General features: G+C 49.0%; 2 protein-coding genes and 1 long non-coding RNA gene across 11 annotated transcripts in view; 1 reads left to right on the forward strand and 2 right to left on the reverse strand.

Annotated features, from left to right (window-relative positions):
• Nucleotides 1–24,652: 24,652 nt before the first annotated feature.
• Nucleotides 24,653–25,376, forward strand: LOC120762467 (uncharacterized). The gene is made up of 3 exons (XR_005703910.2): nt 24,653–24,783; nt 24,909–25,022; nt 25,207–25,376. It is a non-coding gene; the product is annotated as an uncharacterized LOC120762467 (long non-coding RNA).
• A 9,369-nt stretch (nt 25,377–34,745) lies between these two features.
• Nucleotides 34,746–56,964, reverse strand: ST14 (ST14 transmembrane serine protease matriptase). 4 transcript variants are annotated; one of them, XM_040085230.2, is made up of 20 exons: nt 56,654–56,964; nt 56,331–56,487; nt 45,558–45,717; nt 45,208–45,335; nt 44,578–44,648; nt 44,003–44,163; nt 43,530–43,565; nt 43,015–43,252; nt 42,740–42,879; nt 42,230–42,327; nt 41,634–41,743; nt 40,692–40,822; nt 40,337–40,441; nt 39,199–39,306; nt 38,729–38,842; nt 38,429–38,557; nt 37,865–38,051; nt 36,936–37,210; nt 36,492–36,628; nt 34,746–35,960 (listed from the first exon to the last, which is right to left on the reverse strand). In XM_040085230.2, the coding sequence occupies exons 3-20, from the start codon at nt 45,712–45,714 to the stop codon at nt 35,799–35,801; spliced, it is 2,487 nt and encodes an 828-aa protein (XP_039941164.1). In that variant the 5' UTR covers nt 45,715–45,717; nt 56,331–56,487; nt 56,654–56,964; the 3' UTR covers nt 34,746–35,798. The 4 variants fall into 4 exon arrangements, with proteins under 4 accessions (XP_039941164.1, XP_039941163.1, XP_039941160.1 ...); XM_040085229.2 differs by having other exon boundaries at nt 56,331–56,964; XM_040085226.1 differs by lacking the exons at nt 56,331–56,487; nt 56,654–56,964 and adding an exon at nt 54,125–54,235.
• Nucleotides 56,965–63,210: 6,246 nt separating this feature from the next.
• Nucleotides 63,211–70,045, reverse strand: part of NFRKB (nuclear factor related to kappaB binding protein) — a 17,797-nt gene continuing 10,962 nt past the window's right edge. For all 6 annotated transcript variants that reach the window (XM_040085068.1, XM_040085070.1, XM_040085069.2 and 3 more), the window contains 7 exons: nt 69,714–69,934; nt 68,916–69,210; nt 68,045–68,263; nt 66,832–67,608; nt 65,880–65,986; nt 65,008–65,143; nt 63,211–64,291 (listed from right to left, as the gene is read on the reverse strand). In XM_040085068.1, the coding sequence (XP_039941002.1) occupies nt 64,166–64,291; nt 65,008–65,143; nt 65,880–65,986; nt 66,832–67,608; nt 68,045–68,263; nt 68,916–69,210; nt 69,714–69,934 (1,881 nt within the window). In that variant the 3' untranslated portion in view covers nt 63,211–64,165. The remainder of the gene's footprint in view (nt 64,292–65,007; nt 65,144–65,879; nt 65,987–66,831; nt 67,609–68,044; nt 68,264–68,915; nt 69,211–69,713; nt 69,935–70,045) is intronic.

Consider the following 70,045-nt stretch of genomic DNA (forward strand, 5'->3'; position numbering starts at 1 on the left):
CTTGGGCTGCAAAGGCACCGATCTGTCACAGGCACTCACGGGGGCTCCACGGTGACATCCCAGGAGTCCCCAGGCTGCCAAAGAGCCGGGATGTCCCAGACACTCACAGGGGTTCCTGTCATGGGCACAGTGAGAGCTTCAGGCCAAAGCTTTGTTCTTCATTGGAGAAACTCCTGCTGAGTCATGAGGTGGAGAAATGACACCCAACAGCCACCATGGATCCGCAAACCCCTCCAGGATGCCTAGACTTTTAAAATTCCATATGAGAGAGGAGACTGGGAGCAGCTGGATCCAATCCCATCCCCACATTTTGTCAAAGGTTTCTGTGGAAATGATTGGACAGGGTAATGCAATTTGTCCCACAGGATTAACAATGGAATACCAGATATATTTCTATAAATACAGCTATGATTGATTCTGATCAGGATTAGACAGAAATATTTATTTACACCACAGAGTAAATTTAAAAAAGAGTTACTTACTCCACAGTATACGAGCTACTTACTTGTAGTAAGTTACTTACTCCACAGTATAACAATTATAAAATATAGTGCTCTAGAAAGCAATTTTAAAATAAACGGGGCCTTGTTGGAGTTGTATGAGCCTCTTCCAGGCAGAGCCTCCTTCTCCAGCAGGAACTGCCTTTCCTGTGCCATGGCCAGGGCAGATCCCGCTGCAGGAAAAGCCCCAGGCCAGCCCCAGCACAGTGAAGGCCTCGGGCACAAGTGCAGAGTGCCGTGCTGGGAGCTGTGCCAGGGAGAGCCTGAGGCACCAAAGGCACCTTGGCAGCAGCAGCTGCTTCCAGGCCATGGCCAGAAGCCTCCCTTGGCAAGGCGGCCTGGTGGCCACTGATACATGACTTTCAAGAGTTAAGATTTTAGCTAAGGGTTAGAAGCAATTTATATTGATCAAGATGTAAGTTAGATTAGTAAATGGTAGGTTAATGATTATTAGATGCCCAAGCTAGAGCTAACTGTTCTATTATGAGCTTGTTTATAGAAAAAGTGGAGTAAGTGAACCGTCATAAGAACAGATTGAAACCAGTAAGAACAATGGCCAGCACCTGGACTTGGTATCAATCAATCACGAAGCAGAGGACCTTGGACAGTGCCAGAGGGTCACAGAGACCTGATGAAGACTCTCCTGACTTCGTCCTTTGAGACCACTGACCCAATTCGAGACCACCGACCCAATTCAAGAGAAGGATTGCACACACGTGAAGGACCGATAGCCTCATTTTAATACAGAGCGGGGATGGGAGGTGCTGGGGTTATGCATACGTATTGTATGTAAGATCTTGGAAAATAAATAGAGAGCAAAGAGCCTTGTTCGGGGCGGCCACGCCTTTCGGAGATGACTCCCGTGCCGCCCGCCGGTGAATAAACATACCACTTTCTAACTTTAATTAGTTAGAGGGTATTTTCCGTGACTATATCGGTTTTCAATGACTCAATTTGGCGAGCCAGGCAGGAGAAGGATCTGCTTGGCTGTGGGACCAGCTCGGGTGGAGGACCCCCTCAGGGTGCCCCCAGGATATTCCTGGAAGAGTGGGCTCCGCTGCTTGTCCTGTTCATCCAGCAGCAGACAAGAACTCCTCACTACTAAAACTCCGGACAAAAAGGTATGTTTATACTTGAAAAATAGGTACCTTTTTGGTATAGGCAGTTGGTAAGACACTGAGAGACGTCTCGTGCACAACATATGCCTAAGTTGTGACAGCTCTGCAGAGCCTGGTTTGGCTTGGTTTGGTTTGGTAACCCGTGTCCCATGGTGGGGAGCGGCAACTGGTTTTTGTTGTGCCTTGATAATCTGTGTCCCGTGGTGGGGGCAACAGCGGCAATAGGACAACCGGTTTTGTTGTCAGTTTGTGGTTTAAAGGTACCTTGGTCATCCATAATTCGAGCGGCTAGCCTGAGTTTTAAGACGCAAAGGGTCCTGTTGTGGGTCGCAGAAAATCCTGATTGCGGCTCTGTGCGCGCCACGTGTGTGTGTGTAGTGTGCACAGATTTGTGTTTTGTGGGTTTGCGTGTCTAGGCTGTGGAAGAATTTTTGGTGCACCGTGTGTGTTGTGTTTTGTAAGAGTTTGTGTTGTAAATGATTTGACCTGTAAGGCGTAGGCATGGTCAGGAAAGGCTGTTGGTAAGTCGTGGGAGACGTCCCACGCACAACTTGTGCCTCTGTAGTGTGCTTGGAAGCTTGATTGGTATCTGGGCAGTTGTACTTGGTTGCCAGCAGAGAAAGCTGTTAAGCTGTTGTACCGGGCCGTGGAGAGCTCGGATTGTTGTTGCTGGCAGAAGGGGATTTTGCCATTTGCTGTGCCATAGAGGGCTCAGTTTGCTAGAATCCCGGGCCAGCAATTGTAAGGGCAAATCCTGATTTGTGGTTGTTACACTGTGTGAATGCGTCCTGACCGTGAGAACAATTGAAAGAGAGTTTGTTGAGACGTGCTACCAGCACGAAGCGATTGAGGAGTTTGGACCCGCGGTTCTGTTTTCGGGCGACTGAAACAGCCAGGGAAAAACAAAGCGAGTGGGGTGTATGAAAACCCTTAAAGCCCCCTCCCTGCTGTGACTGTGGTGTGTGTGTTTTGGTTATTCACTGTAACTATTTTTGAGGCAACATCCATCTTGTGTTAAAAGTTTTAAGTGCAGCATATGCTGAGTGAAAGAGTTGATTAGCCTCTGAGAGCTGAGGCATGAACCTTTTTGAAGTAGATTGAGGACAGACAAAGGACAGAACCAGTTTGGCAAGAAGGAATAGAAACCCTTGACAAGAGCTTAGTTGTGATTTTAGGTGTGGAAACTGTGTTTGTAGATTGTTGGAATTAAAATAAGGGTAACTTTGGTCTGAGAACTCGATCTGGCCAGATGAATAAAAGGAATTCCTTTACCTAAGTGGTTTAGGCTTGACTCGTAGGAGTTTCTGAATTCAGCAAACTGGTGAATAGACAGAGGAAATAAGAGAATGTATTTAGAAGGTTTATATCAGATGTCTGTTGGGAGACTAGTGGCTCTGGATTGGGAGCAACAGGCTGTGGAGAATTTAGAAAGTCAAAAAGAAGTGAATGGAATAGCTTGTATTTTTGGGAATTCTCCTGCAGCTTTTGGTGCATCTAGAGGTTGTCATTGTGCCTGGGTGCTTTTGCAGTGTAAAATTTGTGCAGGACATTACTATTGTTCTTCTGCTAACCGATACAGAGAATGTGCCCAGTGTAGGCAACAGCTCCTTGATCAAGCTGATTTAGAGCAAAGATTTTAACACATTTAGTAAAATAATTCCTGTTTCAACTCCAGCTCCACCTTTAACTCCAACTCCATCTTTAATCAACTCTGATTTCTATTTCAAGTTCAGCTTCATCTTCTATTTTATCCCCTACTCCGAGTACTCCACTTCTAAATCTCTCCCACTGCCCAGCAGTGACAGTGAGGAAGAGGAGCCCTCTCCAAAGGTTCCTACAGCATCCCGGACTCAGAAACAAACCAAAGAAGAGAACATCACAACGGGGAGGCAGTGGTTGCTCATGTTAAGAAAAACTGAGATGGACCGGAGGATCTTACCCTAGGAGACCCTCTGGTTATACTGAAACTAGGGAACAAAGAAAAAGAAATGAAGTTTTTGATAAACACAGGGGCAACATATTCAGTGTTAAATAAAGCTTTAATACCAATAACAGATGATGATGTTATGGTAAAAGGGGTAACTGGCCAATCTGAAAAACCTATTTTTGTAGACCATTGAAATATAAACTTGGGAAACAACTGGGAATTCATAGGTTTTTATATATGCCCAATGCTTCATCAGCACTTTTGGGCAGTGATCTACTGGAACTATTAGAGGTAAAACAACAACAACAACAACAATTAAAAATTGAGAGATTACTTTGGAGATTGAGGACCAACAATATGTGAAATTGTTAAGCTTGATGTAGATAACTAATGAGGCTAAAGTTAAAAGTGAAGGTGAGATTTACAGGAAAATAATAGATCAGGTATTTTCTGGGGTTTGAGCTTCTAACATACCAGGAGAGCAAAGAATGCAACCCCAGTGCAAGTTAAGTTTTAAGTTAAAAAACAACAACAACAACAACAACAACAAAACTAGTTAGAGTTAAGCAATACCCCCTGAAGAAAAGTTAAGGGATTAGCCCAGTGATTGAATTTCTTTTTCCTGTTAAAAAAGCCTGATGGATCATAGCTGTTAATAGGATAACTGAGGATTTATACCCCATGGTTCCCAACCCTTACACTTTGTTAACTTGTTTAACACCTGAACTAACATGGTTTATTGTTTTAGATTTAAAGGATGCTTTCTTTTGCCTTCCTCTCCATGAAGCCAGCCAGAAATATTTTGCATTTGACTAAAACACTCAGCTCACATGGACAGTGCTTCTGCAGGAGTTTAAAAAAAAAAAAAACAAACAAAGAAAAACAACAAACAAACAAACAAAAAAAATTGCCTACCTTGTTTGGAGAACAACTAGCAAAAGATCTGGAATCCTGGGAAGCTCCATCATGAAGACAACTGTTACAGTATGTGGATGACCTCCAGATAGCTACCAAAACTCAAGAGGCATGTCTGGAGTGGATGGTAAGCCTCCTAAACTTTTTGGGCCTACAGGGGTATCGCATATCCCAGAAGAAAGCCCAGATGGTGAAGCAGACAGTTATTTACTTGGGCTTCGAGGTTAGTACTGGACCAAGAACCTTAGGACAGGATCACAAGGAAGCAATATGCCAGACCCCAAAACCCCAGACAGTAAAAGAACTGAGAACTTTTCGAGGCATGACAGGCTGGTGCAGACTGTGGATTTATAACCATGGGTTGTTTGTTAAACCTCTGTATGCCTTGATCACAGAAGGGAGCAGGGATCTCCAAAAGAAGCAACCAAAGCCTTCAACCAGCTAAAGAAGGCCCTCATGTCAGTTCCAGCCCTGGGACTTCCAGACGTGAGTAAACCATTCTTTTTGTTTTCACATGAGAAGCAGGGGATTGCCTTGGGAATACCAGCACAAAACCTGGGCCCGTATCGCAGGGCAGTCGCCTGAGCAGCTGCATGCAGCAGCTAAGGAACGGCCAGGGTGCCTCAGAGCCATTGCAGCAGTGGCAGTGAACATCCAAGTTCACCCTAGGCCAGAAGATGACCGTGCTAGTATTCCACACACTGTCTGCAGTCCTAAAAGTGAAAGGGGGACATTGGCTCTCCCCACAGAGATTTCTGAAGTACCAAACTGTACTGGTAGAACAAGATGATGTTGAGATTGTGGTAACTAACACTGTGAATCCAGCTTCCTTCCTCAGTGGGAACATGGGAGAACCAGTGATCCATGAGTGCCTGGAGGCCATCGAAGCCACCTACTCCAGTTGCCCAGATCTGAAGGACACCCTGCCTGAGAATACTGAGACCTGGTCCACCGATGGAAGCAGCTGTGTCATCAGTGGAAGGCATGCTGGGTATGTGGTTACCATGAGCAGAGAGGTCATAGAGTCTGGACCATTACCAACCAACACCTCGGTACAGAAGGCTGAAATAACTGCCTTAACTTGGGCTTTAGAGCTGGCAAAAAGAAAGAAAGTTAATATCTACCCAGACTTAAGGTATGCATTTGGGGTAGTTCATGCACATGGAGCCGTCTGGAAAGAAAGAGGACTGTTGACAAGAAAAGAAGTATTAAACATGCACAAGAGATAATAAAACTCTTGGAGGCAGTCCAGCTACCTGAAAAGGTAGCCATCATGCATATGAAGGCACATGAAAAAGTGAGCTCTGAATTGGATGAAGAAAACAAGCTGGTGGACAGAAAGGCAAAGGAAGCAGCTAAAGGTGAGATAGGCAGTCTTAATTCCAGATGGGCAAATTTCCATTGAAGGTAAGCCAAAGCACAGTAAAAAGGACAAGAGGGGTGGGCTATTACAGATAAAAGGAAAGGAAGACTTATGTTCCCCCTCTTACGTGCTATAGTCATTAGTGAAAGAGGAACATGAAAAAAACCCACATTGGGGAATAAATTAATTATTTGAAATACTGAATCATAGCTAGAAATTTGTAAAATATAGTAATTTAGGTGACTTGCCAATGTAGCCTTTGCCTCCAAACTAATCCCAAAAATATTTTTAAACCAAAGCTTGGGCAAATCGGGAAAAGATATGTACTGGGCAGCAATAGCAAATTGATTTTTCAGTACTACCCAGGAAAAGAGGGTAGCGATACCTATTGGTATTAACAGATACCTTTTCAGGGTGGCCAGAAGCAAAGTGCAAGAGGTAACTAAAGCAGTGTTATAAGAAATAATACGATGCTTTGGAGTCCCAGCCACAATGTTTTTAGATAGGGGGCCATATTTTTTTTCAAAATTGTGCAGCAAATTAAGCAGCAAATTAGAAAACTGGGGCTCAAACCAGAGAACTAGATGGACCAGTACATGATGTATAGCCTGGGGATTATGTATTCATTAAGTCTTTTGCAGAAAAAACTTTGGAACCACAGTGGGAGAGACCATTCCAAGTGCTCCTCATCATCTTTAATACAATCAAGATCAAGGAACAAAGCACCTGGATCCATCACTCACAAGTGAAGAAAGCTCCTGAGAAACTCTGGAAAGTTATATTGGGTGACGACAATGAACTAAAATTAAAACCTTTTTGGGAAAATAAATGATAAGTCTAATATAACAACTTTTTGAAAAATAGGAAAGCTTGTAATTGTAATGGGTAATCAAATAGGTATAGCCTGGAAAGTTGTGGCATTTATGACCATCGCTATAGCCACAGCTGATGCAGCACCACTGCATTAGAATGTGACTGGTAAATAGAAGTGCCAAGGGAAAGCTTATGATTTTATCTCCTGTAAGTCTCTGATCCAGATGCTAAAAATTACAAATGCAACTGTGTAAGAAAATTTAACTTGTACATTTGTAACTTTGTCAAAACTGAAGAATGTGATTTTTCCTATTAGGCACAGTTTTAAAGGACCCCTACCACAGAGTTTTGCTAGATAAAGTAGAATTTACATATTAGTAAAAGAATTTACTAACTTTGAAGAAGGAGTGGGGAAATGATACATGACTTTCAAGAGTTAAGATTTTAGCTAAGGGTTAGAAGCAATTTATATTGATCAAGATGTAAGTTAGATTAGGAAATGGTAGGTTAATGATTATTAGATGCCCAAGCTAGAGCTAACTGTTCTATTATGAGCTTGTTTATAGAAAAAGTGGAGTAAGTGAACCGTCATAAGAACAGACTGAAACCACTAAGAACAATGGCCAGCACCTGGACTTGGTATCAATCAATCACAAAGCAGAGGACCTTGGACAGTGCCAGAGGGTCACAGAGACCTGATGAAGACTCTCCTGACTTCGTCCTTTGAGACCACTGTCCCAATATGAGACCACCGACCCAATTCAAGAGAAGGATTGCACACACGTGAAGGACCGATGGCCTCATTTTAATACAGAGCGGGGATGGGAGGTGCTGGAGTTATGCATATGTATTGTATGTAAGATCTTGGAAAATAAATAGAGGGCAAAGAGCCTTGTTCGGGGCGGCCACGCCTTTCGGAGATGACTCCCGTGCCGCCCGCCGGTGAATAAACATACCACTTTCTAACTTTAATTAGTTAGAGGGTATTTTCCGTGACTATATCGGTTTTCAATGACTCAGCCACCACTGCAGAGCTGCTGCTCCAGGGCTCATTTCTGGCTGGGCTCTGCCCCAGCCCACAGAGTGTGACCTCAGCCCTGACTCTGTCACAGCCGCTGTGCCTGATGCCTGCAAAGCCTAAAGGTCACCTGTGCCAGCCTGGCTCTGTCAGCCCCTGGGGCAGGGCAGGGAAAGGCCAGAGAAGGGGCTGGCTTTGGCTGCTGGATGTGGGCTCCAGCAGAGACAATGAGGAGTCAAGGGAGTGGATGGAGTCCAGTGAACAGCCCCTTCTCCCCATGCAATCCTGGAATGCTTTGGATGGGAAGAGCCCTGCAGTGCTCATCACATCCAAGCCCCAGCCATGAGCAGGGACATCTTTCACCAGATCAGGTTGTTCAGAGCCCTGTCCCAGCTGGACTTGAATGTTTCCAGGGATGGGGCATTGACCACCTCCCTGGGAGCCTGTCCTGGTGTATCAGCAATATTGTCATCTGTTGCTGTGTATTTGGTTTCATATTGTATTTCATTTTTATATTGGGTTTTATAATGGTTTATTCGATACCTCTCTGTTTTCCTGGAAAATGTAATGTCCCGAAGTTTGTCCCTGCCCTTCTCCCAGTCCCCTTCCGGGAATGTAATCCAACCCTGTCCCACTCTCACCTTATCCCTGACTAGGTATTGGCTTGTCCCCACCTTTAGCCCCTTCCCTGGATATAAGCCCAAACCATGCAGTCCCCTCGTGCTCTTGGCTCAGGCAGTGGGGCAGGGCTCATGACCCAGGCCTAGGTCTGGGGAGCACCACAGAAGAAAGACTGAATAAAGCTCTGGTTTCACTCCCTGGAGCAAGTGCAGACCTCCTTCCTCTGCCATCAACGGGGCCTCGCTCTCTCTCCTAAGGGAAAGGTTCTCGGCTGCCTCCTGGGTTTTGGGACCCTGAGGAAATCCTTCCAACAGCAGTTTGTCTCTTGAGCTAGCCAGGGCGACAACAGAGCTGGAGAGCTCTGTGAGAGAGACAAACTACAGTCATCAAAAATTTCTTATCTCTTCTTGTCTGAACCTCTCTTCCTTTAATTTAAAACCACCACCCTTTGTCCTATTGGCACAAGCCCCACTAAAACCTTTGTCCACCATTGCATTTCCAATCAGCCGGGTTTCCACGGCAATTGCCACGACAGGTGACCCAGGTGTGGTGTCCCAGTGAGGGCTGCCATGGAAGCAGTGCCCAGCACTGCCCCTTTCTGTCTGGCTGAGCTGGCCTTTGGCCCTGGCAGTGGCGTTTGCTGCTGGTTCCGCGGTGCCTGAGCAGCCAGCGCGGCACAGGGCAGGTGGCCATGGCACAGGCCCCCAGCAAGGGATCCCCTCTGGCTCTGGGCAGTGGCATCAACACTGAGCAAGGGGCCCAGGGCAGGTTTCCATGGCACCCAACCATCACCAGGGGTCCAGGCCTTGGTATCCATGGCACCAAACCAAGAAATGGGTCCCTGTGGCCTCTGCTGTGGCACCTGAGGGCATCAACGAGTGTCAGTGCAATTGTACCTGGAACAGCCCCGGCACCGCTTTGTCCTCAGGGGTGCCCTGGCAGCCCAGGACAGCAACAACTCTGCATGCAAGTGGCCACAGAACCTGGCTGCAGAAATGGGTCCTTGGGGTGCTTTCCAGGGAAACTTGAACTGATGAGGGTTGCCGTGGCACCCAAAGCCAGCAGTGGGGTCAGTGCAGTGTCCATGGCCACAGCCCCTTGCAATGGCCCAGGGCAGGTTGGGATGATGATCCACCCTCTCTCCTGGCCCAGGGCAGGGCTGCAGGGCCCTTCCCCACGGTCTGCACAGAAGCACTTCCAGGGCTCTCTGCATTTCCCTTCCTCTCACTCTTGGCTCACTCACACATCTCCCAACAACCCACCTGGAGCTTTGAGCTGCAAGGAATTCAAAGCTTGTCTGTCCTTCAGGAGCTGCTCTAATTCTGCCTTCAGCCAACTCTGGATTTATCTTTATTGTAGAAATTTGTGTGTGTCTTAAGCATTCATTGCATTGTTCTGCCTTGGGGAAGGGCAACGTCCTTGGTGGCACCTTGGGCTTGGCACACACTTGGGGAGATTGTCTGAAACTCAAGAGTTTTAGCTTGCTAAAAAAGAAAGAAAGCTCCTCTTTGATTGCATGCGGCCAGTTTTTCAAGCAAAGCAGGTCCCAGGTGACAGCAGAGATACAGGATGGGTTTGGGGAATGTGGAACAAGGTTGTCTACACTGGGTCACGCCTCAAGGCACAGCTTCTCTGAACAGACCAGACCTCCTTGGGAGAGACCTAGGTCAATATCAGTCACTGAATGCTGCAGTCACCTCTGCTCTAAAGAGAAAAATACACCCCTTGAAACAGGAATACATATTTATTAAAAGCACTTTGAAATATTTCTCCATAACTCTTGGAAAAAAGACTTCCTAATAAATGGCACTAGACCAGAGGGAAATCAAGGCACAGCCATGGTTTGTCAGGACTTGCTTGATCCTAATGAGCCCTGTGGTGCATTTGGTGCTGAGCCCTGGAACCTCAGGGCCTGAGAGGAGATTGCACAAACCTTTCCAGGAGTCAAAGTCAGAAGAAAAACCCAAAGTCTTTTGAGGCATCAATGGGTCCCACTGAAGTCCCTTCCTAACACAGGCTCCTCATGGACTCCTTGAAGGAGAGAACTGGAGGCCATCATTGCACAAACCTCTCAGAAACTCCAAGTCAAAAGCAAAACCCAAAGTCCTTTGAAAAACCTGCAGTCCCTGGGAGCATTCAGGAGCCCCCCAGGGCCATTGCTGACCAAGGCTCCCCAGGGACTCCTTCCAGCAGATCCTTGAGGCCCCTGGGATGTGAGGGGGATGCTGAGGGCAGCACAAGGGGCTGACAGTGCCCAGCCTTGCTGGGGCTGTGCCAGGAGGCCCCAGGGCCTCAGGACAAGGTGTCTCCTCACAGCCCTTGGTGGCACAGAGGCTGCTGTGCCCCAGGACACCAAGACCTGGCTTCTCCTGGGCACTGCCAGCCTTGTCAGGGCCCTTGGCCATGTCCAGCACAGCTTGTCCTGCCCTGTCCCACAGCTGCTGCACACTCCCATCTCGCTGCCCCCCTGGCTCTGCCCTGACATGGCCAGCCCTGCCCTGACCTCTGCCCAGGGCATGTCTGACACCCCCCATCCAATGGTCTGGGGGTGGGAAAGTGTTCCTGAGGGCACAGGGAGGGGACAGCTGGGCTGGACTGACCCAAGGGATCTCCCATTCCTTGTGATGTCATGGTCAGCAATAAACTGAGGGGAAAGAAGGGCGATGGGGGTGGCATAGTGGATGTCTTTTATTAAGACATTTCTCATACCAAGCACAAAGTAAATGTACTCCATCCTTTCCTGCCAGGAGGTGGCTGGACATTATCTGGTGATGGGAAGTAGAGAATTGACCTAATTAGTTATTTCTGTGCTTCCACATGTAGCCTTTGCCTTTTGAGGTGCTTGCTGAGGAGGGTGAAGAAGCCCAGAAGAGCAGGAGTTGGTTTGTGAGTCCCAAACACCAAACGCTGAATGGCTGTGGGACCAACCAAGGATTTTTGGGAAGAACAGCTGTAGAGAGTTATTTCCTTGAGACGGGAGAAACCCCTTGATTAATGCCTTGGGAAACCCCTTTCTGAGTTCACTGATCAGTACCAGAAAGTTCTTAGCTCTCTATGATGTTACAGGTCACCTTTTGGTGCAAAAAAATTAATACTCAACCCCGTTGGACCCTTCCCTCAAACCCTGCCTTAGTTCCACCCTAACTCCTGCCCTTACCAAGTTGTATAAGCTCCTGTGCCTGACCCCACCCCTTGCTTTTTAGCCCCTTGTGCCTGCTTGCTCCAGTTGCTCCATGTAACAGTGTACGCTTTGTTGTTAGTTGCTTTTGGATTATTAAAGTTCCCTTTCAGAGCAACCAGAGCTTGTCTCTCTCTCTTTAATTTGCCATTGGGCTCAAGTCCTGTAGAAACCCAGAAGGATCCAGAAGGCCGGGTGTGGACCCCCAGGGGATTACAAACAGCCAAGGATTCTTGGCAGTAACACACCGTGAGGAAGGACAGACTGTGGCTGGAGAAGGGGCCATGCAGATAAAGGCAGCACTTTTCCAGGATCAACATCCTTGTTCTGGCTCCTGGGCATAAGCACAACACAGCACAAGTGCAGGAATGAGGTTGAGAAGTGGGCATGGACTGTGGGGGGATCAACACCACAAAAGACCCCCAAAGCCTCTGACTCATTTCCAGAAAGCTTTAGCTCTGCCTTTCCCAAGTGCCCAGGACCCTCTGGGAGGGCTCTGGCCTTTCCAAGGGCTTTGAGAGAGCTCTCACAGTGACACTACCCAGCGTTCTCAATATCCCTGACACCAAAGGCCTTTTCCACATCCCACAGTTCCAGGTCAGTGCCCAGGACACAGGATAGCCCTGTCCAGGTCCTTGGGGTGATTCAGAAGGGAGGAAGCTGTGATTTCTCCCCACAGAGCCAGCACTCCAATGTCTCTCTGTGCCATCCATAGCTGTCCTGAGCATTTTCCCTGGAGCCTCCTTCCCCTGGATGTTTCTCTCCACGCAGTCCTCAGCACAGCCCAGCAAAGGATTCAGGTGGTTTCCCAGAGGACATTCCTCTGGAGTTTAGTGGCCTCAAGGCACTGTTTGTGCCACTGTAATTGTGCCAGCACGAGTGCTGCTGATGATGTTTGTGCTCACTGGGCTTCATCTCCCCACACATGCACGGTGCACTGCTGAAGTCTCCTCAGCACAGAGCAAACATGCACTGCAGGCCTGGATGCTTGGTGTCCCTCCACGCAGGGGCAAACAACCTCCTGCAGGTGAGGGCAGAGGCCAGTGCTGGCAGTGGCGGTTGCAGGGGCTGGTGTGGGACAATTGCTGCGGGACACCATCCCAGGCTGTCCCCAGAATAAAGACACAGCCCAGGCCCTGGCCCAGGCCCACACACCAGCTCTGCTGCTCCTCCAGGTCCATGCCAGGAGCTCTGGCTGTGCCAGGACACTGCTGTGTGCCCCCCTCTACACACTCCCCCTCTGCCCCAGGTACTGGGGTTTGCTTTGCCAGGGCATTCCTGGAGCACATTCCTGACAGCAGCTCTGGAGGAGAGCCAAGCCTTCCTGCCCTGCCCTCAGGAGGTGCCCTTTGCTGATGGAACTGCTGTGCTGGAGCCCAGCTGTGTCCGAGCAGTGCCCATGGCCTGTCCCTGCCTGTGGTCACAGCAGTTTACAGCTTACAATTAGATTATTTTATATATCTTTGTACAGAATAGGTTATAGTTTTCATCAATAAAACTGTCTCTTTATCCCAATTAACTGACTTGTGTGCATTAAAAAAAATAAATATTCAAGTCCAAAATTAATGTTTTTATATGGTTTCTTGTATCATCCATGGAACACCTGCACGGAGAATGGAATCAGGGTCAGGTGCCAGGGCTTTGTGATGACCACTGTGACATCACGGGGCCCCACTGTGACCATGGCAGGAGTGAAGGAGCGCAGAGCCCTGGGGTGCCCACTCTCGGGAGAGCACTTCCCACAGGAGGCTGCATCTTCCCTGGAGCTCCTGGCAGCTCTGCAGCACAGGGTGTCACCAGGTGACATGGAGAAGCATTGGAAGCAGGGCAGCTCCCTGGTGCACAAGGGGCTGCCGAGCATGGACTGGATGCACCAGATGATGGACGTGGCAGGAGGGACAGGCTGGTGGTGGGATGAGGCCGCATGGAGCTAGCTGGGGACCAGGGCTGGGCTTGCTGGCACCATGAGGGACGCTGTGCCATGGCAGCTGCCTCCATCCCACTGCTCTCCCACCTCCTGGTCTTGTTTCTCAATGGTGAGTCACAGGCAGGCAGAGGCAGCGCCTCTGGAGAGCCAGGCCTAGGCCTCAACCGTCCATCCCTCCATCCTGTCCCATCCTGTCCCATCCTGTCCCATCCTGTCCCATCCTGTCCTTGGCAGGGACAGCATGGCACAAGATGGGACAGGATGGGACAGGGGAATGAGCCTCCCTCTGGCCAGGGCCAGCTGCTGCACTGCACCACTGCAGCCCCATCACTCCAGGGCTCTGCCACCTCAGTGTAAAGAAGTTCTTACTCAAGCTGAGGAAGAACTCCTCCAGAAATGCCTCTCTCCCGTTTCTCACCTGCCAGCAGAAAACATTTCTCAACCTTGGGCAGCCATTGCCAACAGGCCTGGAGGAGCTGGAGGCCTTTTCGAGCACACAGAAGGTGCTGTGGTGGCTTGAAACCCATGTTCCCAGTGATTCAGGGAGCTTGGCCAAGGAGGACGAGGACTGGGGAAACAAGGTTGACAAGGAGCATGCCCAAGAGATGTTGGAAGAGGACAGCACAGGTCCAGTGTCCTCAGAGAGATGGGAAGACAGGAGCCAAAAGCAGGAGTCCCGAGACACGGCAAAAGAGGACAGTGGCCAAGAGATGTTTCAAAGGCAGGAGAATGAGAAGCCAGCAGCAAGAGGAGAGGGAATCAGCAAACTGCAGAGCACATCTCCTGCCCTGGCTGCTTCCATGGACACCAAGGATAAGGCAGGCACGTCCCCAGGTGGAGCAGGAGCTTGCCTGCTGCCCTCAGAGCCCCCTGGAGACAGATCTCCTTCCCTGGCAGCCACTCACGCCCCGGAGCAGCCGCAGCCACAGTCCCTGTTCAGGAGGGCACTCAGGGCTGTGCGCAGGGCGTTCCTTGGCTCCTGCCGCCCACGGCGGCGGCAGCACCCGTGCCCTGCTCCCAGTGCCAGGCAGGGGCCAGGAGATGGCTGCTCTGAGCCTCAGCAGTGTCCCTGAGAGAGTGACCCAGGGATACACAGCAGGGATGGATGCAGGGACAGTGCCTCAGGCATCTGGCTGTCCCCAGGCCATCCTGCTGCCAGTCTGTTCCTGGCCGTGCCTGCGTAACACCAACCTAAGATTCCCCTTCACACACTTGGGTTAGAAATAGTTTATTAATATCACACATAGTTTACAATTAGGCTATATTTTATATCTCTTTGTACAGAAGAGGTTATAATTCTTCTACAATAAAGCTGTCTGTTTATCCCAATTAACTGACTTGTGTGCATTAAAAAAAATAAATATCCAAGACCAAAATTAATGTTTTTATATGGTTTCTTGTCTCTTCCATGGAAGAGCTGCTCCGAGAATGGAGCATTTCCTTTGCTTCACCTTGGCTTTCTTTACCCTTCCTGCTAGAAATTTCTTCCTACTGCCCACCCCTGTTCCCTTCTCTGCAAACAGCCCATCCCTGGTTGCCCTTTCCTCTCTGGCCCCACTCCCCATTTCAGTTCCTGAGTTCCCGGCACCATGGGAACATCCCCTGGGGAGCAGGATCATCCTCCAAGTGCTTCAGGAATTGTCTGCAGGCTCCTGCAGTGCCTCGTGCTGCTCCCTTGCCACAGGCACCACAGGCCAGGGGGGCACATCTGGGCTGCTGTGTCTGGATGTGGGGCTCCCTGTTCTGGGCAATGAGGAGGAGCTGGACCCTGTGCAGAGCCCTCCTACCCTCCAGCAGATCCACACTCACACCCAGCTTGGTGTCATCTGCCATTTGTTAATGGTGGACTCGATCCCCTCACCCAGATCATCAGTGAAGACATTAAACAGGACTGGGGCCAACACACATCCCTGGGGGACACCACCAGTGACTGGACACCAACTGGATGCAGCACCAGCCCCAGCACTCTCCGGGCCAGCCTCCAGACAGTTCTTCATTCTCCCAGTGAAGAGGGAACCTGCCCAAACTGTGGGTTGCAGCTTTTCCAGGGAATGCTGTGGCTCACCGTGTCAAAGGCTTTGCTGCAGTCCAGGCAGACACATCCACAGCCTTTCCCACATCCACCAGGCGGGTCACCTGGTCATAAACGGAGCTCAGGTTGGTCAGGCAGGACCTGCCCCTCCTAAACCCACGCTGGCTGGGTCTGATCCCTCAGCCATGCCGTAGGTGCTGTATGATGGCACTTGAGGTGATCTGTTCCATGACCTTGCCAGGCACCGAGGTCAGGCTGACAGGCCTGGAGCTCCCCAGATCCTCCTTCCAGCCCTTCTTGGGGATGGGCTCACATTGGCACCTGCAGCCCTCTGAGAGCTCCCCAGTGAGCCAGGATTGATGAGAAATGATGGAGAGCAGCTTGGGGAGCTCAGCCCCCAGCTCCCTCAGCCCCCGAGGATGGATCCCATCCAATCCCATACACCTGTGAGCATCTGAGTGGCTCAGCAGGTCACCAGCTGCTTCCTCCTGGATTACAGGGGCTGTTCTGCTCCTTGACCACATTCACCAGCTCAGGAGGACATTTGTCCTCCTCAGGAGGCTAGGGATGAAGAAAGAGCCATGAACACTTGTGCTGAGATGCTCCAGAATCCAGAGGGATGGTGGAGAACTGGGAAGCAACAAGTTCTCACAGACATCACAGTGATGGAAGCCCTTGGTGTGAAGTTCCCTGAAGGAACTCCCAAGGGAGTTGATGTTGTAATAACTGGTGCCTGAAGGCACAAATGTAGTAACACTAGGAGATGGCCTATATGAGCCACAGGTAATGGCTTAGAAAAAGATCAATATATATTTTATATATTCTATTTATTATGGCATATATAAAAAGACATAATATGCAGCATTATATATTAGAAATTACATATTTGATACATATAAATATGTATTATTCTATGCATTTTGATAAATATTTTCCTTTCATATAGATTTGATATATTCCTCCAGCTCAGGGGAGTGAAGATGTACTGCTGTTGAAAACCTTCAGCCCACACAGCAGTCAGCGCACCGGGCTGTGCACGCACACCCACCCACTGCCCTTGTTCTTCTCGGCATCTTGGGGCTGCTGTGGGCACAGAAATGGGATGAATTTAAATCCACACTCGTCCAGCCTGTCATGAACGCTGATGTGGGAAGGCACAACACAGAGCTCTCAAATCACTTACATTATCATACATGCTTTCCGTCCTGCTGGGGACTAAGGAACTCTTAAAGGCACCAAAGACACAGAAAAGAGGTGGAAAAAGTTGGCATCCTGCCACTGCTGGTACTCTCATGGAGGAAGTTTTGTTGTGATTTTTAAGGTCATAACTTTCCAAAAACTAGGAAAGCTGCTCAGCATCGGTAGCCCAATTGTGAATGGTTTTCCTGATTTGGTGAAACTGGAGTGTAAACTGTGGACTCCATCCTTGGTTCAAATCACCTGCCCTGACCTGCAGACAAAAGCACCACCACCAGCAGAAGCTACATCAGTCACTCTTCTCAAAAAGCTATCTTAAATTTGCGAGAGGAAAGGAAAACATGTCTGTGGATTAGTGACAAGACTCCGAGGAAGAGTTAAAAAGCAAAGGGCTGGAGCTGCTCTGGGACGCTCCTTGTGCTCCAAGGCAGGCTGCCCCGGCTGCCCAGGGCCCTGCGCTCCATGGGCTCTGCAGAGCTGCACACCAGGGAGGCAGCTTGGGGTACCTCAGCCCTGGGCACCAGTGACCTTCTTGGTCTGGACGCTGCCTCTGGGCAAATGAAGGGCGCTGGCCTTCTGCTCCTGGCCCTGGCCCAGCCGTGCAGGGCTAATCCTGGTCCTGCTCTGAAATGTGCTCAAGAGGGATTTGTTTGTTTCCAGCTTTCCAGGGCATTGATTTGCACCACAAAATACTGAAGGACTGAGGCCTGAACAACGGGCCCTGACTGAGGCCTGCACAACAGGCCCTGAGCTAAATTTGCCCTCTAGGTGACCCTTCCAAACAAGTGTTCGATCTATCTGCTCCTTAACCAAGTATTACTGTCAACAGGATCTGTGCATTCATTCATTGGGGAATCACATCTTTACCTTTCAGCATTAAGAAACCAGACAAGGCCACATCTGGCCTTGGTTCCTCCTGGAGCCCCGGACAGGCTCGGGGAGAAAACCAAGAGGAGAATGCAATCAGATCTCCCGCTCCAGGAGTTCTGTCAGATTGCTCGTTCAGCACTGGCAGAGCTGGGCTGTTCTCACAGCACAGTCAGAAGCCTCGTGGCTGGCAAAGGTGGAGGCAGTGGAGGATTTCCCAGCTCCTGGCAGTGGCTCTCCAGGGCTTTGCTGGGACAGCTTTCCCCAGCTGATGAGGGCATCTGGATGAAGGAGAAAGTAGAAGGGTGTCTGGTGATGTATCTTTCTTAATCACTAGAGGCAACATTTTGTAGCAGTGATGAGGTGCATTGCTTAGCTTATCCTTTGGATTTTTCTTTGCACTTCTGCACTGTAGCAAATTACACTATTGCTTCAGCTGGTGTGTGTGCCTCTGACTCTCCTGTTGCAGACAGGTAAAAAATGTTATAAAAGAAAGGTCTTAAAAAATATGGATTAGGCCCTGCTACTTTAGCTAAGCAGCTAGCAATAGCTTGCAAGTTGCCAGTTGAAAACTATTTTGAGAATGAGAAGTTTGTTAACACAACAGCCTATTCTCGGGGAGAAAAACAAGTGCACCTGCATAAATATTAGCTCCTGTTCCATGAGAACCCACAAAGGAAAAACGGAAACAACCTGAATCCTAGCACGTACACACAAATGACCTTCTGATCAATAAATGAAGTAGTAAGAAAACTACCAGCCAACAGGTGCTGTGCACAAGGTCTGTGAGAACTGTATAAGTGATGTGAATAAAGAATTGGCTTTTCCTGCATGAAGAATATGGAGTCTCGGCTGATTTATTACAACATCTCCCCACCACCAAAACAAACACACAGCCAGTTTGGCACCAGACCTGCCTCTCTGCCAGCCCATTGCTTGGAAAACACCCCTGATTGCCATCTCTGCAAATGCAATTCCTACTTTCCAACCACCTTTTCTGCAGCCAGGCGAGAAAAGTAGTCCCTCCCAGCTCCGGACACCTCCAGACACCAACTGCTTTCAGCAGTCACAAGCCTGAAATATCAACTTCCTTCCTTAACCAGCCCACGAGGAGCTCACACAGGGAGGCCTTTTTGTCCAAGGATACCCACAGAGGAGCTCGAGGATGGAGCAGTTTGAAACGCAACTCCTCCAGAGTTTAAACCTCCCTTTATCAAATGAGCACGCACCAACCTGCCCCAGAGGGCAAAGCAGGCAGGCAAGAGAAGCTCCTCTCCCACAACAGCGAGCTCTGTGCTGTGCTTCCTTCTGTTCCAGCTGGGGAGCGGAGGCCATAGGCTACTCCTCAGTTTGGGAAGGGACCCAGGGGAATGGCCTGATCTGGGAGAACAGCAGAGGGAAGTTCCCCAAGAGGTAGGAAAAGGTTCTGCAGGGGAAAAAAAAAAAAAAAAAAAAAAAAAAGGCATTTCAAAAAGTTTCCAGGCAGAAATTTCTGCCCCAACATGACAACGCCAAAGTCTCTGTGGTGTGTCAGGAGACATCATCTGTGTCCGTCCCCCAAAGCACAATCAGCTCCCCAACAAGACTTCAAGACTAAAGGACAAACCTTCCCCCTCCACCTCTCCACACCAGCTGGAGGGAGTCTCTGTCCATGGCAAGATCTCCTTTGTCGGTCTACATTGACACGAGTTGGCTGCAGGAGGCATTTGCATTGGACATCTCCCCAGATGGGGTGGAAAAAAAGCAGCAGCGATTCCTGTGGAAAGAAAAAAGCAGCTCCATTTGGGAAAACACCAGCGTGAGATCCCTACAACTGCAGGCCTTTAATCCCTTGCATAAAGCAGCATCCATCCATGGGGCAGCACAAGCGTTTTGATGACAAAGCTGACAAAACTGCCGTCCTTTCCTGCTCCTGCAGGTGACTCCAACTCACAAGGAATGTGCCAAGTGTGCCAAAGACAGGCAGACATGGTGAGAAAAAAACAGCTGGTGTGCTGAAAAGGTGGCCAAAAGAATGCTTTGTAATCTCCCCTTTTCATCCTTTCCCCAGCCAAGACAAAGCAATGTCCTTTTCCCCCATCACCGATGGTGACCCAGGCGAAAATGCAGCGTGGGGACAGAGTCCGGCACTGCTCCCAGAGCCCGCCCTGGCCAGGGCCGTGCCGTGCCGGGCCAGCCCCGGGAGCCGCCGCGCCCGCGCTGTGCCGCAGCCCCGGCTCCGAGCGCTCGTCCCCGCCGAGTCCGGCCCGCGCCGGGACCGCGCCGGGCGCGCGCGGGGCCGAGCGCAGCGCCCCCCTCAGGCCGCGCGCCGCCGGCGCAGCCGCGGCCGTTGCGCTCCGGGCGTTGTGGCCAAGGCGGCGATGGACGCCATGGCGCAGCTGCCGCTGCCCTGCCGGGCTCGGCGCCGGCACTTTCCCCGCAAAGCTGTGGAGCCTGGCGAATGACCCCCGCGTCCTCTCCGTGCGCTGGGACAGCGAGGCCCGGGGGCTGCTCATAGACCGCTCCCTCTTCGAGCGGGAGCTGCTCAGGCCGGGCGGTGCGCAGGGACCGGCCCCGCACGCCTTCAGGGCCACGCAGTTCCGCAGCTTCGTGCGCCAGCTCAACCGCTACGGCTTCCGCAAGGTGCCGGGCCGGGCTGGCGCGGCTGCGCCGGGCGATGCCGGGGCCTGGGTTCACTACACGAACCCCTGGTTCCGCCGCGACCGCCCCGATCTCCTGCTCCGCATCAGGCGCCGGAGCGCGGCCAACACGCAGCGGCGGGCGGCGGGGCCGGAGGGGCACAGGCCCCCGCCCTGCGGCTCCCAGCAGCTCCCCGGGCCGCGGCCGCTGCCGAACGAGCGGCACGGGCGCCCTCGCTTCCAGCCGCTGCCCAGGGAGCGGCCGCCGCTCGCCCGGCGCCCGCCCTGCGGCTTCCACCTGCTGCACCGGGAGCGGCCGGGGCCGGCCCGGCGGGAGGGGCCGAGCCGCTTCCAGGAGCTCTACGGGGAGCGGCCGCAGCCCGCCGAGAGGGAGCTGCTCCGGGTCCCGCCCTGCCACTTCCAGGGCTTCCACGGGGAGCACCTGCTGCCGCCCCGATGGGAGGGGCCCCGCAGCCGCATGCAGGAGCTCTACGGGAGCAGCCGCCTCCGCTCGACCGGGAGGTGCTGTGGATGCAGCCCTGCAGCTTCCAGCAGCTCCACAGGGAGCAGCAGCCCCCAGCCTCCAACCCACCAGGTAGGAGAAGAGTTCTAGCCTTGCTTTTCCAAAAGGTCATGAAAAGCGACCGTTTGAAGTATATTCCCCACAATGCTCTGTCGTTCTGAGACAGAAATTGTCAAGCCTACTAGGAAGGGGCACCTAGAAAGTCAAAAGATTCTCTGCCTGGTTTTCCTGTGTGCTTCCTGTGATCTGTGATCCAAGGCAGCAGTAGAGCTCTGCGTCCCAAAGCCACATTCTGGAGCCTGACTCACGTGTTTGGGTTCTTGCAGCCGCACCGGGCACTTCAGCCCCGCATGCTCCAGCTGGCAGTGCTGGCTGTGCAGCATCAACGGCCTCCAGCTCAGCGCAGAATGCACCTGCGCAAGAGGAATCACCAGCGCTGGATCTTGGCCTTGAAATTGAGAAGATGATCCGGGAGATCAGGAACTCCCTGCCTGTAAAGGCTCCCTCTGCTCAGGTAACCCCACTGGACGGGAATGAAAGTGGCTGGGCTGAGAGCTACTGAACTGATGTAGCTGAGAACTACTGCTGAGCTACTGAACTTATGTAGCTGAGAAGCAAAGGTTTCTTGAATTTCATTCTTTTCATTCTTATTTAGTTATCTGATTATTCTTGGGCAAGCCAGATTTCCCAAAGAAGAGGGAATGAAGAAGTCTTCCCCCACAGTGAGGATGAGGGGTGTGAGCCTGTGTTGGCCACATTTGGTTGTTCCTTTTCCTTGGGAAGAATGTCTGGTGCAGGGGCATTTGTGGTGATGCTTTGTAGGTTCTAGCAGGCTTTGTTTGGTGGGAAAGAAGGGCAGAGTGTTTGGAGAATTGCCACTGAAGGCAACAAGGAGAGCCCCTGGCTTTCTGCTGGCTGATTTCCTACAGCTCATGGGATAAGGCAGGGTCAGAGCGTGAGGCCACGTCCCCTCACTTGGTGTCTTCTGTTTTTCTGCGTTCATGTTTTGTCTCAAAGGTCATTTTGTGAGAGCTTCAGTTTCACCTTGGCCACCCAAATACTGAGTTTAAAACACTTGTCATGTGAACCGTGTGGGCAGTGTTCCCCTCGTGTTACGTGGCCTTTGGGAGTGGAGAAGAACTGTATCCCTGGTGTGATTCCAAGGAAATCCTGAGTGATCTTTGGGTTCCTTTCTTTCTGTTTCTCTTTCAAGGGGAATATTAATGTTGCCCCTGAGTCTCCAAGAGAGGACCCCGTGAACAGGGCTGCAGCAGAGGAAGCTTCATCTGGCACCGAGAGCTGCGGGAAGAGTTCCCCAGAGCCCGAGGAGCCTGGTAAGGAGAGAGCCCACGTTGGTTTGGAGAGGTGTGAGACGGCTGCTCTGAGCCTGCCTGGGACAGGAAGGGAGATCAGAAGAGCTGAGTTCTTGTCTGCAGGGCTGCTGCTTCCTGGTGCCTTTAGTTCCAATCCTGCAGTGGCACAAGCTCCCCGAGCCCTGCCCTCCACGCTTCTCCAGAGGCTCTGACACTGAGTCCTCTGCTGTGGCAAGAGAGCCGGGACTAAACCTGACCTTGTGGGAGTTGTGTCACCAACTGTCATAGTTTTAATTTTAAACCGGGCAGAAACATTAATTAATGTGGTGGTTTCACATTTACTAAATTTTGGTCTTGGTATTTATTCTTTTTGTGGGAGAGAGACTAGGAGAAAACCAAAGCAGGCTTAACTTTAAAATTAACAAATAGTTTATTAACATACACTAAAAGAATAGAAAAAAAGAAAGTTGGAAAAAACCGAAAATGGAATGAAACTTTAAAAACACTTTTCTCTCTCTTTACAAACTGTTCACTTTCTTACAAAACAACATAAAGAGACAAAACTTGTAATTTTCAGTCAGTTTCACTATCTGATAATAGTCTTTCATCAATTCATTAGGGGAAGAGTATCTTTTCGAGTCAGGGATCCCACTGACAACTTAGAATCTGAGTTCTCTTGTGGGTTTTAAACTGTCACAAAAACAACCGCCCAGAGAAACCTGCCTTTGTGACCCTCCCAGGAGCAGTTTCTCAAGCTGCTTATGGGTCATAGGTCTTAGACTTTTGCATACTGGGGTGTCACTTTTTAAAGATGAATAACTCTAAAGCAAAGGATTCTTCATCTCAAGGATGAAGAATATCTTCTCACTTCTTCACTGGCGCAGGGGGCTTCTCATTTTTATCTCTGTTCAAGCATCTTAAAGGATATTACTTAGTTTATTGCAAACACCTTTGCTTCAATCTACACACAAATTAAAACAATCATCTCCTCAAATGCATATTTTTCTTATGATTTAAAGGAATGACTTAAATATAAAGTTCATTTCTATGGTTCAAGTAAGAACAGAACAACTAACTCTTCAACCTTCTGTCCTAATAGTCTTTTCACTCTTGCTTTACTGACTTCATCTTGCTGTTCTTTATGTTCACTCTGTCTTTTCTTACTCTCTCAGAGAAGGGCTGAGCTCTGGAAGCTTCATGCTGCTAAGAAAGAGTTAAATCCACCCAGAGTCTTTGTCTCTCCCTCTGTGGCTCGTGCTGTTAGATGTTCAAGGCTGCGCTGGTGAGGGAGGAAGAACTTACACAGAAACATCAGAGATCAGAGCGCCCGAGCAGTCTAGAATCACAAAAACCAGGCAGGATCATAAATGCCTTCTCAGCCCACCCCTCAGTGTAAATTGGGGTGGCTTCAGCCCAAATAGTGCCCATAGCTTTTATCAGGGCCCAGCAGAGATCTCTCCCTGCTCTAAACAAGTCTGAAGAAAGTAGCTGTTAAAACCCAGCAACTTCTCCTTCCCATCCCCCTTCACCCGGGAGCAGATAGAATCCGGCCAGGCCTCAGGCCAGCTTCCCCTCAAAAGGGGGGAGAGGCAGGCCAAGCCCGATGTTACCTGTCTCTCTCTGGCCAAAAGAAGGGAAAAAAAGACCCACTTACAAGAAATCAAAGCGTTTTATATAGTACTTGCCAAAGTTGTAGCCAACAATTTCAGTGGTCAGAGTAGATGTTAATATGCTAACTAACTCTCTGATAAGTCTCTGTTTCTTCTAAAGCAATTCCCAAGTCCTGACCTAGAGAATTATTTTATATTCTTTTATAACTAAAAAACCAAACTGTACTAACCTATGACACCAACCCATGTGTCCCAATTTGGTTTGTAACTCAGCTCACAGCACCCTTCAGCTGCAGCCATTTCAGCGAGGACTGAGGGCTCTCTGTCAGCACAGAGAAAGAACAAGGCTGGGCTTCTTTGGGGGAGCTGGGATTGTTCTGTGTTTCAAGCTCTCGTGGGTGCCATTAGCACCGCGAGTGCTGAGACTTTATTGAGGTGCTTCCATGCTTTACACAGTTTTGGAAACTCGGAAGGATCCCTGTTCTCTAAAGAGCAGGCTTCCAATTCCCAAGGGAGACTCTGCCTTTCAGGCCATCTTTTACAGTCTGTGATGGAAGGACAATTGCTGCCCCAGGGAAACGTGCACAAGGGCCAATATTGACTCAGGGTTCTGTTTTCTTCCCAGATCGTGTGTGAGTGACATCTCCTGGAGGGGTGCCCTGCGTGGCAGGAGGAGACAGAGGGAGAGCCTGTGACTGCCAGGCAGGTAGAATCCCTCTGTCTATAGTGATGTATTTAAAATCATATAGTTCTATTTTTCTTTATAACTGATATTTATAGATATTCAGTATAATATAGTCTATAGTTGTGTTCAAATGCCGATATAGTTATAGATTTGTAGAGGTGAAATGATATATATATATATACTTAGATTTCTATAGTTATAGTAATGTATGTGTAGTTATATTTCTAGATATACATAGTTACATATACTATGTAGATAGTTACATTTTTATATATATATACCGTTATTTTTATAAATACGCATAGTTTTATACTTACAGCTACACAGGTGTTTAGCTCCATAGATTAGTATCTGGGTAGGTATAGACTAGTTTTTAACCCCTTTCCCTGTCTCCCTTTGTGCTTTTCCCCCTGTGCCCTCGCTGTCCCCTGTCCCTGTGCTGGGTCCGAGCTGGCGGCCGGGCTGGGCGGAGCAGCAGCTGCAGCCCCGGGTGTCCCTGGAGCGCTGGGAGCTGCCGCTGGCCCCAGGCGCTGTCCCCTGAGGAGCTGCTGAAGGACGGTGAGGACTGAGGGGGCTGAGGGGGCTGAGGGGAGGGAGGGGGCCAGCAGGGAGCACAGAGGGCTCCGGGACTGCAGCTCTGCCAGGCCTTGGAGCCAATTCCAGAGCCTCCACCTTTGCCACAGCTGCCAAGGAGAGCTCGAGGACAGGCGGAGTTTGACAGGAGCCAGCAGGGAGAAGCTGAAGGCCACCAGAGAGAGCAGTGAACAGGGAGCTGCTGCTGCCAGCCCAGAGCCTGGGTGAGGCCACAGGGCCGGAGAGGCAGGGTGGGGGTGAGGATGGTGTGGGCTTTGGCCGTGGGCTTTGGCCAAACATTTTCTTTCTAAGCCTCCTGGGGAAGCACTGAGATTTTCCCTGACTGAAGGGCAGGTGCTGCCAAGGGAAACGTCCCGATCCTGACTCAGTGTTCCCTTTGCTTCCCAGATGTCCCATCTGCTGTCCCTGTCCAGGAGAGCTGCTCTGCACGGGAGGGAACAAGGACCAAATGAAAGGCTTTGAAGACTGGGCAGCTGGAATCCTTCTGCTTAGAATTCTGTTTAAAGATACATGGACTTATGAGATTTATTGCTGTATATTTGTATTGATGAAGATGGATGGGGTTTTAGATTGGTGCAGTTACCCATTCACAGATAGTTTGTTTTGTGTGTCTATTTTTATATATATATTGTATGTAATACATAATATTTTTTCTGTATTTACTCATGTTTATTGAAGTGGTTCTGTATATCTTTCTATTTAAGCATGTATAAAGATGTATAATTGTATCATCTGAGTTCTTGTTAGAGGGCTATTTAGATAGAGATAGCGATATTGTTGTATTCCTAGATGGGCTTTAAGCCCGTAGTAATATGTAATAAATTAAGTTGTTAAACATCTCGTTGATCTTTGTGTAGAGTGAGGTTGATCTTTGTGTAGAGTGAGTTGTTGTAAAGGTTAGCAATAAATTAAGTTTTTGTTAACTGAAGTTGGTATTTGTATATATTTACATAGCATTGTTGTAGAAGTCTAATAAATTCCTTTTTTTTTAAACATAAACTGAGATTGGCAGAGTTCCATATTGTCAGCGTGGGTGTAGCAATTTATAATAAATGACATTTTTCACGTGAAATGAATTCTTGTGTATTTGTTGATCAGCTGTGCAGCAGTAGCAATCTGCAAGAAATTACCATTGTCAACTGCCATGGGTGTTTTGTGATCTGTGCTATCCAGAGCAATGAGCAGATGTAAATGCTGGAGGATTTTGGCCATGGAATTCTCCATCCATGCACAGCACATGCCCCACCTGCACTCAGGCTGGGCAAGGCAAGCGCAGATTTGGGATGGCAGCAGAGCCACACCTTGGCCAAGAACTCGCTGCAAAGGCCTTTAATCAACTCTGATTTCTATTTCAAGTTCAGCTTCATCTTCTATTTTATCCCCTACTCCGAGTACTCCACTTCTAAATCTCTCCCACTGTCCAGCAGTGACAGTGAGGAAGAGGAGCCCTCTCCAAAGGTTCCTACAGCATCCCGGACTCAGAAACAAACCAAAGAAGAGAACATCACAACAGAGAGGCAGTGGTTGCTCATATTAAGAAAAACTGAGATGGACCGGAGGATCTTACCCTAGGAGACCCTCTAGTTATAATGAAACTAGGGAACAAAGAAAAAGAAATGAAGTTTTTGATAAACACAGGGGCAACATATTCAGTGTTAAATAAAGCTTTAATACCAATAACAGATGATGATGTTATGGTAAAAGGGGTAACTGGCCAATCTGAAAAACCTATTTTTGTAGACCATTGAAATATAAACTTGGGAAACAACTGGGAATTCATAGGTTTTTATATATGCCCAATGCTTCATCAGCACTTTTGGGCAGTGATCTACTGGAACTATTAGAGGTAAAACAACAACAACAACAACAATTAAAATTTGAGAGATTACTTTGGAGATTGAGGACCAACAATATGTGAAATTGTTAAGCTTGATGTAGATAACTAATGAGGCTAAAGTTAAAAGTGAAGGTGAGATTTACAGGAAAATAGTAGATCAGGTATTTTCTGGGGTTTGAGCTTCTAACATACCAGGAGAGCAAAGAATGCAACCCCAGTGCAAGTTAAGTTTTAAGTTAAAAAACAAAAACAACAACAACAACAACAAAACTAGTTAGAGTTAAGCAATACCCCCTGAAGAAAAGTTAAGGGATTAGCCCAGTGATTGAATTTCTTTTTCCTGTTAAAAAAGCCTGATGGATCATAGCTGTTAATAGGATAACTGAGGATTTATACCCCATGGTTCCCAACCCTTACACTTTGTTAACTTGTTTAACACCTGAACTAACATGGTTTATTGTTTTAAATTTAAAGGATGCTTTCTTTTGCCTTCCTCTCCATGAAGCCAGCCAGAAAATTTTTGCATTTGAATAAAAAACTCAGCTCACATGGACAGTGCTTCTGCAGGAGTTAAAACAAAAACAAAAACAAACAAACAAAGAAAAAAAATTGCCTACCTTGTTTGGAGAAGAACTAGCAAAAGATCTGGAATCCTGGGAAGCTCCATCATGAAGACAACTGTTACAGTATGTGGATGACCTCCTGATAGCTACCAAAACTCAAGAGGCATGTCTGGAGTGGATGGTAAGCCTCCTAAACTTTTTGGGCCTACAGGGGTATCGCATATCCCAGAAGAAAGCCCAGATGGTGAAGCAGACAGTTTTTTACTTGGGCTTCGAGGTTAGTACTGGACCAAGAACCTTAGGACAGGATCACAAGGAAGCAATATGCCAGACCCCAAAACCCCAGACAGTAAAAGAACTGAGAACTTTTCTAGGCATGACAGGCTGGTGCAGACTGTGGATTTATAACCATGGGTTGTTTGTTAAACCTCTGTATGCCCTGATCACAGAAGGGAGCAGGGATCTCCAAAAGAAGCAACCCAAGCCTTCAACCAGCTAAAGAAGGCCCTCATGTCAGTTCCAGCCCTGGGACTTCCAGACGTGAGTAAACCATTCTTTTTGTTTTCACATGAGAAGCAGGGGATTGCCTTGGGAATACCAGCACAAAACCTGGGCCCGTATCGCAGGGCAGTCGCTAAGCAGCTGCATGCAGCAGCTAAGGAACGGCCAGGGTGCCTCAGAGCCATTGCAGCAGTGGCAGTGAACATCCAAGTTCACCCTAGGCCAGAAGATGACCGTGCTAGTATTCCACACACTGTCTGCAGTCCTAAAAGTGAAAGGGGGACATTGGCTCTCCCCACAGAGATTTCTGAAGTACCAAACTGTACTGGTAGAACAAGATGATGTTGAGATTGTGGTAACTAACACTGTGAATCCAGCTTCCTTCCTCAGTGGGAACATGGGAGAACCAGTGGTCCATGAGTGCCTGGAGGCCATCGAAGCCACCTACTCCAGTTGCCTGGATCTGAAGGACACCCTGCCTGAGAATACTGAGACCTGCTCCACCGATGGAAGCAGCTGTGTCATCAGTGGAAGGCATGCTGGGTATGTGGTTACCATGAGCAGAGAGGTCATAGAGTCTGGACCATTACCAACCAACACCTCGGCACACAAGGCTGAAATAACTGCCTGAACTTGGGCTTTAGAGCTGGCAAAAAGAAAGAAAGTTAATATCTACCCAGACTTAAGGTATGCATTTGGGGTAGTTCATGCACTTGGAGCCGTCTAGAAAGAAAGAGGACTGTTGACAAGAAAAGAAGTATTAAACATGCACAAGAGATAATAAAACTGTTGGAGGCAGTCCAGCTACCTGAAAAGGTAGCCATCATGCATATCAAGGCACATGAAAGAGTGAGCTCTGAATTGGATGAAGAAAACAAGCTGGTGGACAGAAAGGCAAAGGAAGCAGCTAAAGGTGAGATAGGCAGTCTTAATTCCAGATGGGCAAATTTCCATTGAAGGTAAGCCAAAGCACAGTAAAAAGGACAAGAGGGGTGGGCTATTACAGATAAGAGGAAAGGAAGACTTATGTTCCCCCTCTTACATACTATAGTCATTAGTGAAAGAGGAACATGAAAAAAACCCACATTGGGGAATAAATTAATTATTTGAAATACTGAATCATAGCTAGAAATTTGTAAAATATAGTAATTTAGGTGACTTGCCAATGTAGCCTTTGCCTCCAAACTAATCCCAAAAATATTTTTAAACCAAAGCTTGGGCAAATCAGGAAAAGATATGTACTGGGTAGCAATAGCAAATTGATTTTCCAGTACTACCCAGGAAAAGAGGGTAGCGATACCTATTGGTATGAACAGATACCTTTTCAGGGTGGCCAGAAGCAAAGTGCAAGAGGTAACTAAAGCAGTGTTATAAGAAATAATACCATGCTTTGGAGTCCCAGCCACAATGTTTTCAGATAGGGGGCCATATTCAATTTCAAAATTGTGCAGCAAATTAAGCAGCAAATTAGAAAACTGGGGCTCAAACCAGAGAACTAGATGGACCAGTACATGATGTATAGCCTGGGGATTATGTATACATTAAGTCTTTTGCAGAAAAAACTTTGGAACCACAGTGGGAGAGACCATTCCAAGTGCTCCTCATCATCTTTAATACAATCAAGATCAAGGAACAAAGCACCTGGATCCATCACTCACAAGTGAAGAAAGCTCCTGAGAAACTCTGGAAAGTTATATTGGGTGACGACAATGAACTAAAATTAAAACCTTTTTGGGAAAATAAATGATAAGTCTAATATAACAACTTTTTGAAAAATAAGAAAGCTTGTAATTGTAATGGGTAATCAAATAGGTATAGCCTGGAAAGTTGTGGCATTTATGACCATCGCTATAGCCACAGCTGATGCAGCACCACTGCATTAGAATGTGACTGGTAAATAGAAGTGCCAAGCGAAAGCTTATCATTTTATCTCCTGTAAGTCTCTGATCCAGATGCTAAAAATTACAAATGCAACTGTGTAAGAAAATTTAACTTGTGCATTTGTAACTTTGTCAAAACTGAAGAATGTGATTTTTCCTATTAGGCACAGTTTTAAAGGACCCCTACCACAGAGTTTTGCTAGATAAAGAAGAATTTACATATTAGTAAAAGAATTTACTAACTTTGAAGAAGGAGTGGGGAAATGGAAGAGCTGCTCCGAGAATGGAATCAGGGTCAGGTGCCAGGGCTTTGTGATGACCACTGTGACATCACGGGGCCCCACTGTGACCATGGCAGGAGTGAAGGAGCGCAGAGCCCTGGGGTGCCCACTCTCAGGAGAGCACTTCCCACAGGAGGCTGCATCTTCCCTGGAGCTCCTGGCAGCTCTGCCGCACAGGGTGTCACCAGGTGACATGGAGAAGCATTGGAAGCAGGGCAGCTCCCTGGTGCACAAGGGGCTGCCGAGCATGGACTGGATGCACCAGATGATGGACGTGGCAGGAGGGACAGGCTGGTGGTGGGATGAGGCCGCATGGAGCTACCTGGGGACCAGGGCTGGGCTTGCTGGCACCATGAGGGACGCTGTGCCATGGCAGCTGCCTCCATCCCACTGCTCTCCCTCCTCCTGGTCTTGTTTCTCAATGGTGAGTCACAGGCAGGCAGAGGCAGCGCCTCTGGAGAGCCAGGCCTAGGCCTCAACCGTCCACCCCTCCATCCTGTCCCATCCTGTCCCATCCTGTCCCTGCTGTTATGGAAAAAAAAGAGCCAGGAGACTTGCTCCTTTTTATGCCTTTATTATCAAGCTTGGCCTTGGGGGAGAGCTTGCTTTCTCCCTTGGCAACGCGGAGGAGGAGGTACACACAGCTTCGCTTCACAGCAAAGCTGGGGACTCCCACCCCCCCTCACGGGCTTTTTCCCTTGCCGGGGAGTCCGTTTCGCTTCGCTGGTCAGGGGTCATCCAGCGATGGGGGACTCCTTCTCAGGTCACGGCGACTAAATAAAGCTGCTTCAGCGGACCCCCGTACCTTTTGCACTAGTCTAAATTGCGACTTCAGTCCTGGATTTTACTTTGGTTCTCTGCTTTTCAGAGTCTCTCGTTCTTGAGTTGTTCCCAGAATTCCAGTGTTCTTTTTATTTGCATATTCAGACCCTATCCGATGAATGGGAGCAGAGATACAGGTAATAAGGTGGATTCTTAATTAACAAATAAGTAAATAAGATGATTAATCAATATTAAAACAGGATTAAGACAAATTCTTTAAACAGAACTAGCATTAACAATCTTAATGGAATTACTTAACAATTAAGTAACCAAAACATAGATCATTTGAATAGAACTCGTTTATAACAGCTTGGACATAAAATGACTAATCCAGCAAGTGCTTCTCTCCTGCCACATTTCGCTGAGCCAGAGCTACATCAACAGTGTGGAGTCTGCAAAACAAAAAAGATATGTGTGTACCTAAAGCTGAGAAAAACTGTGCACAACACACAGTGGTTGTGTGTAGTACCGGCGCTGTAAAGGGGCAAAGCTGAATGCTGTAGCTGGGCTTCAGTTCTGTCTGGATCACATAAGGCGAAGAATGAAGCCTTAGCGTGTGAGAAGTCACTGGTGCCATTCTGTTTGGATCCTGTCTCTGTGAAAATGAAGGCTTAGGAGGGTACCTAGAGCTGAGAAGGAAAGTGCCCATAGCAGGGTGTGTGCTTGTAGTTTGATGGGCGCAGTTGAAATTGTAGGCAGGAAGATCTTTCTCAGCTGGCAGTTTGGTGAGCTCTGGTTTTGGCAGATATTTTCAAGTTGGTTAGCGGACTCTGAGAGAATGAAAAGCTTTGTTAAGGCAAAGGAGCTCGTGTTTCCCTTTGAGTTTGGTGCAAAGAAGGGTATGCAGTTAGAAGGGGAAGATCAGGGAAATCTTTTTGTACTGGCACTGTAGATTTATTTGAGACCAGGGATGTTCGCAATTTTGGCTCAGCCCTCCAGGCGCATCTCTTTCTCTCGCGAGTCGGCAGCGCCATGGTGTGGTTGTTTTGATGTGTGCTGAGAACGCCAAGGAAAAGGGCGAGCGCCTTTCCTGGCCCGGCCCTGTTATGTGGGGGCAGGGTAGGGAGGAGTTGTCACGATCCGCTCGCACAAGCGGGGGTCGTGATGGTTCGTTTACTGATCTCAGAGTGCAAAACACAACACAGAGGGGATTTCAGCATTAAAACAAATGCACCTTTTATTGATTGACCACAGCAAATGCGATAGAGGGATTAAGAGTGAGAGAAAGAGATAGAGAAAGAGACAGAGGAAAAGGAAAACGTGGAGACGGAGTCCTCGTGGTCCAGTCGATGGGTCTGCCCGTCACGTCGGGGAGAGTCTCTCTCTCCAAATCTCTGGTTAACTCAGGGGTTTTTATTATAGTCCTCAATCACGGGGGGGAACAGGTAAATCTATTGAAGCCATCGAGGGGGGAACAGGTAGTCCATGTCCTTAGCAGTAAGCGAGAGCCATTGTCTTCTTGGTCCAGCGATCACGCCTCCAGGCAAACATCTCGCTTCAGTTAAGTCAGTCCCCATCCCTGAATTAGGGTTGCAGGGGTCTCATGTCTCAGTCCTTGAGAGGGGCTTTATATAGGGGTCTCAATCTCAGTCCTTGGAAGGGGGTTTTGATCTCTGTCTGTCATGGTGGTTGCGAAGCAGATGAAGGATTTTCTGTGGGGGACCACCAAAGTTACCCCAGAAAGTTCCCTTGGCCAAGAGGTGGGGAAATTCATAGGCTATTGTCATGAAGCAGGGACCGTGAAGCAGATGTAATCTTCAGGTACAGAACTACCATTACACTGCTCAAAGCCCGTGTACCGTAGCATGGTGACACAGGAAAATGCACCTGCAGATGATTGGCAAGCATCCACCTCGAGCAGGCCAGAACTGCAGTGGGTCCTCGGGGTCCTTATGACGATCGTGAGGCAAATGAGGGGAACTTCAGACAGACTCTTACAGGAGTTCCGCTGTGCATCCTGGCTCTTGAAGACTGAAAGAATGTTAAGGACTCACAGTGAGAATTGATGCCTGGGGTCAGCCAAGAAGGCCAGGAGGCAGGGAAGTGGGGATTTGACAAGCAGGAAGAGAGCCAGTCCTCTTTTATGCCAAGAGGACCTTTTAAGCTGCCAAGACTGCTGTGGGTGTGCAGCTGCCTGGAGCAGCCTGTGGCATCCAAAGGAGAAGGGTGAAGCAAGATGGTCTGGGTACCTCAGGGTGCAGGGGCAGTCCCCCAGCCTGGACTTGTTGCTGCCCACACGCATGGGAAGAGCTGGTCTGCCCCAGCTAGGGGGGGTGAAAGGCTTTCCAAACATTCATGTGGGATGTTTTCCTATGATTCATCAGCTGTACTTCCTCCTGGAGACATGCTTTTCTCATGGCTTGCCTCCTGTAGGTCAGCTGTTCCTGCTTGGGAGCTGACATCTGGGCAGCCTTGCCTGGGTTCACTTTCATGGAATGCAGCCTTTCCTTCCACCCAAGTTTTCCAGTGCACATAACACTCTTGGCTCCCGCTTCCCTGACCCTGTTCTTTGTGTTCCCAGGCTGACGTTGCCCCTGACGAGTTTATTTGTCTCTGTGATCTCTTTACTTTTCTCACCATTTCTAAGAAGATGGGTGTAATGAGACCAAAAAAGTTTTAAAAATGTTTAAAAAAAGACTGGAGATGGCACTCAGTGCAATGATCTAGTTGAAGCGTTTGGGCTGGGTTGGACTCTATGATCTTGAAGGTGTCTTCCAACCTAGTGATTCTGTGAGTGTGTGTGTGTGAAAACTTGTATTTTGTGTAGGGGGACAAGCCTGAGCTGTTGCTGGATAACACAAACCCCTGGTATTGCCATAATTTGATGGGACTCCTGAGTTTCCCATCCCCGGTTTAGTGGAATTTTGCCCTGACCAGAACTGAGCACCAACTGGGGCTGGTTTGTGTTGCCAGAATCCTGAGCTGTCAGAAATGTGCTGCATCAACTTCCTGGCAATGCTGTTTCAGGAGTCCTTATGCCTTGGCCAAAAGGGACATCTAGTGGGGTTGGAGCTCAGCGACCCAGGGTTTGTCTTAATTCCTTGCCTTTTTTTTTTAAATTATTCATTCCTGATCCTTATGAAGGAGCAGGAACTGAGGTTTCACATGTTCCTGGTGGCCTGGTGGCAAGGTGGACCTTTGGTGGCCAGCTCATGGGCTGTTTCTCTCTTTATACTTGGACACAGGAAAGTGACTGTTGTATGGGGCTTTTGTGGGAAGGCGCTGTGACAGGTGACACTGTACTCAGTAAATCAAAACCTGTCTGAACACACTTCTCTGTGGATTTGGTTGCACAGGGTTTGCAATTCGACTTGGAATATCATCTCTTGCCCTCTTCTTGCTTGCCCATGATCCTGCTGGTTGTGGCAGGATCCCCAAACTGCATGTGGGCACAAGGGAGAGAGAGTAGACACCGGATCTGGTGTTCAGGTGATGGAACAGCCCACTGCAGTTCCCATGGGTGCAGGTGCTGGGGCCCAACTGCTGGGCTCTTCTCATGAACTGTTTCATCCTTTTGCATCCTGTGTTATCCCAGATACCTTTGGGGGACCATAGTCCATAACAACTCAGGTTTAGGGAAGCTTTTAGTGGGCCATGTGTCTGGGGAGCCTAACTGCAAACTGTGGGACTGGAATGAAAACATTGGTACTTTTATTTGTTCAGTGCTGCGAAAGTGCTGCTGATGCTCCCCTTGGCAAGAGAATGACCACCGTAAATGCTTCTTTTTGTGTTGCTGTAGCACTGTGTAAGCAGATCTCAGAATGTTCCTGAACTCTCTGTAGAGAGGCCTGAGGCACAAACCATCCTCTTACGAGTCCTTACAGCCCTTACAGCTGTTTCTTGTGAAGATTTCTCCCCAGGCCCTTCATGTCTCTCCCCCACAGTGGAGCTGCTGCACATAGCAGCAGTGAAGTGTTTCACTGGGAGAGGTTCATTTTCTCCCTTAGCACTGGGGTCTGTGCTGCAGGTTTCTGTTTCAGGAATACTTGCACAGAAGCTCAGGAAGAACCACACAGCCAAAGTATTAGAAAATATCCCAGTTTATTGCAGCATCTCAGTTCTGAGAGTTTTACAAAACAATGTATTTACAGGTGAGGAAGGGACTAACTCAGCTGGAGTGTGCTTTGCTGGGGCAGGAACAGAGAAGATAAAGGAAGAAAATCAGCACATTCACAAGTCACATTTTTCTTTACAAAAGTAAGATAGGTGTAAGGCTGGTGTGCACAGCTGACTGATGTTGTCCTTGTGGGGAGCACCCCAGGAAGAATTCAGTGCAGCCCTTGTGCTCTTCACAGTGACTTCAGGCACCTGGGGCTCAGCAGACACTGCATCAGCTCAGCTCAGTGATATTAAGGCACAATGTGGTGATGCCAATGGCTCTGGGTCTCCATGTGTGCCAGCAGCTCTGCCAGTGGGTTCCTTCACAAAGAGTGATGGGTGTTTGAGCCCTGCCCATGGCTTTCTTTGGGGGGAGTGATGGCATTTGACCTCTGCCTGTGGCTTCCCTTGGGGTGAGTGATGGTGTTTCAGCCCAACATCTCTCTTTCAGGCCCCCAGCCCTGGACTTGGCCATGCCAGAAGCAGAGGACAGAAGGAGGAGACCATGGTGTGGGACAAGGGAGGGATCCCAAAGGGAATCCCCCCACAACTACAGTAACACCTCCCTTCAAACCCCCTATGTCTGAACACCAGAGAAAGGGGTATGGATGGCTGTTTGAAAACAAATGGGTGACAGAACAAATGCTTGTTTTTGAACTAGTCCAATAAAGTTTGCCTCTAAACACAAAGTATTTGTCTTTTTTTTTTTTTAATTTGATTTTTTTGAAGTTTATTACTATATGTGATGTTGAATGATGGCTCATTCAAATTGTTCATGGGAGCTGCACTAGCTTACCCCTCAAGGGAAACTTCTCCAAACATGGATTTCTAAGACTAAGGGCTAAACCAAACCATCAGCTCTGGTTGCACATGGAGTCCCAGGCGCTTGCAGCGAGGTAGAGGGAGGGTTGAAGTTCACAGTAGAGGCTGTGCATGGCTGGCACTGCCAAGTGTCTCTAGCCAGCGCTGTCCAAGGTGTCCAGGAAGGGATCCATGCCTAGAGGCCTGTGTGCTCCTGGATCCAGTCTCGCAGGCTCGTGAGCCGACTGTACACGCCAGGTTTGTTCCTCTGGGCACAGCCATCACCCCAGCTCACCACGCCAGCCAGGAACATCCGACTGCTGGGCTCCACACTGACCAGGGGCCCCCCAGAGTCTCCCTGCACAGAACCACACAGGAGCATAAGCACCAACCCCACAGACCACCCTCGTGCACAGTGTTAAAGTCAATCACAAAAACTGAACAAGAAATAATCAATCAGTAAATCCCCATCTAAGTCAGCTGTCATTACAATTTTTTGGCTATTTCCTGAAACTAATACTTAAGCATGGTAATAAGAGCCACAGTGCCAGAACAAAGAGCTATAAAACACCAGTCAAGCAGCCTGGCTTGCTAACTACGACTGAGTAACAGCCAGAAGTTGGAGTACATTTGTACATCCTACCTGGTGAGATCGAGTCTAAATCCTGCAGTTTTGGGCTGTAGTTTTTGAATCTTAGGTGTGCATCAACATAACTTGCTGCTGGTGCCCACTGTAATCTGCCCATTGTCTGAATCCAGGAGGATTCCCCCCGATTTGTTTTATGTTAAAAATGTAAATAATATAAGTGGAAGTACCAGAATGAGCTGAGCTGAGCAAAGGCCTGTCTCCCTGCCTAATAACCAGCACTAAATCCAGGTGCTACCTTACCTGGCAGGCATCCACACCACCGGTCAGGATCCCCACGCACATCATGCGTGGCGTCAGCTGGTCTGTCAGGAGCTGGTTACACACAGTCTGGTTGATGAGCCGGATCTCTGCCTTCTGCAGGATGGAGGCTCCCGTGCCTGCCAAGATGGAGGAGCAGCTTAAGTAAAAAACTGCATTTTCAAGCAGCTCCCTGTTTTTTTTCCCCTCAAGAAACACAGAAATCATAGACTCGTAGAATTCCAGAACGGTTTGAATTCAAAGAGAACTAAAGACTGTCTCATCCCACCCCCTGCCACAGGTAAGGACACTTTCCAATAGACCAGGATGTTCCAAGCCCTGTCCAACGCGGCCTAAAATGCTTCCAGGGATGTGGCAGCCACAGCTCCTCTTGGCAGCCTGTTTAAAATGCATCAATCCAGCCCCAAATCACATGGCAGTGCTCACCTCCTTCTGCAGTCGCTCCCCATCCGGTCACCCACAGGTCCTTGCCCACAGGGAAGTTGTGGGTGGCATCAGGCAGGCAGATGGGCTGGACGACAGCCGTGAAGGTGGCGGGGCTCTGCAGCTCCAGCACAGCGATGTCGTAGTCGTAGGTGTAGTCGTTGAAGAACGGGTGGGAGATGATGCGCTTGATTTTGCGGGTTTGCACATTGGGGCCACTGCGGTCACCTTGGTCAGTCAGCCCCAGGTAGGCTGTCCATAGGCTGGGGTCTGAGTACCTGCATGGGAGCCATGAAACAGAGGGTGAGACCACGTCTTGGAGACAGCACCGCTCACTAACTCAAGGAGTTCCCTGGTGGAACGCCTCTCAGAGTTACTGTTGGAATACTGTGTGCGGTTTCGGTCGCCACAATATGAGAATAATATTAAACTATTAGATAGCTTCCCAAGAAGAGCAATGAAGAATGTGAAGGGCCTTGAGGGAAAGGCGTACAAGGAGCAGCTGAGAGCACCTGGTCTGTTCAGCCTGGAGAAGAGGAGACTGAGGCGAGACCTCACTGCAGTTACAAATTCCTTGTGAGAGAGAGAAGAGGGGCAGACTGATATCTGTTCTGTGGTGCACAGTGACAGGACCAGAACGAATACCCTGAAGTTGTGTCAAGGGAGGTTTAACTTGGATATCAGGAAAAGGCTCTTTTCCCCAGAGGGTGGTCAGGTACTGGAACAGACTCCCCAGGGCAGTGTCACAGCACCAAGCCTGACCAAGCTCAAGATGCATTTGTACAATACTCTCAGGCACATGGTGTGACTCTTGGGGATGGTGCTGTGCTGGGCCAGGAGCCAGATCTGGTGATCCTTGAGGCTTTCTTCCAACTCGCCTTATTCTGTGATTCTGTGAAATACCTACAAGCACAGGGATGTGAGGCCAGTACCTGATTCCTTGCAGTGGCAGGAAGCAGTGTGCTGCTGACACCAGCCACCTTGCTGACACCAGCGAGGCCCCACAAATGTGGCCCTGGCCCTTGACGTGCAGGCTGACCTGCCACGGCCATTCTCCCACGTCCGAGTTCTGCCCACCAACGATCCGCGACTTCCTGACGTAGGAGCGGAGCCCACAGTCTAGGGCAGAGAAGGAGAAGGGGCACTTGGTTTCTCCTGTTCCCATCCCACGCCTCCCCTCTGTTCCTCCAGGACATCTGACAGGACAAGTGCCCTGTTACCCGTGTCAGGAAGGGCTGATGCTCTATGCACAGATGCTAAATTAGCTACAACATTTACTGGCAAACTCTGTAAAGGGGAGATAAGCTCCTGTATTGTTCATCCAAGCACTGAACAACACAGACACTCCACAGACCACTGAAGAACGTGGCTTGGATATTTCCAGATCAAGCTCCCACACAGAAACACCCCGGGGCTCTCTCTGCCACACAGGTTGCTTCTCTGAGAGACCCAGCCCAGAATCCCATGCATGTCTCCCCCATTCCTCGGGCACTCACTGCAGTTGTCCTCATCAGAGTGGTCCTCACAGTCCTGCTCCCCGTCGCACTCGGGGTTCTGCTTGCTGATGCAGCGTCCGCTGCGGCACTTGTACGTGTACTCCTTGCAGGGGACTGCGGTCTGGCCCGCTGCAGGCAGGATGGAGGCACAGGGGTTAGCCCCGGTTCTAGGGAGATCACATCACCTTCACCTCTTCTGCCCACCCCTAGGGCACTTCCATCCCATGCAAACACACACACGAGGGCGCCCAGCCCCAATGAATTCCGTCAGAGGCTTTGTTTGATGGCAGTCTCCCTCACCTGTGCTGCAGCTGCCCTCATCGCTCCCGTCCCCACAGTCGTCCTTGCCATCACACTTCTGCGTGCTGGGGATGCACTTCCCATTGTCGCACTTGAAGCTGTCAGCTGCACAGCCTGGGGACAGAGAGCAGCTCCTGAGGGCTGGGCATGAACCCTGCAGCACCTCAGAACACAACGCAAGTCACAGCCTCTGCAGCTCCAACATACTGTGTCTCGAATCTCTTCCCCAAACTACACACCACTACTCAGTTATTCAGCCCTTTCTATTCCTACACCTCCGATCATCCTTCTTTCTTCTGAGCTCTCATTCACCTGTACCAGGTGAGTCCTCACCATGCCTGGGTTTTTTTGCCTGCTCATTTCCAGCACAGCACTTGCTTCCCTCCATCCCACGAGCCTCCATCATCCCCATCGCCCCCTGTGCCTGCTTGAGCCCTCAGCCCTTCGTGCCTGCAGCGTGAGTCACTCACTACATTGTAGCTCATCGCTGTTGTCGCCGCAGTCGTTCACGTTGTCACAGACCCAGAACTTGGGCTTGCACCAGCCGTTCTGGCACCTGAACTGCTGCTCGGTACAGGCTGGAAGAGCAGAGTAAGAATTGCAGAATCATTTAGGTTGGAAAAGACCTCCAATAGCATCAAGTCCAACCCAAGACCAATCACCACCTTGTCAACCAGACCAGAGCATGGAGTGCCACATCCAGTCACTCCCTCAACACCTCCAGGAACGGTGATTCCCCTGGGCAGGCTGTTCCAATGCTAGAAATGAGGGGAGAGGCCTGCAAAAGCACCTGTGGAGTCACCAGCAACCCACCCGCCATGGCAGCTCTCCCATTGGGTGTGCAAGCACTTGGGAACCCCAGCAATCAGCTCACGACTGTGCACATGTACATAAACACACAACACACTCAGTACATCCACAGTATTTCCACTTTTCTGGAGAACAAAGCCCTTTGGAGCTGTCGTGTCTGAGGCAGTGGAGGCTGAAGCTGACATCACAACAGCAGGACAGCCAGAGGCAATACTGAAGTAAAGCAATTGCTGCAAGCAGTGGGAAAGCACCTGAGAAACCAGGATCATGGGCCAGCAGCACATTCTTCCCCAGATAACTGCCCTCCCAAACCAGGGCATCTCGTTCCCTCTAATGAACTGCACACCCTGGACAGTAACATTAACTATAGGACAGCTCTGCTAATCCAAGAGGAAAACTTGTTGCACAAAGAAACAACTCCCACGCCTCCCACCGTCCTCCAGATGAGCTCTGCCAAGTCCTGCCTAGCTGGGTAATGAAACGTATCCTTCCACACCACTCAGCTCAGCCAAACCCACAACCAGCAGGATTACACAGAGGAACACATTCCCAGTTGGGAGGAACTGGAAAGGGAGGCCGATGCCAGTGGGACAGGGCTGGATTCCTCAGCAGGAACCCACAGTTCCTATGCTGAGAAGGGATCCCAAATTGTGCACTGAGTCTCACTCCAGCCTGGAGAAAGGTGGCAGTGCTGGCTCCAGCCAGCACCGAGTCACATTACCCAGAACAAGCCTTAACCCCCCGGGGCAACATGGCCTTTCCTATGCTGTGCCAAAGGGAAGCAAAGGCTGGACTTACTGCAGGACCTCTCATCACTGCCATCCACGCAGTCCAGCCATCCGTCACAGCGCATGCTCCTGTCGATGCAGCGGCCGGTATTGCAGGTGAACTTGCCAGGGCAGGCTGAGAGAGGGAAAGGGACAAAATCACACAGGAGCCCTCTTGGTGTCCCCTCTACATCCCTTCTGCAGAGTTCCCTATGCCTGCTTACAGCAGAACACAGCAGGAAGACCAGGAGGTTTGCAGGAAAGCAAGGAATGCTGCTATCCCCCTGGAAAAGGCTGCTTCCCAGTTTACAGGGCAGTGTAAGCACAGAGGAGCTCCAGAACTCTCAAATCACTTTCCTCACCCCAACCCCAGGGTTTCAACTCACGGTCACTGGAGTCATAGGACAGGAACTCTGCAGAGAAGCCTGTGTCTGTGTAGGACTGGTCCGAGTGGAACCGGAGCTCGATTTTGTTGGTGGTACTGGCCACCACAAACTGGGAGCGCTCCCCACAGTACCTGCAGGGAGAGAGCAAAGGGGAGTCAAAGGGCTGGAGGTCAGCACCAAGAAAACCTCCTTCTGTCCCTAATCTCCCTTCACACCCCAGGAGCGGAGGGGGCAGGACAGCAGGGAGCAGGTCTGATTCCAGCACAGACTACTGGGCCTCAGGGTCTGAATTCTGCTACTGCTAGCAGAAGGTTTGGACCAGTTGTAAACACCGACTTGTGTCCTTAGAAATGACTGGAAACAAGTTCTTCCACATCCCTGCCTGTCCCATGATGTGTCTGATCTCAGATACACTGGACTTGTGCAGGATCTCATCTCACCATGGGCAGGTGGGATCATATACATGAACAGCACTGCAGAGGCAAGTGCTGACCTTGAAACCCTCTCTCTGAGGCAGGGTCAGTTCCTTTGTCCAAAACATTGTGAAACAAGATTAATCACCTGCCTGTGAGGTACCAAGTTTTCTGTCTGGCCCAGCTTATATTAGGCTGGGGAATGCAGCAGGAAATGCATCACAGGATACGAGAGCCCTGAGAATGAAGAGCTGCTCGTTCAAGCAAACCCGCCCCAGATGTTCCTGCCTTCCCACAGATAAGCTATGTTCTGTGATGCTCCTCAGCATCTGGCCGGGGCTTAGCTTCAGCATACCACAGAACGAAGGGTGGGACTCCTTACTCATCATGGGGCAGTCCTGGGCATCCTCCTGCCTCCTCCCAGCCCTGACAGCACCAGCACACTTGTTCCCACAGCAGATTAAGGAAAGCACAAGGTTCTGTGTAACTAAGCAGAGCCCCTCCATGGGTTCAGCCACTCAACACCCACCTCGTGCCGTTGATCTGCACATAGTCTTTGGTGCAAGAGCTTACTGGGATCCCGGGCTCCAGCACAAAGAACATGTTGAAACGCACCTTCACGTTCTTTATAGAAGGAACCTGCAAAAGGAAGCACAGTCAGTGGGATGTTACTTTCTGGAGCAAGGAAAAAACAATATTTTCACAGAAAGAGGGTTGTGCTTGGGGGAAGGACAGAAGATAACTGAAAAGGGGAGGTCAGTTTTCCAGCAGGAAAAGAAACAGCTTCATAAAAGTTACTGAGTCACTTTGGCCCCAGAATCCCCAGTGGAACAAGCATACAGAGGGGTGGAAGCCAGACCTCTGATCAACAGCCAGTAATTGGCCTGTCCCAAAGCCCACATTCTCATCCTTCTTGTGTAAAGTTACAGGACTTTTCATGGGCTCCTGTGGGGTTCAGGCCTTTTGCAACCTCTTCTGCCTTTGCCCCCAGCTCCTAAAGGCTCCCTCAGTCATGCCAGGCTGGGAGACTCTGGGCCCCAGCTGCTGCAAGCTCCTTTGCACCATGTCTTGTACAACCAGGGTCATTTGACAGCCTTGTTAAGGGAAAGAGAGGGCCCATCTCACCTCAATGTTCCAGACACAGTCCATGTCTGGGGGGTAGTGTGCTGGGTAATAAGGAGTTGTGAAGGTGCCACTGTCTCCTTTCAGGGTCCCACCGCAGGCTAAACACAAGCAGGAATGTAATAACAAGTTAGAGATTTAGATGTGGTTTTTCCAAGCCTCAGCTGGCTGCCATCGGAGGCAGAGGCAACAGTCCCTAACAAGGTTAAGTCACTCTCTGGAGAGAGCAGCTCTGCTCCAAGGCTTGAGAGAACCCAGGAGATCTACGATGTGCTTCCTGTATACATCCATCTGCATGTCTAACCCAACATAATTCTCATTTTTGCCTCCTCAGGGGACATCTTTACCAAGCAGCCAAGAACACTGTACACAAGGCAAGCACTAAGAGGTGACCTGCTTCCAGGCGCTCCAGCCCTGGAAACATCCCTGACAAACTGACTGCAGCCACAGTCACCTTCCTGATCAGCTGCCCATGACAGAGAGATAGGGAAACAGGCCAAAGCCTCTGCTCACCTTTCATCTTTGGGAGCTGGAAGAACTCAGCCTTAAAGCCAGGGAATCGCCCCTCCTTGTTGGTAACTAATGTGACTAGCATGACATTCTGGGAGGACAGGAAGGTCAGGTTGTAGGATGGAGCATAATTCCCACAAAGCCTAGGAAGAAAAGGACAGAATCCATAAGGCACTGCTGCACAGGGAGCCTCAAGCAGCACAGCTCAGCTCTGAGCAGTGGCAGGAGCAGGGTATCTCAGGATCGCTCTGGATTTGGTCCCATAAAGGAACACCCACCTAACCAAGGCGTGGGGCTCCACGGGGCTCAGAGAGTCGTACACCTTGATGTAATCACTGTCATCTCTGCATGGCTCCAGCTCCAGGGTCTTGAAGGTGAGACTGATGGTGGAGCTGGCATCTGCTCTCAAGGCCCAGTAGCAGAGGGCATTGTTGGGGTATGGGCTGTTGGGGAAGCCTGGCGTGGTGAAACTGGTGACTTCCCCTTCCTTGGCGTGAAGGGAGAACATGCAGCTGTCTGCCCGGAGAGTAGGAACAGTTAACAAGGCAAAAAACTCTTGCTCTGCCTTTCCCTGGGATACAGAGAATAATTCCTGCAGGCTATCACAGGGCAGATGGCTCTTCCTGGATAACAGCAAGGCCCTTGCCACAGTCTGTCCAACCCCAAACCAGCTCCAAGGAGCACACTGTGGTCTGCCTTTCATGCAGAGCACCTCTCTCCAGACCCTTCCCCATCCTGCAAGAGAAACACCACCCTAAAGAGACCACTGAGATGGAAGAAGAGCTGTACTTACTGTCCCGGGCAGAGTGAGCTATGCTGGGGTCCACAGCTGCAGGAGAAAACAGAGCTGGCATCACACTTTGGGCTATGGGAAATCCCTGGGCACAAAGCTGAGGCTATTCCTCGGACTGTCATTGATCTGCACTTGCTTGTGGAGGCTCTCCCTACAAACTGGCAAGGGAAGCTGCTCTTGCCTGGCCTCTGGCAGCTGAGGGAGCAATCTTTTCCTCTGCAGAGGGAGAACTCATCCCAGTCCCTCTTCCCTGGGCTCAGAGAAGACAGAGCATTCTAGCAAAGGGAAGCAGGTCTCTGCAGCCCCCTTCAGGCTGTACATGCCATTAAGCTGTGCTGCGATATCCAGGTCCTTACACCACCCTCAGGGGCTGTCTTTCCTGTGGGAGGGCTGTGACCAGCAGCTTCTCCTTCCAGAGGAATATCCCACCTGGTCCCATGCAGAGGCCCAGGGACAGCAGAACCAATACTCACGGAAAGCGATGACCGACTCCACCTTGAGCATGGGGTTTCTCAGGCGGGGGTTCCACCTCTGTACCAGGCTCTGCTTATCAGCCATTGCCCTCTCCAGGCTCTCTTCCCGGTACTTGGGCACAAGGAATTCTGACCAGTAGTAGGCAATGACACTGCCTTCACTGTGGAAAAGGCAATTGTGGGGTAAGGGCAAGGACAGACATGGGAGGACTCAAATACGACTAGAAGTAGGGGCCAGACTTCTTGACGAGCCATTTCTGGAGCTTGGCCACAGGGAAGGGAGAGTTTCAATGACAAGTTAAGCAAATAGCAAAGGCCTCTGCCAGCCCAGGGAGTCTCTCTTAATGCTGCCAGGCACCACCCACTGCAATTCACTGCACCACACCTTGATTTTCCCAAGACATCTGGCAGAAAACAAAATGCATTTTCAGGTCAATTTTTACTGCTCATCCTCTCCTGTGTCACTCAGGATGACGACTGGGGTGCTTCCATCCCAGCATCCTGGAAAGGAGGATAAATGGCTGGTGTGATATCCCAGCATTCTGGACAGGGTTCAGGCAGTGCCTAACACTCACCTGAAGGCAGTGATCACTGTCTCTTTGTGGTAAGGACCAATATCAGCATGATTCTTGTAGATCTCCTCCACCTGAAAGGGTTAAAAAGGAGTGTTCAGCACGTCTAGAAGTGAGGAAAAGGGAAAGGCTAAAGACAGACAAAGCTTCAAGCCCGTGAAGGAAACCAGGACACATACCTGGCATCCCTGGGTGCACGAATCTGCAGAGCCAAAGAAAGAAAGAAGGAGAGTTGAGAGCCCCAGAAGAACCCAGAGCTGCCCATCACAGCCTGTTCCGACCCAGCTCACCCCAATCTTCCCCTAGGGAAGTGAATCCCTACGTCTGAGCAAAGAGGCAAGACCAGCCACAGCCTCAGCCTCGCTCAGACGCCCTTCTGCCTCAGCTCCTGGCCCTGACTCATCCAGTGATTCTGGGACATGCCCTGGAAGTTCCTATGGCACAGGGAGATCCCATGGTATTGGACTGGAGCTGGGATGTCGAGATCCAGCTCCAAGGAAGGTCCCTGCTCCCAGCCAGTGTGTCACAGCAAGCAGGGAAACTCCAAGGAATCTTACATGGCATATCCCCATGGCTATGGGGCAAGAGAAAAATTCCTTGCTTGCAGAAGGAGGGAGGCAAGAAACCTCTTACCGTGCTCTTCACCTTCTTGGCCAGCATACTGAATTCTGGAGAGCTGGAGTTCTCATAGGCATCCAGGAATTCCCAGTTCAGAACCCGCAAGTGGCCATTGAAAACCTTCTGGATGGATGCGTTCCTGTCTGGAAGAGAACAGCTCAGGGTCAGGAAGGGCAGTAAGGGCTGGGACTGGTGTCACAGCAGATCCTCAGTGACAGCAATTGGGGCAGGGAGGTGGAAATGGTGTCTCCAGGGCTTGAGAGAGCACATGTGAGCAACACCGGGTAGCAAAGCTTTTCCATGTGGATGGATATGTTCCCAAGGTGTCACCCTATATGCCACCACCCACCAGATGTCACACTCACATTTGAAGTGCCAAAACAGGAGGCCAGTGGTGAGGGAGACAAGCATAAAAACAATGATCAGGATGGTGACGACCACCTGGCGCTTTGGGCCACGCTTCTCCATCTTCTTGGAGTTCATGGCAGGGAGGAACTCCACCCCTTCGTCCAGGTTGTTCATGTCCTGGGAGAGAAGGGAAAGCAGGACAGTGGGAAGGCTGTTCCTAAAGCCTGGTTTGGGAAGGTCCAGCCACTGAGCAGCCTGAAGCACATCAGGGGACAAGGAATGTGGCAGCACTGAGGAAAAACCTGAGCATCAGCAGCTCCACAGGCATGGCAGGACAAACCCTGAAGGTTTCTTTGCTTTTCTGCACACACCTAATTCCTTTTTGGGCCTAATATAAGGTCGTGAGCTCAAGCAACTCAGGGGCAAGTCCACATACCCTCCTGTGACCACAGCAAGTCAAAAGCCCATCGGCTCCAAGACCTGCCTCAGCAGATGAAACTGCAGAGAAACATTCACCCCCACAAAGTGCTCGCTGTATGCAGGTATGTCACCCAGAGCTCATGGGGCACAGCATGCCATAAATAGCCTTTCCCTAAAAGAAGAGATCAAGCTGCATCCTTCCTTTACATTTTCACAGCTCTCTGTCATGCCTCCTGGGCAACCAGCACACCCTTCTGTTTGGAATCTCCTACACAGCACAAACACTCGTTAAAAGAAATAAAACAAAAAGCTAAGATGAACACACAAAACACAGCCCATGAGCAGCCATGCTCTCGGGACAAGATGTGGAAGAGAGGAACGAGGAATGACACAGCTCTTGCTGCCATCACTACCACATAATGGGCTGGGTGAGGAAGAGGAAGATGTGTTGAAGCATCGAGCTCTGTATCAGCTGTAAAACCATTGGTGCCCCAGGGTTTAATTTTCTCTCACCTTCTGTTCCATTCCTCCATCCTTGCCTTGCTCGTGTGTCGCTGTAGGACACGAAAGAAAGACGAAAGACTCCGAGTATTTCAGAAGGCAAAGACTATAGAAGGCTTTATTGTCTAATTCTTACCACCTTTGATAAGGCGTTCCGATACAGATTTAACATGATTGGTGACTAGGAACGACACCTCTCTAATCCCATTGGTGAAACTAGAGAAACAGCAGAACACCACCTGGAGAAAGATTGTTTTGGGAAAGGATAGTTGTTTTGCCAAGGTTGTTTTGAGAAGAGGCTTTCTCGAGAACTTTTCTCTTGGGGAACAGTTAGCACTGCTAGCAAGACAAAATCCCTTCAGACTTAGAAATGTCAGGCCCACACTCGTGTATCGGCACCTCTGACCTGGGGGGGTGGGTTTGGAACAGCTGCAGACCCAGATGTTTTCAGAGCATCCCACACAGCATCCTTGGTACTGTTGGACATCGTGGGGGCCCGGATCCGCACCTACCCTGGCACCTCCTCTCCTCCCAGCAGTGGTGTGGGCAGAGCTCACCACATCTGCTTCCGATCTGGGCCTCCCTTGGGCAGGAAGGGCACTGCGCCTGCTGCAAAGGCACAAAGCAGGAGAATCCCTCACCTTTCTGCTTACCACCTTCCCATTTTCTCCTTAGCAGGCATTCAGCAGCTTCCCGGGCTCTGGAACCTGAGCACAGACACCACGGCACAAAGTGCCAACTGGGACAAATCTGCGACATCTCCACACGCCCCACGCTGTCTCCACAAACACAGGGTCAGACTCTGCCTGTCCTCTCTCAGCCCAGGGCTCACACAAACGTACTCCAACAGCTTCAGTCAATTTGATGCAAATGTCACAAGCCCCTAAATTCAAGAAAAATATGGACAAGGGGGATATGGCTCGATAGGACACGGGGAAATGGTTTTGCAATGAAAGATACCAGGGTTAGATGGGATACTGGAAAGAAATTCTTCCCTGTGAGGATAGTGAGGCCTTGGCACAGGTTGTCCAGAGAAGATGTGGCTGTCTTATCCCTGGCAGTGTTCAAGGCCAGGTTGGACAGGACTTGGAGCAGCCTGATCTAGTGGGAGGTGTCCCTGCCCATGGCAAGGTGTGGGACTGGATGGGCTTTAAGGTCCCTTCCAACCCACACCACTCTGGGATTCTGTGAAAGACAACGAGCAAAGGGGATCCTGCTAACAGAGGGACCTCTGAGCCTGCTGTGCAGACACAAGGAACAAGCCATCCTCACTGCTTTTCCTCACTAAACTTCCAGTAGGTGCTTCATCTTATCTTTCCTCAGCCTCACCTGGCAGGAAAGCCTAGCTCCCACTTGAACCAGTCCCCCACTTCTTTTGCCCTTTTCTTCACCCAATGCCTGTGCTCTCCTACCATCCTCCACACCCCACTGCAGCCTCTCCTCCCTCTGGTATTTGCCCAGGGCCCTTCACAATAGAAAGGGAAGTGGTTGACACCTTACTCCAAGTTTCTGTCACGGACTCTGTAAATTTAATCCTCTGCAAACACCAGAAGACCACCAAGACCAGAGGAACCCACTGGTTTTCACACCAGCTGCTCTCAGAATCCTCCCAGTTCAAAATCTGGTGGTTCAGGGAAGGAGCCTTTGTTAATTTTTGAGTTTTACTGCCTAAGGCTAGGCAGAAAGAACTGTCTCCATCCCTAAAATCCACCCACTTCCAAAATAGACAGACCTAGCAGGGCTGCAGAGGACAATCCCATGGGGAATGCTCTGAATCCTCTTCGGCTTCTGATCATATAGGAAAAGCCTGAAGATATGACCCAAGGAAACTTTGAAACAGATGACACACAAAATAAAGCTTAAATACATAGAGACATCCTAAATCAAGAAACTCTTCAATCAAAGTCAAGACTACATGGAGTTTGACACACTGTCTTCCAAACATCCATCTGGCTCCTACCAGTTTTCCAATCATTTAATAAAACCCCCCAAACCTAGTAAAGAGAAGAAACTGGTCACAAAACTTGCAAACATATCCTCTCTCCCTCCCACAGGGCTGCTCGCAATGCTGAGCCTTTTCAGGACTTCCAAGACATTGCTGCTGTTGGCAGAAATAAAAGTATTTAATTCTTTAGTAACATGTGCAGAAGCCTGTGGCAAGAAGACTCAGGGGCTTAAATGATCTATCAGTTTCCCCAGACTTCCCAGAGCCAGCAAGGAAGAACTGCAAAGAAAACCAGTTTTCCATAAAAAAACCTTCAGCTGTGGGGACCTTCAGCCCTCTGCAGAATTCCTATGCTTCAGTTTCACCGAACTGCCAGAAAAAAAGTAAGGCTCCGTGGCAAGCAGGAGCTCCTGCTGTACAATACTGCACAACAACGTGGTTGATGCACTGTAACGTCTTCTTTGAGCTAAAGATCGTGTCTTTGCAGAGAGAAAACTCTCCCAGGGAGAAAATCATCACTGTGATTAAATCAGATGGCAAACGAAGCTCCCCTCTGCCTCCAGCACACACAGGGACATGCACTGCTGCTGGCAGCAAGGAAATCAGGCAGGAAAACTCAGCATCTGTTCTTTCTTTAGGCAATTTCTCTGCCTTCCTTGGGGGGAAAAAAAAGAAAAAAAAGAAAAAAAAAACAAAAAAAAAAAAACGGAAATAAAAAAAAAGTTAAACCTGTGAGAGTTTACAGCATGCCTTTGTCAGTTTGTTCTTGCTCCAAAAGCTGAGCCAGCAGCAACACAGGAGAAATTACAAGAGTGCAGGGACTTCTGGGAAGGTTACTTTTGTTTTTTCTCCAGTACAAGGTGCATGGACATGCAGCCACTGACACTGTTACTTGTGACTACAGACAGGCAGGATGATCTAAAGAGGTTTCCCTCCCTCCTTGCCCTCTGTGTTGTATTCCAGCTCTCATCCTCTCCCATTCCCGTACCTTATGGATGCCATTATGTTCCTCAGCCAACACAGGTGTTATGGCAAGAGCCCTCACCCCTCACAGCCTGGGTAAGCAACACCCATTCCTGCAAACTCTTCCCAATACCCCGTGAAAGGTCTGAAGCATCCCCCAGGCACTGCTGAAATAAGGAATCATGCAGAAGGTCTCAGATGAGGCCCCATGTCCTGAACTCTAAGAGGCTGAAACCTCCCTGCCCACAGAGCATAAAAACCACCTGTTTGACATGAGGACTAGCCTCACCTGTTCCCCACCAGCTCAGCCTCGCCCCTCTCCTTCCCTGTGCTCCACATCCCTTTCGCTCCCAGCTCTTGGGAGGAAAAATACCCTGCCACCATCCTTCGAGCTAGATGGAAACCAGACAAAATTACATGCAAGACAGGCTCAAAGATCCCAGTTAAATCAAGAAAAAGACAACTGGAATGTGAATCTCCTTCAGTTGATGGCTGCTGCACATTTCCCTCATGTGGGAAGAGTGGCAGCTGTAAACCAGAGAGGAGCTGAATACATCCTGCTCTCACCTTGTCCATGGCTCCTCCAGAAACCGTCTCTAGCCCCAAGTGACTCAAGGTCTGACTGTCTCACCTCTCTTGAGGAAACTGCTCCAATAAACATTATTAACACAAAACCTCCCTTGATATTCTCTCTGCCTTAGTCACTGGAGCAGTTACTTCCTCTTGTTCCTCCTCACTGAGTCCTTGCTGGTACAGCCAGGCTCCCCACACAGGGTCAGAGGGATCTGGTCACAGCATCAGCTGTGGCAGCAAAACCAGTCCAGGGAAAGGTCCAGACAGGCACTGCCCCAGTTCTCTCATGCCTCAGTTTCCCCTGGAGTACCAACTCCATGAAGAAACTTGGAAAAGAAGTGCACATAGATGGATTTATTGAGTGCTTGGAGGGCTCCTGCACCTCTGTGCAGAGTCTGAGCTCAGTCCTGGGAAGAGTAGACCTCCCACTCCTCCTCTGTAAGCCTCATGATGTATTTTTAGACAGTAATTGTGCTCTGTCCAACTGGACAAACCAGATGCAGAAGTGACTAATTCTGTCAGCAGGAAATGCAGCTGGCACATGAGGGTGGTGGGAACCAGCTCTGCACTGGAGATCTTAGGGAAAGCAGAGAGATTCTCCTGCAGTGGGGGATCATAGAAAGGCTGGGATATGCCATGGAGTACATCATCCAGCATGATGTATGCAAAGCAGCGGTCCCTCTGGGATCAGCATCCCCCTAGAAGCTGGTTTCTGCCTTGTTTGGCAGTCCCACCAAGATGGTGATGTGTCCCAGGCACCAAACTCCTCACTGCTCCCCGCTTCTCCAAAACAGCTGCTCCATCTCTCCCTCAGTGTCTGCACCTGTCCACAAGACCCTGACCCAGAGAAGAACTGGGCTCCTGGCCATTAGTTTCACCTGTCCCTTATGCCCACAATGTAATTTGTTCATCCAGCACTGGACATGAGATTCACCTACTTCCTTTGACTCTCCCAACTCCAGACTCTGCTGGTCTGGCACAGGTCTGCTCAGGGCCAAAGCTGCCCAGATCATATAAGGTAAGAGCAAGTGTGCAACCAAATCAAATCTCACAGCAAAAAAACTGTATCTGTCTGATACCAAGGAAAGTACACAACCAAGGAAAGGAACCCATAAAATGCCAAGCTGGAGGAGGCGTGGGGAGGTCGGGGATGAAGCAGAGTCACTGGACTGCTTGGTTTGACTCTTGAGGGTAATTACAGCTTGCAGATCCCAGCCTGTGTATCCAAGAGGCAATTCCCACCTCTCCTTTTCCAGCCACACCTGCCTCGGGTGGTGTTCAATAAAAACTAAAACAAATACCACATGAGAAATGAGAGGAATGAAACCTGTCGACGCAGCCACCATCCCAGGACACAGCCAGAAAGCTCATTCAGAGCTCAGGAGACCAACAGATGGGCTTGTGTGGCAAAAAGAGCCAGAAAAGTCATCTTTTCAAAAGCTGAGAATTCCTGGATCACCCTGAAAGGCACCATCAGCTTTGTGGTGCTGGCATAAGGAGAAACAGCCTGTTTCCCACCGGAAAAAGTAAAACAAATGTAAACAGCATGTGCAACTCACTTCACCCAAGTAGCTCAAATACAGCTATGCCACCCTTAAATCAACTCCTGCACCAACTCTTGCAGCAAACCCCAACAACTCTCCTGGGAAAAGATCTGGTAAGAATCATCTCACTTCTCTTCTTACTCCTTAAAAAGAAATACATGGAAACAGCACACATGGGAGTAAAGCTTAAGTAAGGCATATCCATGCTGTGTTGCCCCACCATGGGCAGCAAAGCACTGAAGAAACTTTGCCAGCGTATTATTTATCGTCTTCGGTTCTGTATTAAGGGTCATGAAGCTATAAAATGATGACGTCAAAACCAAAAAGGGGAATATGGGGCAAGAGCTCAAGGACAGAGTCCTCCAGACTGTGTATCTTTCAGACACAGAGGGCAGGTGCAATAGTGAAAGATACAGGTCACACACACCTAATTCACACACTAAGTTCAAGCTTAACCCTCCACAGCACTTGATTGTCTTGTGACCACCCTGAGACATATGAGAAACCAAATTCCTTTAGGTTTATTACAGAAGAAACTCATGTTAATATTTGCAGAGATAGCACAGGCTTGGCTTGCTGCCTGATCCAGGCTGATCAGTGCAGCTCTGTCCTGCATCACAGCAGCTCAGAAAAAGCTACCATGCTTCTGTGTGTCTGTGTTAGCAAAGAATTTTACACTTAGGTCTTAGCAACTCCTGAGGAGAAGCTGGGAATAAAGGTACCCTACAGCCCTGATCTGTAGCTATGAGCCATGAAATTCCTCCTTACAACTCAGTGATGTCCCAAGAGCAGCAGAGAAGCATGCCACAGATGCAAACAGCTCATTTAAATTACTTGTATGTATTTCCTGGTACAGATAGAATTGTCTGGAAAACAGAACTGCTTCCAGCAGCTTAACCAAAGCAGCTGAGCCCCAGACCTTGGCCTCCACAATCCTTGTGACACTTGACTCATTCCTGCAGTTCTGAGGTGGATCAGGACCACGAGTGTCCAATGTCTGAAGCCAACAGCAAGGAAAACACGAGCACCTCCAACCAGGAAAGTCTCTGTCTGCCAAACTCATCCCTGTTGGCTGCTCCCTCCCCGCCCTAGCCCATGGCCTGGATATGGCAGGACATTACTTCCCAGTCTGTCCCTGGAGGCCTTTGGATGGAAATGATACATTTCACTCCGGGCAAGGGGAGAACCTTTGCTCCGATACCTTCCCCACAGCCAGGCCCTCAAAACACTCTCGCTGCTCCCTCAAGGGTTTTACAGAGTGATCTTTCATTTGCTGAGCAAAGGTCTGGCCTCAGCCCTTTTCTCATTGTGTCTTCCTTATCCCTGTTTGCTTTTGGCACCAACAGCAGCCAAACTGGCCTGAGCAGCACCTCACCTGCCAGCCACTACCCCAAGGAAACACTGCACCTTTCCAAAGAAGAGCAGCAGTTTCTCCTCAGCCCAAGAACTACGGCAGCTCCTTTACCAAGAGAGGAGGAGACACAAGACATTGCAAAACCACTCATTTCCCCCACTCTCCTGTTTATAAGGGGCCAAGTCCAACAACAGTCCACAGGGGACAAGCTCCTTTGGTCGTTTCCTGCCAGGAGGGCAGGTACTGTCTTCAGGGAAGCTGTTCTGAATCAGCCCCTCTTGAACTGGCACAAGGGGAAAACTGATCCAGAAGCAGGGAAGGGACCCACTCAAGCCCTCAGTCCTGCATAAAGACAAATCGGAGCACAAAGCTACCTTCTGCCAGGAGAACAAACCAGGCAAGGAAGATCATGTCCCACAAGTGTCACCCTGATCGGGCCAGGAGCTTGAGCCGAACTGCTTCAGTGAGAGCATCTCCTTCCCACTCCCAGCCATGGCACACACTGGACAGTGGGACTGGAGGCAAGGGAAAATTTCTTGCTGCAGGCCAGCTTTTTGATCAATGGCAGAACCAGCAGCTCCTTTGTTGCTGTGAGATTACTAAAGCCAGGCCTTGGAGGCAGGCACCACACAGGCTGCAGGTGGGGTGGAAATGCTGCGGTCCTGATTTAACCCAAACCCCTGTATTTGGAACAGCTCCGTGGTACAGAACAGGCTCTGGAGGCGCAACCAAACTCAGCCGCCCCTGCCTGACCCTCAGCCAGGAAGATCTACACAAGGAGCTCACTCAGGTCTCAGAACACACTGATAATGCAGCAGTTAATTAATGGAGCCCCACAGCCCTCGGTTAAAATTGGTCCTTAGGACGCTCGAACAGGTTTAGTTGGATCTATTGCTAAACAACCCAGAGCCAGGCTCTGCACACAGCTCACCAGCACGGAGTTTACCTTTACTCACAACCCCAATGCCCTTAGCTTAAGCTGAAACCAAAACCCCTGGAGCAACAGCAGCACCGACACCAAGGAGATCCAAAGCCGGCACAGACAGGTGGCGATCTCCACTTCCCCAAAGCTGGGTTGTTTTTTTTTTTCTGCTCTAAGCTCAGCAACCTCCCCCAGACAGGTTCTCCTGACCTTACCCGAGAGCGAGGTGGAATCCCCCCGCTCCTGAGGGATCCAGAGCCACCTTGAACCCACCAAGCTTGAAGGAGCCAGAGCAAGCAGAGGACGAGGCAGCTCAGCCAAAGGCTGGCAGGCGTTCTGGGAGCTCCCCGGTGTGCCCTCACCTGCAGCTGGGTGCTGTACCGCACGCCGGCTCCGTTGGCCGGGGGACCGCGCTCCATGGCCGGGGCAGCGCCGTGCGGCTCAGGCCGCCATGGTGCGGTGGCTCCGGCCTGGGCGCGGGGCCCGGCTCCTCCTCCCCGCGCTCCCGGCGGGCCAGGACAACCGGAAACAGCCGCGGGCGCCGGGCCGCTCCCGCCTCGCCTCGCCTCGCCTCTCCGCAGGAACAAGGGACAACGCCGTGCCCGAAAAGCTGCGCCCAAATGCCCCGTATCAGCTCTGCTTCATCCAAGAGATCCTTCAGCCACAAGCTTTGCTTTAGGAAATTCAATTAAAAAAAAAAAAAAAATCTGTCTTTTACCAAGAGAAGCCGCTCTGCAGTCAGTAGGAGGGCTGGCTGGCACCGTTCCTAAAGAAAAGCTTTGTGTATCCACGGTCCCATCCCTCCTCAGGTGACGACATGATCATGCTATGAAACCCCGCTGCAAAGAGGGCACTCTCAGCAGGAACAGATCGTTTACCCCAGGGACAAGCCTCATGCTCCCGCAAACATTTGGTACACTCAGAAACAAAATACTCCCTTTTCCCAGCCTGAAACCTGCCCTCAGCAAGGCTACAGCACTGTAGGAATGAGCTTTCTCTCGGCTAACAGAGATCGGATGCAAAGTGAATGTGATAGTGAACAACAGAGCAGTGCTGCAGAAACTGCACGTGCACCCAAATGTGGCACTTAGGGGATCCTCACCCAGCAACAGCCCCCGGGGACTGTGTGGTTTAGAATTAAACAGAGAAGGAAAGGGGGGACTGGAGTTCTGAGAACGCTCTAATGCAGGTTTGAAAGAATTTATAACACTGACAGCTGCATTCAGTCTTACTTCACCATTTACCCCTTCTTGAAAACATGATTCATACACACGTACTCCTATATTTAGGTTTCTCACATTCAAGAGCAAGTTAGGATTAAAACAGCTGGATCAGACTCACTTTTTCATGGAAAGGTTCTTCATTTCTCCACCTTACATATGACAGTCCATATGAATATGTGATATGCTCATCAAAAACTGAACCGGGCCACCCTACTGCTGATCCAAACCTTTATACAGCAATGACATCCAGCCCTGAAACTGAATTTTTTAAACACCTGAACACTTAAAATTTCCCAAAACTCCGGTTCTGGTACAACAAGAGTTATTGATCACACACAGAAAATTCCTTGCTGAGACTCCTTTGTTTTCCCTTGCTCTAAACTGTCTCCTGTGGAGCAGTTTTGAAGACTTTTTGCAGGTGTCTTTAGGGGGGAAAAAACAGAGACGGAGTGAGGTCTCGATCCTGCTGTGGTGAAAAACACAACCTAACTTCCGTGCTCTTGTAGAAACACATAACCTACCGCCTTCCCTGCCCCCCTCAGCAGCCGCCAGAATTCCACCCACCGCGAACACGGCACAGGAGGAAGCATCCCTGGATTTGAGGTCCTCCCCTTGAAAAGGTGCCGTGTTAGTCAGGCTGCTGATGTCAGGAGCTCTCAGCGCTCCCGCTGATGCCCAGCCCTGCCCAGCGCTGTTTTTACAGCCACTCCCTTTACCTGCCTGCTGCAGTCAGCCTTAACGCCCTCGTGGAACAGCATACTTTGGGTACAAAGCAGCTGCTCCCAGCTGAACCACTGCTCCTGCACTCTACACATTTTTCCTGCTTGGCACATCCACTGATCTCCTCCAGGCTGATGCCAGGCAAATACCCGTGCTGAGCGTGGATGATGAGGGCAAAATGTGACGATCCAAAATCCCTGGTTCGACTCAGCTGTGAACGCTCACTGTCTCCTGCCATTCAAGCCACTGACATTTCACAAACTAATTCACGAGTCCTCTTTGAACAAGGGGACACGATCACTGTGGGAAAAAACAGCAAGCAATACATGTGCTCAATGTAAATATTATATAGCTGGGAGGCAGGTGGTTCGAGGCCTCAATGCCAAGATTCCCGTTTCTCTGTCGCGGCAGCACGGAGATTTCCTTCGTGGCTGTGCTGCAGCCATTACCGAGCCACCGTGGTGGGAGCAGGTCCCCTCCTGGGCACTGCACAGCCCAAAAACATACAATAACAATTCCCTGCCAAGTGCTTTTTTTGGTGAGACTTCCACGTCTGACAGAAGGATGCTGAGCCCAGCTGAGGAACGGTGAAAACGCAATAAGGCATAAAGTTCAAGGCACTCACCCGCGTTCAATGGCAGCAGTCAGCCGCAAAGTCCCTGCTTGTTTCCGCTGGAACCAGTTTATCCAATAAAAGCTGTCACCTCCTCCTCGCGTCGTCTTAGTGTAGCCACAACAGCATCGTGAAAGCAGAAGTTTGGGTGGAAGGAGAACCCTAAAATCTGAGAACCAAGCCCGTCTTGGTCAGTCTGTGCGAGTTGCAAGAGCTAAATCGCCCAGACAAGGATCAGCTGCAGGCGCAGCAAACACTGGGCAGACAGGATCCTTCCGCATCAGCTCCCAACCCTGGGAATGCCATGCACGTGAAAGGAGGGAAGAACGGCTTACATAAAGAATGAAGGCCGGTTGCCTGCGGGGGAAGTCTTCTGGTGGAGGCAGTTGCTAGGAATCCTAGCAAAGGAGCACCATCCATCCACACCAGCGACGGGCCGGATTCAGTCAGGGACAAAGGCTTTTCCTTCCTGTAGTGTGGCTCAAGGATTGTGCTCTTAGCGCGACTCTCAAATTCAGATTTCACCGACAGTGCCCTCCCACCCAGATTCCTGCCAGGCAACCCCGAAACCACCCCATCTCAAACGCTCAATCCGGTCCGGCAACTCCCAAAGCATTACAAAAGATTGGGAGAGAGATAAAACTCACAGGGTGTCCTGTTACTTTGCATTCCAAAGAGTAAATAAAAGGCTGATTCAGTGGGAGGAGAGGGAAACGTCATCCAGCAGCGCTGTGCTTTCCAGCTGAACCGGCCGCCCCCAGAGAAAAGGCTGGGTACCGCTGGGGATGGGCACTGTCACCTTGGGCTGATCCAGTCTCTCTCCATCTGCAATGCAAGGGAATAATTACTGACTGTGGAGAATGGGAGCTGGAAAAGTGTAGTGAGTTGCCCTCAGTTGGCCACACGCAGCTTTGGGGCAGAACAGGGCGGTGCCACTCCCCTTCCCAAAGCTGGTCAAGGATTACTTTGGCATTTGGAGGGGAACGTCTCCTTTGATCTCAACTGCTGCTCTCACGAGCTCGGGAATGAGAGCCCTGCTCCCAAAATATGATTTTGGCAGAGATCAGAAGTAGCTTTGCCCTCCTGAGATCATGAAAGCTGGCTAGAGCCAAGGGGTCTAGCGCCCTGCTCCATCCTAGGGGTGACATGGGCATGAGAGCAGCCACCAACACACCCCAAGACTCGCTTCCAAAATCCAGGGGGGTCATTTGCCGTGCCTGTGCTTCTGGTGCCAGCCACCTGTCAGTCATGGGGCTCCCAAAGGAATACAAAGCACTAGGAAACACCAAAATGTGAACTTTTCTACCAGAACTATAAAGACATCCAGGTCTCCTTGAGCTCTTCAATGGCCCGTGAAAGCAGAGAACCTCTTTTGTGAGCTCTGAATCAGCAGCAGCAGTGTTTTCCATCCAAACTGTAAATGCAAGAGTGGATAGACCTGACCGCCTGGTTTCTGGCACTATGTGTTTTGAAACCACTGGGCATGCCCAAGGCTCCAAGTCAGGTAAAGTCTGCCTTCTAACGAGCTGTGAATGGGTAAACTGAGGCCTTGACTTAGCTTAAAGCAGAGAGATGCAGACCATGCGCTGGAATTGCCCATTTCTTTTTGGTTTATTACAAACTGGCAGAGCTGCCTCAGCTTCTTTTTTTCTGCCTTGCCTCCTTCTTTTCCACAAGTTCAGGCTTTGTGTCGGTTTTTACAACTAAAGACTTGGACTTTTCACTAACTCTCCTTGTTTCCCTCACTTTGTTGGTGCACAGGACCAGGGATGTGGGTTTTTGCTGTTTCATGGTCCAGCTCCTGCTGTCTTTCAGACAAAACCTGCCTGATGTTCCAGCTGTCCTAGGGTCCTGGATATTGCACAATGCTGTTGGATGTGCCCACCTAAAGCAGAAAAACAGGATGTGAGCTCTCCCCCAGATCTCAGTCTGGCAGAGGTGAGAATCAATTTGTGCTCTCCTGGATATTGTTAGAACTCCCTGCTGGCTGGATCATGCTTGCAGACCTGCTGTAGTCATCTTCCACCCCAAAAGCAGCATATCTGGGTATATATTTGCCTGGAAATTCCCCTCCTCTCACAACAACCTGTTCTACCATTAATGTGTCTTTTGAGTTTTTGTAATATCCAAATTACGTCTCTCTCACTGCATGAAAAATTGGTGAACTGAGAAATTCCCTGCAGTTCAAGTATTTGTTGCTGACTCCCAAGGGTTGAAGGACAGCCCTCGGATTCCTTCCACCAGATGGCAGGGAGATGTTGGGAAACCTGCCTCACCTTGCAACCCATCTCAACTCCTGAGAGAAGATAGCACTTCCCTTGGAGAATCTATCAACTGAGACCAGTTCCCACCCACTTGTTGTTTTCTATGATGCTTGACTTAGAGCATAAAAAAGCAGGAAAAAGATAAGCAGGGATTAAATCCAGTCTTAATGCAAACTGTGCAATTCTTGACAAAACTGTTAAAATTCAGGTGTATAGACACAGTCAGTGGAGGTTTTCTTCCCACTGAAAGGACTGCATGGGTTTGCTAAGTGAGCAGAAAACCATGCTCTTTCACAGCCTGCCTCCCGGCCCCATCTCTTTGACTCACCTCCACAACACAAGTTGAAAAATAAGAACACAGTAAGTCCTATCAGCCAGCCTAATGCAGCTTTATAATAATTACAAAGGACTCATCCCTCTGACTTGGGGCTCTCCTGGTCACAACTGCCTGAGAACAGACTAAACTTTCCTGTTGCCCTTCAAAGGAATAGGGTGCTATCTTTCTGCCAAGGAAATACTTAGGGCTTTTTGGGAAATACTCAGCTTTGCACATTAACACTTTTCCTCCTCCCAGCTGTCCTAGCAGAGGTTGGAACAACAGCCCAGCTAAGTTTAGGATTTTTAGTAAAGTACAGAGTCTGCATATGATATTGCAACGATAAAAGTGACAGGACAGATAACAGCCTTTGCACCAGCACCTTCACAGCCATTTCAGGGGCCATCCAAAGGTGGAAGTCACTCTCAGTACAGGAGCACTGACAAGCAAAAGCTCGGCTTACCAAGTTACTGATTGTCATTAAGCTACTCAGGACATTTCCAGCCGTGAAACAGAACTCACTTCTTAACACAAACAAAGGGAGTGCAAAGGGAGGTCAGTCATTCATGAAGCTGCAGTGACTCGAGGGCTTGTGACTGTCTCATGCCCATAATTTCACTGTATAACTGAGTACATAAGAATGATTCTCACCACAGGCTGACTTACAAGGACTTTACTTAAGCAGTTTAAAAGCCCTCAGTGCAAAATCATTTTTTTTTAAATTGTAATCAAGCATATTTTTCTATATATAGAAGCATATTTTTGTATACATGTCTTGTAAATACCAAGCAACCATTGCTTCCCCAAGCACAAACGAAAAAGAATTCCATTGTTGCCATAAATTGCTTCAGAATGACAAATAGAAATGTTAAAGCCACTTACCAAGTTCCAAACAATGCCAGCGCCTTGCAGGTGCCTGTTAACTCTTCAAGCAGTGTTAGCATGCAGGGAGAACACCGTGACCTCCAGCAGGTTTGCTCTTCTATTTTCCAGGCCCTGATGGCCTTGCTATGGGTCAGCACAGCCACTTACTGATGCTCCTCTGGGATCTGGTCGTCATCTCCAAGTGACATTAGAAAACCACCCCATCCTGGAGCTCTGAAGAACCATCACGTTTCTGCTTCAAGGACCTTGGCTCTGGCAGGTGACCTGTTCCACTCCAGGTTCAAACTGGAGGACAGTGAGAAAAAGTAACATTAGGAGATACGGGCGCAAGGCTCACCAAATTGGTTTGGTGAGCACTTCCAGACATAAAGAAACAAGTTGGTTCTTAAAATACTGACCTCTGATTGAGTTTCGGTTTTCAGGCCTCAATGCAGGATGCCATGTACAAAATTAATCCAGGCCCGAATGAACTAATCCATATTGAACGGGTCACTTGACATAACCTGCGTCATCCCTAAAATAATAGCCTAAATTTGCACAACTCATGCAAAATTCCTTTAAGAGTCCACATGACCAAATGGCTCTATCCAGAGGGTGATTCACCCTACAAGAACAGGATGGAGGGCAAATGAATTGTCCTCTGGAGGGAGCAGCAGCTGCAAATGTAGTCTTGGGGTGAGAAATTCAGATCTATCTATTGAGAAATTCAAAGCACAAGTTAAGAAAAGATGATTCCAGCCTACCAGCTCTGGATCTACAAACATCTGGTCTATCCACACAACTAGGGTCCAATAAATCTCAGATTGAGATGAGTCCATTGCAAAGGGGGTAAATACAGGATTAAACCATTTTTCTATCAAAGCCAGTTTCCAGCATGGACCCGGCAGTACAAATTCTCCCTTCCCCACAGCTCTGCAACAAACTGCTGTGTTTAGGGTTTAGGCTATAGGGCAAAGTCCAAATTTCAGACTGCCATCCTACAGGATGAACAACACCCAGCCAGAAGGTGTTGTTCAGGCACCATGTACCCAACTTGTGGCAGGCACAAGAATTTGGTCTTTTGTAAGGTGGTTCAGGTTGGCCACATGACAAACAAGTAACAAGGTTTTTGCATTTACTAAAAACAATGCCAGTGTTTTCAAAGGTATTAGGAAAATGAAGATCAACTGTTAAAACAGGTCCAGTTAATGATTCTTTTGAAAGGACACCTGAGGTAACCTCAAGGTGAGTTCATGGGGTTATGAGGGCATCCTACTGAGGTATATAAATACAGATTTCCTCCATGATTTAAATAAAACAAAGCAGATGTTAAAATAAAGGTTAGAAGGGTTTTAAATTGCGTGTGGCTGCTTGTGTAGCATGCTCAGTTTTTTCAAGCAGGTTTTACACAGTGTTCTCTTGGTGGAAATAAACTCCTAATCCACAGCTTTTAGGAGATAAACAAGGCTCTTTGATACCTAGTGAGCATCTCACTGTGACAAAAACAGGCTGTACTTAATTTTTTAACTAGAAGAGGTCATGGCAAAGATTCATCAGGCTGAATGCCCCTTTAGTTTCAGGCAGACAGGTGGAGAATGGGTAATGTCAGTATAAATATTTTCTCTAGGCTCTCTTCCCCTGCATGCTGCCCTTGAGAATCTTACTGCAGGACTCATCCAGAACAGCTTTCAGACTGCAGAGTGAGAGGATGTACAATCATACATCACCTGGAACACAGTCTAGTTTATAGATACCCTCCCCCAGTCTCACCACACCCCACAAAACCACTGGAACCCTTCTCTGCCCTTCTGCCTCACACGTAGAAGTTAAAAGTTACTTATTAAAAACAAGGCCTCTTGACTTAAAGTAGCTTAGGGGTTATTTTTCAACCAGAGTGGACCAGCTCATCAGACAGGTGGTAGCTGAGTCATAACAAGCTGTACTTCGTTCTTGAAAGCTAGGAGTAAACACATCCTGCTGTAATAGATGGGAAATGTGACGGTTGGCTCTCACAATTAAGGGAATAATGTTATGTGTGCGTTAAGAGAAGCTTTATTGCTGTATAGTTATGTTAGTGTAACACGCTCTCCCCCTTGTACTGTCCGGGCATTGGGAGGAGCGCAGGCTGGGGACCGGGGGCGTGGCCTGGAACACCTGACCGCCAATCACATTGCAGGGAAGCGATCTCCACCAATGGCTGCTGGAGAGGAGTTGATTGGCAGGTTGGGCGGGGCCAGGGTTACCTGATGCAACACCTGAGGTACAAAAGGCGGAGCAGCCGTTGTGTGGTCCAGCACGTGGCGGTTTAGTTCCATCTGAGCGCTGTAATTTTTCCTTATTCAGTCCTTTGTTGTATTTGTTAAGGTTTGATAAACCGTCTAAAATTTTAAAGTGAGCAGTCGCTTCTCACACTATCCAAGTCAGCAGATGGCCATTCAAAATCAGAAGCCCATGCAGTGCATGATGCTCTTTTCCCCAAATACCAGACTTCAAAATAAAAGAGCAGGGACCTAAGAGAAGCAGCCAGGATGCAAAGGTTGCTTTAAAGCAGGATGGTGATCAAGAGCAAGACACTTAAAATCAGCAGCAACCGCCTGAGGCACACCAAACTTCTGGGATTAGATGCAGGTTTCTTGTTTTCTTAAGGTTAATACTGTCAAACCCTCCTGTGTCCAGCAAGACATTCATGAAGATTGACAAAAAGTAAAGGGTCTTCACAATGTAACCATCTTTCAGCACTTGACTGCAGGTTAATTATTAATTTATTAATTATGAACAAAACATAGCAGTATCTTGATTATGTTTTGAATTTAGAGGCTCTTTCGCATAAGCAATAGCAGGAAAATGCTTGTTGCCTCCCTAATTTCTTCTTTTAACTTCACAACTAAAAGGACTTTGGAATGTCCTCACCTCCCTTCCAAACCACAATCTTTCTGCTGGCTCCTGATTCATAAATGTGCAAAACATGTACAAAACATGACAAAGCAGAACAGAAAACCTTTATCACTGCAAATTGTTCCTGAAGCATATAAACCAAAATTCAAGCATTTGCTTTCAAATGCTGAACTGATGTGTCCTGCTAACTCAGTATTTATATCCAGCCACTGCTTTTCTTACTGAAATACCTGTTTTCCTTCAAAGCTGCTCTGAAATGGGTTAGATACAGTACTGAAAGATCCAGAAGCCCAGCAAAAGTAACACACACAGAGCTCCAACCACAACAGTCCTAAACTGTTTGAACAGTCCTGTCCAATTTGGGTTTTTAAATGTATTACACTCTGCAATATATAACTTGGAGTAAACCACATCTTTTAAAAAAAGCCTACCAAAAAAAGACCAGGTTAAAAAGAACCATCTTACCAAGATGGACAGGCTATTAGTCCTTGGCAAGCTGGACAATGATTGTACACAAAACATGCTGTAGAGAACTGAAAGGAGATGGCAGAGATCTGTAAGGCTTTCTACACTTTTATTCTTTTCCTGGTCCAACACATATTTTGATCTCATTCAGCTTCAAGGTCATGTCAGAACAGTCACAAATTCATCTCCACTATGAGCAAAATTCAAAAATATTTACAAAGATAGGTAAAACTGCAGAAGTAAATCCAAAACTAATGACCAGGGTCATGGGTTAAAGTATTTCTTCAGAACCCAAAAGACAACAGTTTGGGTGTATTTGAAAACATATTCCGACCTTTTAAACCAAGGTACAGTTAGTTTCCACTGACAGGTTTATTTGTTGAGGAAAACTAAAAGAGGATCCTTCTTGTGAACATCAACTTTTTCCTTTTTACTACAGTCCCATGTGCTGACAGACTTGTTCACATAGTGACTTTCTGTATCTCCTCTCCCCCATGGTCACTCACTCTGTTACAGCAAAAAACCACCTTGACTCTCACCCTGTCTTTGACAGCAACCTGACATGGATGTGAGTTACAGTAACTCCAGTGTCAAAGACACCATCCTCAGTCACTAGATAACAGCAGTGATGGCCAGACTCCAGTAAAAGGAGACATCTTTTCCATGACTTTGAAAAGCCACTGAATAACCCCTTCCAAGCAACTTCCCCTGATTAATGAAGATCAGGATAACTGCTTTGTCAACAACTGAAAATGCACAGGAACTGTATTTGTTGAAAGTCCTTTGGATGGAAAAAGAACAGGAAGACATTTCTTAAATCATCAATTCCACAGAACCTGGATTTACACGTCTGGATTGAAACTGTTTTGCAGGTAGAGCATGGGTTTTTTCTACCCAGACATCACAGTGCTGACTGTGGAGAAGCAAGGGCAGAACCCAGTCCAATCCCAAGCTATGGCTGGGGTTAGGGAGCCTGAGGTGGATGGAGGATGACAACAGGCTCAGGGAAGTTCTTAGAAAGTGATCCATGTTCAAACCAGTGTTCACAGCTGATCCTGCGTCTGCTTTGGCGATGGAGCTGTTGTCACAACCACAGTGGACACTGCTTTAGTAGAGCCAGACACTGTTCCCTGCTGGAGATGGGAGGCTGGAACCGTTTGAATTCGCACCTGTGTGAAATGGAAAGAAAAAACATGTCTCAAGAACAACCTGGTGACACAGTGACTGCACCTGCACTGCGCTCTGGTGAAGTACCTGCTTCTGCTGCCAACAAAAACTCAGTTATTGGAACAACACCAAGCACAAAAAACACTGCTAAAACAGAATCTGTCATAAGATCATTCCATCCACTGCCCATGTGAGATGGTGACAGATTTCCAGATTAGAGAGGAAGGCCTGGAAACTAGTTTGAATAAAAACCTGTATGTCAGCTGCTTTTTAGACATTTTAAGAAGAAGGTCTTGGATCCATTGGATACCTCACTTCTAAAGACTTGTTTCTATCAGCTGTCAATACAGATTACTTATTTGGAATTACAGAACACTAGATGAATATGCAAAGCAGTTGTGTGATTTCTTCAAGAAAATGTGACCCACAAAAGCCAAAGTACAAAGCACTGTGAAGACTGCTGAGTGTATAGAAAAATCCTGACAGGACCTTTGGTTTTACATTCATTATACTGGCAGTGCTTCAAAAACATTTAAAAACTTTATTTGGATGGAGAGAAGGTAAAGGTGATGATGGATTCCATGTACTTAAAGCAGACACTACAATCAAGCTGTATGCCTGTTCTTTTTCTGCAACCCTGTGTATCCAGTGTGAAGTCCTCACGGAGATGTTAAGTCATAAAAAAATCAAAGGGAATGATCGCTCTGGGTGCCCTTACCTGTGTGGCTTGGCCTTGCTGCTGCAGCTGCTGTAGTTGCTGTGCAGTCAGAAAACTCACGGGCTTGTTTCCAGCAATCAGTTTAGTCCCTGCTGGCATTGTAGTCAGGATGATATTTCTGCCTAATCCACTGATGCTAAGGAAAAATAATTGTTGAAAGGTTAGTAAACAGAACAGCAGGCTTGATCTTTCCAACTCCAAATCATTCTTCAATTGCTAATAGATTATAGTTCTACACATGTACTAACCATTTTAAGTAGTGGGTTTTTTCCCCCCATAAAACTGGCAAATACTAGCAACAAGTTTATGTCAGTATTTATAACTGATAGAAAATTAATTTAGCACATGAATCACACCCATTAACTCTGGACCATGCACATCATTGGCTTAGCCTCATCAGACCTGAACACTTCTCAATGCAGAAAACATCGGATCACTTGAAATATTAACTAAGGAAGACACTATCAGAATTTATGGAAGAATAAACAAAAAGCCTTCGATATCTGAATGCCAGAGGAATTCTCACTAAGGCAGTTAACTTCTCTTGAATGGAGAGATGGCTTCAGATTACAGATATGTTTCAGTGTGTTAATTCTTGCTCAAACACACAGAACTAATCAAACAGGTGGTTTCAAGGCACAGAATGTTTTTTCTTTGGTGTATTTGCTAGAACCTGTGTCTCAAAATAGATAACTAAAAATTACAATCTCATTGTAGACACTGTATCTACTCAGTTTCTTGTAGCTGACAAGACCTGTTAACAGACTGCAATCCTATTCCAGCCTCTGCTTGCTTGCTCCCCAGGAACGCACTGAACACAGACCTTCCTCAGCCGATTTTCAAAGCAGAACTACGAGATGCAAAGCACTCACTTGGCACCGAGGTTGCCCTTGATGATGGGAGCAGTGACCACGCTCTTGCCCTTCACTGGCTGGCTGATCACTGACAGGGGCACTGTGATCCGTGCTGGAAGTTTGCCCTGGAGAATGGGAAGAACATGTGAGGAACCATGGAGAGCTCAGCAGAGAAACTGCCCAACAACACATCAGCTGCTTTGTGAGAGTCCTGTGAGCAGAAACCAGCAGCATCTTTGCTGATGAAATCTGTGCTCCAGCTCAGGCTCCTTAAAATTCACCTCCCTCTCATTCACTACACAGCTGCCTGAAACCTGAAAATCCGCATCATCTTTGCATCACAGGATCCATGATTTTTATCCTTGGGAAACTACCATAGTGTAATTTAGCTTGTGTAACCACAATACAGTTTATGGTGCCTTCAGATTTGGGTATTAAAATAGCATTAAGGGTAAATCAGTAAAAAAGTCAATACAAGTAACAAGCACTTCTAGTTCTGAATGTTCTATGAGACCATTCCAATGGAAATTATTGCCAAGACATGGGACAAGACACAGAGCTGCGTGAGGCAGAACTTCAGATATGCAAAGTTTAGTTCATTCACTTGCAAGAGGGGATAAGAGAAGTATCCGACTTTTTGGAGGCATTTAGCCGCAATCTGAACACCATGAAATGAACTGCAGACCCGTACTCAGAATACAAGTTGTGGCTGCCCCATCCCTGGAAGTGTTCAAGGCCAGGATTGATAAGGCTTGGACCAACCTCATCTAGTGGAAGGTGTCCCTGCCCACGGCAGGGGGTGGGACTGAATGAGCTTTAATGTTCTCCACAACCCAAATCATTGTATGACTCTGCCATAGTAATTTGAGTCTCTGTGAATGCAAAGAGCAGTTTTCAGCCATAAAACATCAGTGGATTTTGGCACCCCTCCTTCTCTCTCCACCCCCAGTGAGAGCTCAGCATTACTCACTGCCTGGGACGTTGATACCACTGTGGTGCTGACGGGCACCTGCCGCACAGTTGTGGCTCCTGTGCCGATGGTTATGGGGGTCCCTGCAGCTCCCGAGGCCACAGCAACTGCTTTGGACACAGTGGCACTCACTGTGGGTAAGGAGGTGTGGCCTGTGCCAGCAACGCTCACCGCTGAAGATGACGGCACCTGCTTAGCGTGAGTGGCTACAGTGATGGTCTGCCCGGTTTTGGGGGGTATCACCCCCAGCCCCTGCACAATTCTGATCGTGGCGGCTGGCTTGGCCTCCGTGGATGCCACTGTGGTTATGGCTTTGCTCTTCTGATCTGCCACAGTCACGCCCAGGGCAGGCATCAGGCGGAAAGCAGAGCTTGTTGGCTCTGCAGTCTTTAAGTCAGGAGTCACTTTAACCACGGTGCCTCCAGCAGGGCTGGAAGAGGTGGAAGATGCCACGCTTGTCTTGGCTGGAGACTCAGCAGTCTGGACAGGGTTGGATGTCACATGCAAAGTTGCAGAGATGCCTTTCCCACCAGCACTACTTCCCGCAGCTGCTGTGAAGAGGTCCTGAGTCAGTTTGACAGTAGTGACTTGAGACTTGGCCAGGGTGGCCATCATGTCTGGAGTGATGCGCAGCACTGTCTGTCCCTTCGCGTCTGTGGTTATGGAGGACGGGGGCAGGCGCAACACATCCTTCCCTTGGATCCGAAAATTGGTTGCTGTGAGTGGGATGCCACTTCCAGCCTGGGTCTTCACACCAAGTTGTCCTGTAATAGCCACCTGGGAGAGATCAGAGAAATGGTTCCATCAAACTACGACAAGGTCTAAGGCACACACAAAGCAGAACTTCCCAGAAGGATGACGTTTGCTCCCACTAGAATGCAAGTGGAATAAGGCTAGGACTCAGCACATTACTGAAAGTGGTTCTGGTTGTGTCTCAGATGGCATTCCCAATCCCATCTGAAATAGGAAATACTTGTGGGGCTGGTTTCTTTTCAAAAAAAAATGAAGGAGAGATCACTAAAGAACCTGCACAAAACACATCTTTCACCTAGAGGTGAAAACAGGGCTCAAACACACAAAGCCAGCACTGCGTCAATCTGCACAGTTCATCAACCCCCACAGCATTACAGCCCCCATATGTTCACATCTGCACAACAGGAAACAATTGGGATGGGTCATGGAGCCCAGTTCCTTGTCTCTCCCTCCCTCTCACCTGCTTGATGATGTTCTGGCCAGCCACATTCTGAATGACAGTGGTGGAGGAGGTGCTGGTCGCGGAACTGCCTGGAGAGCTGGTCACTGGCTTCGCAGCAGGGCTGGGCACTGCAGGCAGCCCTGTCACAGTGATACCTGCCTGGCTGGCCATGGAACTTCCTCCTCTTGGCACCTGCACAGGGCTACTTTGAGCTTTTACAGGCAGAGTCATCACAGCCTACGGAAGAGAGAAGGAAGACTATGAACAGACTACCACAGGAATGGTCTAGTGATTCTTCTTTGTGTTGTGCCTTAGCTTGTGAGTTCAGGGGAGTTCACAAGAATTCCCTTACAAGGATTCCAACTGCTTGGAATTGTAATAAGGTGGGTGTCAGTCTCTTCTTCCAGGTAACAAATGACAAGACAAGAGGAATTGGCCCCAAGTCGCACGAGGGAGGTTAATTTGGATATTAGGATTTATTTTTTTTAACAGAAAGGGTTGTAAAGCATTGGAACAGACTGCCTAGGGCAGTGGTGGAGTCACCATCCCAGAAGTGTTTGAAAAAATGTGTGGATGATGCACTTGATACGGTTTAGTAGTGAACATGGTGGTGTTGCTGTGTCCATGGCTGGACTTGATGATTTTGACAGTCTTTCCCAAGCTTAACAATTTTGTGATTCTAAGTTCTAGGGACTTTTAATGTAATGCACAATTTAATGATGCCAGGTAAATAGGTGAAAAACAGAGCATTGAACAGTATTGTGTATGTAAATCTGTTTCTGTGCTCTTGCCTGCAGTTAGTGCAGGCTCCAAATGAGCACAGAATGTCTGTGCATCACACCAAAACACCGCAAGTCAGATCAGAACTACTCTACCCCTTCCAACTCACCTGAGGGAGCACTTTCGTTTGTGTGGCTGTAGCTGGAACACGGATTTGAGGCACTGACGTGGGCGGCGGCTGCTGTTGCTGCTGCTGCTGCTGCTGGGTGACCACTGGGGCTTGCTGGGACATGGCTGGGAGGCTGGACTGGGCAGTGACCACACGGACCTGTGGCAGGCCTGAGGAGCTGCTGTGACTGACCACACGTGGGGTGGGCACTGTCCCCAGCTGTGCCTGTGAGCTCTGAGTTGGGGACAGCAACGTCCCCAGCTGGGGCATTGTGGGGGAAGACACCAGGAGAACACTACGGAAAAGACAGAGCCAGTAGGTCAGCAAAGATGTAGGAAATTCACATAATCATAGAATCAATGAGGCTGGAAAAGACCTCTGAGATCATCACGTCCAACCTGTGACTGATCTCCACCTTGTCACCCAGCCCAGAACACTGAGTGCCATGTCCACTTGTTCCTTGGACACCTCCAGAGATGGGGACTCCACCACCTCCCTGGGCAACCTTTCAATGTCTAATCATGCTTTCTGTGAAGAAATTCCTCCTGATGCCCAACCTGAACCTCTCCTGGCACAGCTTGAGACTATGCCCTCTTGTCCTGTTGCTGTTTCCTGGGTGAAGAGTCCAACTCTCACCAGCCACCAACCTCCTTTCAAGGAGTTATAGAGTAATAAGGTCACCCTTGAACCTCCTCTTCTCCAGGGTAAATAACCTTAACTCCCTCATTACTGAATTATCCAAATTACTGAAAAACAGTCAGCAGCATTCCCAAGTGACAGAGGGGATAGAAGCAGTACCTCTGGCTGGGTTTTGCTGGCTCTGACCCAGCACCAGATACACTCTTGCTGACAGCAGACACTGGTGGAGGTGAGATGGGTGTTGCTGGCAACGCAGGTGCAGTCGGTGTCACAGGAGTCACAGGAGTTGGTGGCATGCTGGAGTCACTGAGGCTCAGCTGACTAGGCTCTGCTGTGTTGGTGGGGAGGGCTTTCACAGTACCCTCCTTGCTACTTGACTTCTACAAAGAAACCACATCCAGCATGACAAAATCTGGGCTTCATTGCTGCACCCTACAGTATGCTGAGCACTTCAGCCTCAGTTCTGTATGGTGCTAAATGACACCTTGCTG

Source organism: Hirundo rustica, chromosome 23 (genome assembly GCF_015227805.2).
Source record: "Hirundo rustica isolate bHirRus1 chromosome 23, bHirRus1.pri.v3, whole genome shotgun sequence".
Taxonomy (NCBI): Eukaryota; Metazoa; Chordata; class Aves; order Passeriformes; family Hirundinidae; genus Hirundo; species Hirundo rustica.

Excerpts from the sequence above, each read along its gene's own strand:
- ST14 (XM_040085226.1), bottom strand. The coding sequence starts at position 54,181 with ATGGAGCGCGGTCCCCCGGCCAACGGAGCCGGCGTGCGGTACAGCACC. Across the intron at positions 44,649-45,207 it reads CCAAGAAGGTGAAGAGCACG|GTGGAGGAGATCTACAAGAA; the intron begins GTAAGAGGTTTC and ends TAACCCTTTCAG. Across the intron at positions 44,164-44,577 it reads ACAGTGATCACTGCCTTCAG|TGAAGGCAGTGTCATTGCCT; the intron begins GTGAGTGTTAGG and ends CCTTTTCCACAG.